This window comes from Hoplias malabaricus, chromosome 4 (assembly GCF_029633855.1).
Source record: "Hoplias malabaricus isolate fHopMal1 chromosome 4, fHopMal1.hap1, whole genome shotgun sequence".
NCBI classification, from domain to species: Eukaryota; Metazoa; Chordata; class Actinopteri; order Characiformes; family Erythrinidae; genus Hoplias; species Hoplias malabaricus.
In genome coordinates, this window is record NC_089803.1 from 13025452 (window position 1) to 13097540 (window position 72089).

A 72089-nucleotide genomic window follows, 5' to 3' on the forward strand; every position below is an offset into this window, starting at 1 on the left:
TGTATTGTATTTTGCAAAAGAGCTTTGTGTACGTATGCCATTCAGTGTAAAGTAATGACTAATCACTTCCTTGGTCAAGCTCAATTCTGATTGAGGCAGCTTTCATATTTCACATTTTTACACACACATATTTGGTTATATATATTAATGCATGCAAACACAGTCTCTTTCTCTGTAAGGCATTGATCAGTCTCTTCTCAGTGGGGCGGGTCCTCTGGCTGAGCTGGATCTGTCTGAAGGCCTGTACAGAGTGAGTCTGCTGCCTCCAATAGAGCCTGGCCAATGGTGTCTCAGCATGACAGCCCATGGACCAATCACATTCAATGTCTTAGGTGAGCAGGCCTGCCCACTTTTCTGTAAACAAAGATCAGAGCATTTATTAGAAGCAGCTACAACAGAGCCTAAGGTCACCCCCTCGGGTTTTGGCCAAGGTGCAGTGGAACTGTGTTCTCTGGAGTTCTCGGGGATGGTGTTTTCTGGAGTAGAATAGAATAGAATAGCTTTTATTGTCGCTGAGAAAACAATGTTCAGAACAGTGTTAAAAAAACGTGTGAAATACAGTTTTAGCATCCTCTCTCAGACAGCAGTTAAAATATAAAAAATCTATACATGTGCAAAATAGCAGATTGTTCAGAGCATTAACACAGAATATAAATATAGGCTTAGTTTAAAAATGCTGTGTGCAATTTCTTGTCCATTAGAATGGGTGGTTGTCTGTTGATTATTCTAATGATTGTCAATCAGGATGGGTTGGTTAAGGTGGGGGGTTGATGGCTTGATGGCTGATGGGTTGATGGCTTTCACAGCCTGGGGATCGAAGCTGTGTTTCAACCTGTTTGTTTTTGCTTTTAATTGTCTGAAACTCTTATTGGAGGGGAGGGGGGAAAACAGAGTGTGTCCAGGGTGAGTGATGTCCATTGAAATGCTGGTAGCCTTTTTCTGGAGTCGGCTGTTGTACATGTCGCTGAGGGTGGGTAGTGAAGATCCTATGATTTTTTCCACCCCTCTCACCACTCGCTGTAGGTCTCTCCTGTCCTGTGCTGTGCAACTGGCAAACCAGACTGTGCAGCAGTATGTCAGGATGCTCTCAATGGTGGCTCCATAAAAGTTCACCAGCAAGTGTTGAGGGAGGTGGGAGTGCTTCAGCTTCCTGAGGAAGTAGAGTCTCTGTTGTGCCTTCCACACTAGGTGTTGGGTGTTGAAGGCCCATGTGAGGTCAGCAGAGATGTGTACTGCCAGGAACTTGAAGTGCTCCACTCTCTCAACCTCCACTCCATTGATGAGGAGGGCCGTGGTCTCTGTGCGGGTGTAACAGCTACATATAATACATTTGCAATAAGCTGGAATGACCCAAACTTATCAGCAATTAAACAGTAAATAAACAGTTAACTCTTGCTTTTTATGGTGGTCTTAAAATAGAGCATTCCCGAATATGAGGGATCAGCATTAACTGGACACAATCTGTAATCTGTCTCCTAGGAGATGGCACTTTGGACTTCTTCTATTACTTTGCAGAGGAGATGAATGAGACTCACCCAGGGCTGAGAAGAGTGGAGGGCAATCCAGTGGCAGGTGTTTTTTTTATTTTTTTTATTGGAAACTGCACTAAACACTGTACATCCACTCACTGGTCATTATATTAGAAACACCAGCCTTGTACTTCAACAAACATTGTTATAATAATAATAATAATAATATTTGGGGGTCATGGTGAGGAGTGTCTGGATAGGGAGTGAGGATGACTGTCTGTGAGGAGTTTTGGTGTGTTACCACAGTTAATTTAAGATAATTTAATATGGCCATATGCAAGTGTAGAATTCAGCATCTGCTTCCAAAATTTGCATTAGGACATTTTTTTCTTCATAAAACATGAAGAAGAGTTTGCTCTTTCTCGGAAAGAGGCAAAATAAGCTCCAGTAAGGATGCACTCTCCATATATAGCTCTTTTTGTACCAATGTAATGTATGCTTCGAAGGTTTCCCGGAGAATTATTATTGCACTCCCAGTCTGGAAATGAGATAAAAGGGCACTGTCTGTGAGAAGTGTGGTGTGTTCTACCTGTGTCTGTGTGGGTTTTCTCCGGCTGACTGTCTGTGAGAAGTGTGGTGTGTTCTCCCTGTGTCTGTGTGGGTTTCCTCCGAGTGACTGTCTGTGAGGAGTGTGGTGTGTTCTCCCTGTGTCTGTGTGGGTTTCCTCCGAGTGACTGTCTGTGAGGAGTGTGGTGTGTTCTCCCTGTGTGTGTGTGGGTTTCCTCCGGGTGACTGTCTGTGAGGAGAGTGGTGTGTTCTCTCTGTGTCTGTGTGGGTTTTCTCCGAGTGACTGTCTGTGAGGAGTGTGGTGTGTTCTCCCTGTGTCTGTGTGGGTTTCCTCCGGGTGACTGTCTGTGAGGAGTGTGGTGTGTTCTCCCTGTGTCTGTGTGGGTTTCCTCCGAGTGACTGTCTGTGAGGAGTGTGGTGTGTTCTCCCTGTGTGTGTGTGGGTTTCCTCCGGGTGACTGTCTGTGAGGAGAGTGGTGTGTTCTCTCTGTGTCTGTGTGGGTTTTCTCCGAGTGACTGTCTGTGAGGAGTGTGGTGTGTTCTCCCTGTGTCTGTGTGGGTTTCCTCCGGGTGACTGTCTGTGAGGAGTGTGGTGTGTTCTCCCTGTGTCTGTGTGGGTTTCCTCCGGGTGACTGTCTGTGAGGAGTGTGGTGTGTTCTCCCTGTGTCTGTGTGGGTTTCCTCCGGGTGACTGTCTGTGAGGAGAGTGGTGTGTTCTCTCTGTGTCTGTGTGGGTTTTCTCCGAGTGACTGTCTGTGAGGAGTGTGGTGTGTTCTCCCTGTGTCTGCGTGTGGGTTTTCTCCGGGTGACTGTCTGTGAGGAGTGTGGTGTGTTCTCCCTGTGTCTGTGTGGGTTTCCTCCGGGTGACTGTCTGTGAGGAGTGTGGTGTGTTCTCCCTGTGTCTGCGTGGGTTTCCTTCGGGTGACTGTCTGTGAGGAGTGTGGTGTGTTCTCTCTGTGTCTGTGTGGGTTTCCTCCGGGTGACTGTCTGTGAGGAGTGTGGTGTGTCCTCCCTGTGTCTGCGTGGGTTTCCTTCGGGTGCTCCGGTTTCCTCCCACAGTCCAAAAACACATTGGTGGGTGGATGGGCGACTCAAAAGTATCCGTAGGTGTGAGTGAATGTGTGTGTGTGAATGGCACCCCCTCCAAAGTGTCTTCCTGCCTTGCGCTAAATGATTCTGGATAGGGTCCGGACCCACCGTAACCCTGAACTGAATTAGTGTGAAAATCTGGCGTTACTTGCCTCTTAGGTATAGTTTAGACTGATATCTCAGTTACAGACATATTCCTGTTGTTGACTACGTTAAAATAATTTATTATAACTACTGCTTTTTAAACTTACGGTACTGTAGTCAGTATGAAATATACACTAATGTTTCTGATAAGTTAGAGGGAGGTGAAGAGATGTTCATAAATCAGTTAAGATGGTGGTTTCAGTAATCCTATTTGGACCTAATCTTTAAGATGTAAAACCCATGACATCAGATTGGACAGAAAATGGAGCCTTTGTGTAGAAATCTCCTATTAAAAAAATGGTATATTAATATATCACATCCAGCCAGGACATTAAATCATGTTTGCAAACATAAAAAATATTTTACCATGCACTTATTACCACAGTTAATAAATCTCTTTAAAATAACAAAATCACTAACAGAAATTTCTTTTTTATTTATTGGCTGGTTTGATTCAGCAGAGTGAAGTGCCGTTACATTGCTGAAGACTACAACAACAAATAAAATGTTTTTTTTTGTTGTTTTGTTTTTTTAAATCTCAACTGCGCATTACATTCTACTCTACATAATCACAAAAACTATTCTAATGCAAAAATAAATCCTCATTTCACCTTCTCCACTCACAACTCTACAATCAATCGCCCAGTTATGTACATTTAACAAATACACCCCAAGACAAGCATCACGCTAGAATAATTTCTCTCTAATTTCTCAGCAGAATAAATCATAAAATTAAATTATGAGGAGGTATTTCCAGGCTGTTCATTGTTGTTTATACTTCACTCAGAGTCCTGTAGCCTAATTACCTGTTAACGTTCCCCAAATCTACTCATTTAGTGGGCAATCCGCTCCGTCTTTAACACACTTGTTCATTAATTGATATAGATGTGCTGATAATATAAAATATAATTCTTTAAACGTCTTAAATTTTAAACGATCATCACACTCGCATCTGTTCTGCTGTAACTCTACGGCGCTGCTGATGTCTGCCGCTAACATGCGGGAACTATTGAGAGGCTCCATGATCCGCCATCGCCGTAAAAATAAAATAAAAATACTGTCCATTGGAGTCAACGGTGTTAAAGTAGCTCTCTCTATGTCATCATTTTACCACACTGCAACGTTATTTAATAATAACATTGATGACAACGTTGTGTGTTTGCTGGGTCGTAGATACGTATGATCTAAGGTAAATGCACAGTGATGTCTGTGTGTACTCAGGATAAAACTGAATAAATGAGCATTTATTTCTGTTTATTTGTAAAATATTTTTATATGAGTGCTTGAGCTCCTGTTCAGAATCCCGTGTACTAACGTATAATTTAAATGCTCAAATTTTATTTTGATGATCAGAGTTACTCTGTTTTTAACAAATTTCATATGTGCATTTTGTGTTACATGAGGTCGGAGAAAAATGACAATAAGGAGTGTGAGAGATGCTCCTGTTCCTTTAATGAATGCAAATTTAATAAAGTTGTATTTAACTTCTGCAAAGTCCATTGTCATTTTCACATTTTGTGAAGAAATGTGAATGATTCATAAAAAAAAAAAAATAATGAATCATTATCAGCAATAATTATAATAATAAGTATTATTAATATTAATAAACAAGAATAGGTGAAGTGACAAAAAATGTCAAATGTCCTAATAGTATGCAGTTTAAGCAAAAAAGGGCTATATGTTTAAATATTAGGAGAGGGGAAATTCTATGAGAGCTATTCAGCAACGTTCATATGAGTGATACTCGGCACATGCGGATTCCCAAAGCCAAATAACACACACTTGCTGCAGTTGAGTCGTGAACAACGTCAGTGCACTGAGTTGTCACTCAAAAACTCATTAGCCAATGGGAAGGCACCCCTCAGAAAACCCGCCCATGCACGAGGTTTGTGCCAAAAATGTTCGCAAAACTCAGGGATCAGAGTTTACAAGTGATTTTTATTAAGGTGTTTAAATAAAAATCCAGTTATTTATACAATTGAATGTGTGAGTGCAATCAGTGAGTTATTACAAGACAACAATTGGCCATTGCAACACTATTTACTATTTTTAATATTGAACAATAATATTTTGTCCATATAGTCATGTAAAATGTAGGTAATATTGTTCTGTAAAAGTGGAAATAAGTGGTAAAACAGAGCCATTTAGGAGCCGAAAGAGCCGGCTCTTTATGAAGCCTTTTTTTCTCAGTTCAAAATTATCGTGATTCTGATTGGACGACGCAGGGACCACTGCTCCGGCCTCACATCCGCCCCTGAGATACGATTGGCTGCAGTTTAAGAAAAGCTGGTTTCTGATTGGACATTCCCCATAAAGACAGTGTCCTCAGTCCAATAGGAGCTTTTCCACTGGAGAACACGCATAGTAAGAGGTAAGAAATTAGTCTTTACTGTTAGTTTAGGTGAGTTATTATGTGTGAGTATAACAAAAACTCGTTTACAGCCTTCCCAAGCAGCAGAGCTTACACATTTACATGGACGGCAGAATAGGCAGCAATATAATAAATAAATCTTTGAGGTAGATATTTACAATATTTCACCAACAGTTGAGAGGTTGTGTTACTGTGTAAATAAGGAGCAGTTTGCATGTCCATCAGACAGTGCTAGAAGCAGATTAATAACAGTTATGAGTAATAAATATCGCTGCTTTAAAGTGACATTGCACTTACTGTGAAGTAGACACTACAGAACAGACAGAGCATAGAGTTGTTCTCTGTATGTGAGTAAGTGTTCACTGACTGCAAATGTACAGAATGAACACATTCAAAGTGTAAGTCTCACAGATGATCACTGCCACAGAAAAAAAGGCAGTCAAGTGCAGGTTTAATAATCTAAAAACGTAGTCATAAACAATCCAGGTCAGTACCAAATAAACATTTCAAAGGTCAAGACATCCAAAAAACACAACCCCAAACTCATAAAACAAAAACCAAAGCAGAATGTCAAAACCAGGAGAAAAGAACACAAAATATAGATGTCGCTCTGAATTGTAGGACAGAACCAAGAACAAGACTTCGCAAAGAACCTACTGCACCATGTGCTTTATATATACACACACACACAATATGACCGCCAACAGGAACCTGAGTAACCTAGTATGCTCGTGCCGAGGGGAACTACCTGCTGGAGACCTGACAGTAAGGTCATAGTTTATGGGGGTGATGTGGTCAGGAAAGATGGGGGAGTCAGTGGGGTTAGGAGACTAGGTTAGGTGTTTGTTTATGTGAACACAGGAACTTCACACTCTCCACACTGCTCCTCCAAATATGTGGAGGTGGGGGTGGTCTGGCTGCTTTGTTCTCCTGAAGTCCACGATGATTTCCTTTGTCTTAGAGGTGTTAAGTGCCAGGACCTAGCCATTCCACCTCATTCCTGCAGGCTCCTTCATCACCATCTGAAATGAGGCCCACTATTGTTGTGACCTCTGAGAATTTTATGTTGTTTAGAGGTGAATGGGATCTACAATGTGCACTGCACAGAGAACAAAGAGTGATTGGAGGTGTGGGTGACAGAGTAAATGCTGTGCATGCTGAAAGATCAACAGTGTTTCAGTAGGAGATTAAACATGGTGTAGTGGAGTATGGATCGAGAAATGAAGAATTCTGAGTGAAGAACTCTCCACTCTAAATTGCAACAGAATCCCACATTCTTTTGTGTATGTGTGTGCGCAGACCCCGTTTTAACACACACACACACATACACACAAACTCACCTAAAGTCTACATCAAAGGACACCTGGTTACGGCCAGATAACAAACCCATTTTTATGATGCTTTTAAGAAAAAGAAGAACAAACAAAGTGGGGAGTTATAATCCAGTTTTATGGCCGTGGCGCCTAAAAGGCGGAACTTATCTCGTGTGAAATCTAAAACAAAGCCCCAGATGGTAGAACTGAATGAACTCGTCCTGAACTCCTGGAAACTCATCCGCAAAGGACAAACAGCATGGACCAACAACGACCCCAAGTGGACATTGGCAAAACTACGCCTCGCCCGAGGTTGCCTAAACAATAACGAAAATTAATCAAATGCTGATTAATATGTGTACGCGATATGTATGAGTGTCACTCTTTTGTCTCCAGATGAACATCTACCAACCAATGAAGTGATGTGTATTACTGTTGTCAATCATGAAAGAAATTTCTGTCCCTACCTAAAGAAAACGAATTAATACCTTCTAACATAATATTGTAAATGGGACGTTAGCACGACGTACACAGAATAAAATTTTATGTAGATGTTTGATATTAATAATCCAGGACACTCATTGTGATATGTCACTAACATGTATAGGAAATTTCGGTATACGCGAATTTTCTATCTTATTCTTTGTGAATCTGATTCCTCTCTCTCGGGAAACCAGTCACGTGAGCCTCGGACCCCGGATCCAATCAAAGGAAGGGCACCTCCCAATAAGGCGTGACCGCGCTACCTTTGAAAAGAGGGTACCAACTCATTTTCTCTCTCTTGCTCTTTTTGCTCTCTTACTTTTTGCTCTTACGTTTCCGCTCTTCATTTTTACTCTTCTCTTGCTTCTGAACGCTTTTACGCGTTCTCTTTGTTTTATTTCTTTAAGCTCCAACCTCTCCAAGCGAGACGTTTTCTCCTCCTCACGCAGACGAACAAAGACTTTTGAAGAACCTCACTAAGCTCCCAGGAGACGTCTTGAGTTAGCTAGTGTGAAAGAAATCTACGAATGCGTCGAGTGATTTGAATACCTTCCTTTCTTTTAATTGTGTTTGTTTTATCGCCCCATCTAAGTTTAATCTCACGAGTGATCAAAGCAGGTGAAACTTATTCGTGGCCAGAATAAGATATCACCCCTTTAGATTAGTTGATAGCGGATATATTAGCGTTATAAGCCGACATCTGAGGGCACTATTTCTGGAGAATCGAGCGACGAGGTAACTACTCTGAAGACGCCTCCCCTTTCGTAGGGGAAAGACCAGCCAGGCCCGCGGTCCTCCATGAAAAGGGAACTCCCGGCCAACGTCGCCACGCCTAAGGCCAAGAGTGTCTGACTCACCCTGGAAGGAATTCCCTTTTCAACGGGCCTACCTTCAACGGCGCTGAGAGGACGAGAGGCGAAACCCGGAGCACGGAGATCAAACCCGTGGGACCCGACGGCTCGGTGAAAAACGGCAACAGAGTAAGCAAGCTAAATTCATCCATTCTCCAGAAGCTGGTGCCTAATTAAGTCCCTTGATAATTTTATACGTTAATTAAACCTCAGTCAGCCACACATTAGTCACAAGCCATATCGCCTAGCTTATCTTCCAACTCGAATCGGCTTCACCTGCGTTGATGCCGTGAGGTTTCAGGATTATGCTATGTTAAGTAAATATCCTTCTTTTTGTTAATAAATACTTTCATTATTTGAAATCACAGTGTGTAGAGTCTTTTCATTAAAGGTCTGAAAATCTGAAGAATTCCGGCGAAGAAGGACCACCGAACCGAATTCCTCTGTTCGTTTTAAAACTGGGTCGCTACCAGCGTTAATAACGAGATCGCGCGCTAGGCGATTGTGAGGTTATAAAAAGAAGCAGCTGAAAATACGGCTTGTGTTAAGAGCGGTCTGCTCTCATCAGCTCTTCCTGTTAGACTGAACTCGGATTCAGAAAAGGAACGACCCCTTTGAAGGGGCGGAGCTGAAACTAAGGAGGGAAATTCAAAACGCCCCCAAAACGCTTCCCAAAAAAGGGAAGACTAATTCCCTCTTGTGGTTTAAGTGCGTAATTGCAGGGAAACTACTTCATAACTAGCGTCTATTGAAGCGTGTCCTCCCGTGCTCCTCCTTGTGGTCAAGTGTGGTGCTACCCTTGACGTTTGATTCCCGTACACCCTCTAGTGGTTGGGAGGTTGTCCGCCGAGGCAACCTTAAGTGTTTAGCAGCCCTCTGGTGCTTAAAAGTTGTCATTACAGATGAAATTCTTTTAAAGTACCTTAGTGTAAAATCTCTGTTCCCCTTTTAATTTTAATTGTATAAATTATCTAAGCGTTTAAAATCTTTATCCCATTTTAGATTTTAGTTTGATAACGCCCTCTAGTGTTAAAACTTCCCGCTACAGTGGAAATTCCCATTTGTGGTATTTTGTGTCTGCTCGTGCCGTGTTTATTAGGATTTCCACCAGCGCCGACTGGTGTTCATTGCTGCTATTGCATTATAACTTGCTTGTCGCCCTCTGGTGCCCCAGTCTGGTATTACAATTTAAGTTCAACTTAAATACTGAAGCTTGCTGTTGCCATTCAGATTTACCTTCAGTACCCTCTAGTGGAGAAACTTACTATAGCAATTGAAATTGTTGACCAGTTCGCATTAACAAGACCTGGTATTACAGCTCTAGTGGCTGTCTCTAAACTCTGCACATCTGAATAATCACGATTGAAGGCTTGGAAGCATAGTATGCTGATACAGCTCAGGCAGACAGTGTGCAGTAATTAGAGATTGACACTTTAACTTGATACCAGATCATAAACGCAGTTAAAAGAGAAAGTCTTTTAATTTCGCTATTCTTAATAATTCTTTAATTCGGAAAATTCTTTTACATTCATAATTCTTTAATTGGAAATTATATTTAGTTTAATAAATTTTACTTTAGATTTTTCTAAATTCTTTAATCCAAATTTTTCGACAATTCTTTAATAAAGATTTTTTTTATTTTTTTTATTATATTTAATAATTTTAATTATTGAAAAAAAAAAATTTTTTTTTTCTCTTCCTTTGCTCACTTGCGTATAGCAACTTTCACTCCACCCTCTCCTACTAACAGACTTCCCTTAGAGATTCACAAGTGTACTCCAACACCATACAGACTAGCAGGTACTCTTAGAGCACTCGGTACAGGTGAAATTAGTTCAGTTTAGTTAGAAAGGGATTAATGGAACTAATCCTAACTAAATAGAAGTAAGTTACACCTCGCAGTTAAACACAGCTAACATGGCAGAAGAACTTATCCCTCGGAAGTATATGTAGAAGGCTTGTGGGATGAGGAATTCTCTGTTCTGACCAGCATCACCAATGATGTGATGCCTGGACTCGCAGAAACTGTGCAGAAAGCCTCACAGGCCCATCGTGACCACATGATGGCTAAGTGGATAGAGAATCACTTAACCGACATCCTCAAGGGCAAGCCCCCGAACTGAGGCATTAGGTCAAATAGCCCTCCTCGCTGTAGTACAGCTCAGGGCCAGTGAACGTGAACTTGACGTATCACGGCGACAGCAGGCAAAGGTAGAGGCAGAATTAAGTCAACTTCAAAGCGAAATAGCTGAAGGGAACACACTGCCCCAGGTCACTCCTGATGTGCCACCTAGTGCCGCTACAGAAAGGCAAGACCAGTAGGAAGATAGTGAGGATCAGGAACCAGACTCAGGGACCGTAACCTTTAGAGCTGCTGCAGCACCTCCTCTGGTATCAACGGGTATTTCACCTTCCCCTGTGTCTCCTGTCAGCCGTCCCTTACAACGCCCTGCTAGACCCAGAGAACTGCAACCCAGTGTCTGGTCCCCTCAACCTTTACCCTCTCATGGTCCCTCATACAAGGAACTAGACAAAATCACGGGTAATATAACCCGCTTTGATCCCAAGCCTAACGGTTCTAATGATATCTTTTCTTACCTAAAAGATATTGATTTCTACCTCCAACGGTTCCCCGGGATCACAATAGATGACAGACTATATGTGATTAAACTGACCTCCAACCGAGACGTCAGTAACTTCATTGAACGTCAGCCAGACTATGTAAAAGCGCGATATGATGTGCTGTGCCAAGCATTGGAGGAAGAATTCTCCAATCACCTCTCACAGACCGGACTGGCCGCTGCTTTGAACATAAAACAGCAACGCCAGGAATCCCCTCAACAATATTATAACCGACTCAGACAGGCGTATTTCGGACCTAGAAATGACTCCGGAATTGAGGAAGAGTTAAATTTCAAATCACTATTTATCCAAAACCTCCATCCCCACACCAGTCATCAGCTGGGAGTCTCAGCTTGCCCTCACACCCTGTCCAGCAGACAGCTGCGCGATTTAGCACTCAGAGGTTTCCTAAAATCCCAACAAATTCCCAACAGACGGTCCGAAACACCCCAAGTCTTTAATGTCGACTCCAACTCCCCACATTTAGAGTTGGAGGGTGCCACCCAGGCCGATCCACCAAGATCCGCCCTGGACCCTTCCCCCACTCCGTGGGCCAGTGAGGGCCCGAAACCTCCTCCGCCCTCACACCAATACAAGCACTACCCTCCTCGCTGGCCAGACAGAAATCGCGACAAAGATTTCTGGAACCTTCGGGACAGGGCTGGGTATGGTCGTGACTATTACCCTGCAGAAAACCGCGGTGCGGGCCGTGGAAAACCAGCACATCCCCATAAGGGATATGAGCGAACAGCTCAGAACCAGCTTTCTGATTCTAATAGAGAAAAGAAAGAGAAATACTGGTATCAAAATAAAGAAAATCACGCCAAATACAAGCTTAAAGGCAAGGAATTCAGCTCTAAGGAGTTAGAGGACATCCGCCGAATGCTTGTGTAGTGGAGTATGGGCCAAATATGAATACCGAAGATAGATTTGGACAGATCGAAATGAAGAAATGAAAAGTTTTGAATTAAAATTTTTCCATTCTGAAGAAGACTTTTCGTCTGCAACATAGCAGCCCCACACACACACACGCACCCAATCTAAAGCATCAAAGGACTTGAAGAAGGACACTTTAAAGTAACACATGGCCCCAACAACCCCCTTCTCTCTTTTAACTAACAGGAACTGTCGAGATAACCAATTTTTATAATGCTTTTAAGAGACAGGGACCTCAAACACAAGGAAGGGTTATAATCCCGCTTGGGACAAAGTGGCACCTCAATGTCTCAATCCTTATCTCGAACCACTAAACAGACAGCCCAGATGGTCAAACTGATTGACCTCGGGTTGACCTCTCGTTAACCAACGCATGGACCAACAGCGACACCAAATGGACACTGGCGAAACTACACCTCGCTCGGAGTCGCCGGAAACCATGACGGAAAATAGTCGAACTCTGAATTATTTGTGTATTAAACAAATGTATTGATGTCACTTTCTGTACCCTCAGATGAATGCCTACCTCCTAATGAAATGTGTATATTGTGGACTGTTTCTATCATGAAGAGAAATCCTACCTCTGAATAGGATTAAACGAACTAATATACTTTTCCAGGGTATCGTCATGAATGGGACATAAAGATGAAACCTTATGTAACTGTTTGATATTAATAACCCAGTATACTCATTATTGTATGTTACTAATACGAATAGGAAATTTCGATACGGGAAATGTATATCTTATTACTTATTGTTTAAAAGATCTTTGATCCAGCCTTCCCACTTTTCTGTCTCATGGAGTCAGTCACGTGAGCCTGAACTCGCGTCCAATCAAAAAGAGGACGCCTTCCATTAGGGCGTGACCGTGCTGACTTTTGAAAAACAGCAGCTCGACTGCTCACATTCAGTTCGAAGTTCAACAGAGTTACGAGAATTCAGTCTCGAGAGCTCGACAGAAGTAACGAACCACGAAAGAAAGCGGAAAAGAGAGGACGCCGACGACAACAACAAAAAGGAGATCCGAGAAAACCTCAGAGACTTCAGAAAAAGCTTACGAGAGACGTCTCGAAATTAGCTAAGAGTATGAAGTTTTACTAATACGTCGAGTAATTTGAATATCTTTCTTTTCTTTTAATCTTGTTTATGTTTATTACCTATCGAAGTGTGATCTCACGAGTGATCAAAGCGGGTGAAACTTATTTGTGGCCAAAGTAAGGTATCAACCGTTTGAGTAATCGATAACAGATATATTAACGTTATAAGCTGATTCCTGAAGACATCAATCCTGGAAAGCTGAACAACGAGACTAGCTAATACTCTGAAAAAGCCGCTCCACTACGGTGGAAAACCAGCCACGCCTGTGAAAGTCCACAGAAGGGAAATCTCGATCGACGCAGCTCAGCTCGGAATCGAAAGTCTTCAAATCGACTGGAAAGATATCCTCCATAAGCGGGCCTGCTTCTCACCACGTGGAACGACGAGAGCACCCCAGGACACGGAGATTAAACAGCAGGACGCAACGGCTCGGTGAAACGGCGAACGAGTAAGCTAGCGTATTTAACACCTTTTCAGGAGCTGATGTCTAAATAAACCTTTTTTATAATTTACCATTTATTAACCATAGTTAGCAACTTTAGTCACAAGCCAGAAGCGCCTAGCTCACCTTTAAGCTCGAATCAGTTCCCCCTGCCGGACACCGTGAGATTACAAGGTTGGGCTATGTTAATTAAATATTTCTCTTTATTAATAAAACTCTCATTCTTGGAAATCACAGTGTTTACAATTTGTTTATTAATTTCCTGAAAATCCTGACGGACTTATTTAGCATGATTATTATTCATTCTCAAACTAATTATTAATGTTTTAATTGCTTAAACCAATTATAAATCTTAATTAATTTCATTAAGTCAAATATCAGAGGTTGGAGGAGTTTGAATAAGGTCAAGGCTATAAAACAAATAAAAAAATATATGTATATGTATTTGTGGTGTACCTTACTACACTACACTTGCAATGATTTGTAAAGAGAAAAAGAAAAAACCTGACGTTCTTTCTATCACCTCTGTGCGGTCTAACCCAGAGCCATCCTCTAACACCCCAGAAATGTTAGAGAGTTATGTAGGAGAAGTGAGAAGCGAAGCTCCGTCTTCTAGCACACTGCAATCTCCTCGTGACCCAAACAAACGCTGAAGACCCAATGATACAGGGGGGTGACTCGCAAACACCCTCCAGTGCTGTTTTGGTTGTTCAGTTAGACGGTAAGGAAGGTTTAACGCCAAACGACCCTTCAGTCATTGAAGGCGACAAACCCGTCCAACAATTCATGGGACACTTAACTGAGAAAGGGGTTGCACGCAAATTCTATTTGTCCACCATTGTGGAGAGAAGGCTAGTACATGAGGCCCTCCTGGACACTGCATCAGATGTCACGCTCATGTCTTCCGCCTTGTTCCACCAGGTTCGAGCCATTGCGCGGCGTGAAAATCGCGAGATACAGCTCCAAAACTGTTCTCTTAAAATTAAGCCGTATTCACATGCAGGCCTTACGATCCAATCTATGGCACTAATACACTTAGCCATTGAACCAATGAGTTTAGTGCATCCAGTTCATGTGTCTCCTCTCGAAACAATTCCCTTCCTCATCGGCAAAGATCTCCTTAATCGCTTCGAACCTCTGATTGACTTCAAAAGGTCAAAAATCTGGGCACAAGTGCGTGAGCCTTTGCTCATCTGCACCCCACACCACCGGGAAGCTCAGTGTTGCCGCCTCGAAATCCGGCCTGAATCAATAGGAGATCCACCAAGTCAGATCCCTCACATTGAGGAAGAGGAAACTGAGCCCATGGCGGCCACACCAGAGACTGCAGTCTCTTCCTGGCCCCCTAATGCCATGTTAGAACAACGGAACACATTCCTGTGCACCTTCACTAAGCCGTCCACAACAGACGCTCCCGGCCTTCCCATCGTGAATGGTCTCATAATGCAGAACTATCATGTGGACAATGTAGTTCTGGCTCTGTGGACTGACAAGTCTGCCATAAGCCAAACCCTCTTTGACACCCTGCGCCTCACTCAACCACATATTCCTTTCTTATCACCTCAATTCTTTGAACTAGGCCTCACCCTCGAAGCCACACCTTTGGTGGAAACACGAGCAAGATCCACCTATCTGTTCGTACGAAACGAAACCACTCAACCCTTGACAATTCCTCATTCATCTCCTTTGGGTTGGTTGGTCAGTACGAAATTCCATGACTTCGAGTTGGGAATCCCGATTATAGGACCAATGCCTGAATCCCTGCTTCTTGATCATCCAGAATCAAAGGTGTTCTATACTCATCCGACACGAGCTGTTGCTCTCATCTCAGCTCTGGACATGGGTAAAGACGCCATCTGCAGAATAGATCTTGCTGACGACGATCAAATGACGGTCATGGTTCTTTCTTTAGATTCATCCCCGGAATCCTCCTGGGAACCATCTCTTCTTCCCGAAGTGGGAGAAAACACTTCAAATTCACGTAATTCGAAAGAACTATCTGACTCCGAATTTCGTATCCAAGTCGAACAAGTTCTAAAGGAGGCCGACGCCCTCCAAAGCAAAGAAGAACGTGAGAAACTTTGTGAAGTGCTTCTTAAATATCAAAAATCTTTTGCCAAAGATTCAACGGACTGTGGTCTCACTGACATTCATTCAGTGCGCATTCCCACTCGTCCAGGAGCACCACCCACGTTTGTCCGCCAATACAAAATTCCGTTGGCATCCTATGAACCGATACAAGAAATCATTGATGATTTGCTGGAAAAGGGCATAATTCGACCCTGCAACAGCACGTACTCGGCACCATTATGGCCCGTCATAAAACCCAATGGTAAATGGCGCCTGACCATCGACTATCGCAAACTAAATCAACAAGTTCCCTTGTCTCGGTGGCCGATGACACAATTGGAGCAAGAACTCCCCTCGGTCCGAAACGCTAAATACTTTTCCACCATCGATGTAGCCTCTGGCTTCTGGACCATCCCGGTGCAAGCAGAAGACCAACACAAGCTCGCTTTCACCTTTGCAAACCGACAGTACACCTTCAATCGGTGTCCCTTTGGATATGCCAACTTGCCCGCGGAGTTCAACATTTTCTTAAACAAAGCATGCCCTGATGCCCGTGAGCGAGGCACCCTCATATATGTGGACGACATACTCATGTGTAACCACTCCCTACAGGCACATATTGACGAGATTGATCATGTTCTTGACCAGCTTACAACAGCAGGTGCGAAAATATCACTCTCCAAATGTCAGTGGTGCAGAACAAAGGTGAATTACGTCGGTCTGCTCGTGAGCACTGATGGTGTTGAACCACAAGTGAGTCGAGTGCAAGGGGTAACAAACCTCGCAGCACCCACCAATCTTAAGGAACTCCGCAGTTTCTTAGGAGTATGCAACTACTCACGCCAGTTCATAGAAAACTGTGCGGACCTAGCTCGTCCACTTTATGACCTCCTAAAAAAGGATACTCCATTCACCTGGGGCGAAACCCAGGAACAAGCCATGCAGGCACTAAAATCGAAACTGTGCACGGCCCCATGCCTTGCCTACCCTGACAGTAGCAAAGAATTCTACCTAGAAGTAGGGTTCTCGGACCACTGTCTCAGCTCCGGTCTGTATCAATTACATGACAGAGAAAAACGTGTCATAGCCTACGCTAGTAAAACTATGCTGGCTGCTGAAAACAAATACAGTGACTGCGAAAAAGCACTACTAGCAACAGTGTGGGAAGTCAAACATTTCTCCAACTACCTAGGTGGTCAGAAAGTGATTGTTGAAACTCATCATCAGCCAGTCACTTTCCTTAACAGCCAACGAATTCGAGAGGGTGTAGTAACTAACGCTCGAGTAGCCTCCTGGCTAATGGCTCTCCAAAGCTTTGACTTAGAGGTACGTTACGCACAAAACTACAAGAGCCCCCTAGGCACAGGCCTTGCTTCCTGCAGGCGATGCGAAGGAGACATTCCTTCCCATGTGCAACAAGCTCCAGAAACCCTCTTACCTACCGTGGCTAACCACCACTATTTCGATCCTAACACATGCAAAGACCTTGTCACTGCATATGTAGATGGTTGTTCCGCCGAGAACACACCCTGATGGCAGGGGTGGGTATTATCGGAATAAACGGGTGGCCTCACGAACCCCTAAGTTTCAAATTGGGCGCTCAGTCCTCCCAATATGCTGAAATAGCAGGAATTCTCATCACAATTCAGTCTGCGGTCCAGAAAAGCGTAAAAACGTTGGTGATCTGCACAGACTCCAACTACGCGCGCCTAAGCTTCACATGCCACTTGAGACTGTGGAAAACCAACAAATACACCACGTCAAACACAAAGAGCTTTTCGCAGCATGTGAACACTTGGTAGACACACATGACCTGCAGATCTACTGGAAAAAAGTGAAGGGTCACTCCCGAGTCCCGGGAGATGACAAAGAATTCAATGATCAAGCAGATAGCTTAGCCAAACAAGGGGCCCGCGAAGGCACATCGTGGACATTCGATCCCTCCCTTTATCCAAACCCACCCGACATCGAAGTCCTAGCTATTACACGGTCTTGAACTGTAACGAAGGCATCGCCTGACAATGCTAAAACTACCATTGTCTCTATTAACCCTGCTTTTTCTGACGCTGACTTAGTTACTCTCCAAGCTCGAGACCCATCCAGTTCTAAAATGCTTAACCATGTCTCTGACCCATCTACATGTCCCATTTCAGCCCAAGATCTTGACACCATACCAGGCCTTAAAGACCTATACGGCGCCAGAGCGTCCCTCCAAGTCGTCAAAGGCTTGCTTGTTCATGCCACTGACTCGCACACTTCACCTACGTTCGTGGTTCCTCAGTGCCACAGGGGGGTGATGCTGATGCACGCCCATGACTCCCCATCTGCGGGACACAAAGGGGTCAAAGCAACACACCATGCGCTCCGGCAGGTGGCATATTGGCCCCACATGGTAAAAGATGTGGCTGACTACATTAAAGGCTGTCTGGTATGTTGCCAATTTCAACCCTCAAATCCTCTTCATAGAGCCCCCTTGCAAAAGATAGGACTATCTTTCCCTTGGTCAAACCTCCAGATAGACTGGGTTGGACCACTCACTCGAACAGTAAGAGGTAACAAGTACTTCCTCACAGTCACGTGTGCATTCACTAAATGGGTAGAATGCCTCCCCGCACCGAATGACACAGCGCTAACCACTGCATACTTACTGATGAACCATGTCTTCTCACGGTTTGGCCTACCCAGCCGTGTCGACTCCGACAGAGGGACACATTTCACAGCTGAGGTCATGCAGCAGCTCTGGCAACTCTTAGAAGTAAAAGCCAGCCTTCACATTAGCTACCATCCTCAAAGCTCAGGTCAGGTAGAGCAAGCCAACCGAACTGTTGTTAGCATACTGAAAAAGTATGTAGCAGCAAACCAACGAGACTGGGATGTCAAGCTACCCCTTGTACTGATGGCCATATGGGCGACCCCACACGATGCGGTCGGGGTCTCACCCTTTGAGTTGATGACAGGGAGACAGATGACTCTGCCTCTACATCTGTTATATCAGCCAGGTGAAGCTAGCATAGCAGTAGCCTACACCACTCATCAGTATATGGAGGATCTGCAGAAACACCTGAAAGCCACTTTCGCCTTTGCCCAGCAGAAACTGGAAAAAAGTGCAGAAGGTCGCAAAGCGTACTATGATCACAAAGCATCCCACGACGAACTCCAAACAGGGGACAAGGTATGGTACTACATCTTTGTCCAAACTGTTGGAAGATCGCGAAAAACAGGGGGGAATCTGGCCCGCAAATTCCTACCCCGATGGTCCGGTCCCTATAAGATCACAGACAAACTGTCCCCCGTTGTTTACAGGATCAAAATAAACAAAGCTCGGGGCAGTACTGAACTCAAGTGGGTCCACCGCAACCAGATCAGACCACACACAACCCCAATGGGACTTGTAGGGGATACTAACGCTTGTGTTAGGTCATAAACAACAGAACCAAAGGCAGGAAGGGTGTTGGTTAACAGACAACTACAACCTTCTACTCACACCTTAGTTCTTCTATCCCTTTTCCCCTTTTCTTCTCACTCTTTAGCAGGCAACAAGCTTCTAACCAGACTGAGGACACTCAGGGTGCAAGACCCTAGTCCCTCATCGTCAATTATTATAGAGTGTTTACCCTAGGAAATTTTTATCAAAAGGGGGGTATAGTGAAAAATTTTATAACTTGTCTAAAACGACTCGCCGTAAATACCCTAAAACTAACCATGAGCATCTCTTCCGGTAGGATGGCCCCGCTGCTCATTCTCCTGATCGTCGGCTCCCTAGGAACCGCCGTGCTCCCTGAAGTGATTGAACCGGGTCCTGACTCAGGAATAATACTGAAAGACCAGCCGCGACTGCTAATCACTAATTGCCGCCTCCATACCCAGAGAGTATTCGTACGGTTGAATCCCGCCGAAGCGTGTAGCAAAAACCTACCGATAACCACTCTGCAGACTGGCCGGAATGGAGTTAGATGGACTGAGGAAGCTATCAGCCATGCTGAAGCCGACGTAACTCACATGCTCCGCCAGCTACAAAAGTTTACCGTGACGCAATCAGAACTAAATGGTTTTAACAAACGACCTAAACGCTTCATAGGCGGATTACTAATGGCAGCTGCAACTGTGGGATCACTACTGAGTCTTGGAACGTCTACAGTCAACGCCGTCAATGTAGCCACTGTCAAATGTCAAGTAGGGGAATTGCAAGCTGAAATTCCAAACATTAAAACCCAATTAGACAAACAGCAGCAGCACCTGCAAACAATTGGGCAAACCCTACGTGGCACCGTCGTAGTGCTCAATGCTCACAGTGTCGCTTTGAACAAAACGCTCCAAACGGTTAACTCTATGCTTTCAGTAGTGCAACTTGACCTTGCCCACATCCAGCTTGTGAATATGCTATTGTCTGATATGCTACAAGAAATCAGCTCCTCTGTGGATAGCCTAGCCATGGGAAGAATTCCTCCCTACCTGGTGCCTCTATCCTTAGTACAGGAGATTTTGTCTACAGCAACTCGAGAAGTAGTTACTGATCTCCAGGCCCACCTAGCCTATACCTTAGGTAGCGCCATTCCAATTTATGTTAATCCTCAAGACCGAGAATTAGCATTCATCATTAACCTTCCCATAATGGCGCCTGAAAACATCTTGACACCATTTGAAAGATGTTGTCAACGTTGGCTTCTGGCAAGATTCTGCCTATGTTCGTGTAAAGACAACATCTCTTGTAGCATACCAAGACGATAACCCTGACCTATATCTGGTACCCAATTTGCTTATGTGCACACTCACTAAAGACATTCACTACTTGTGCCCTAGCAAACCTTTTATTCGTGACAGCGCAAATGGGATCTGTGGCCTTAAGCCTATGATGAGTAATACTCAATGCCCGGTAGTCGTCACACCCCGACGTTTGGTAACTAGTACTCAAGCTGAGATTGTTGGAAACCGTTGGTTGGTTAACACCCCCTTTAGAGAGGCCCTACTAACCTATGATCAACATGACACCTCAGAAAGGGTACTCCTTCCTAGCAAAACTTTCTGGGTAGACGTCCCCGTAAACGCAATCCTACATGTAGGAGACCTGGCCCTGTATCACCTAAACCCTGACCAATATGAGAGCGACATAGAAAACTCTTCAGAGTTCTTCTCCAAACACACCATCGAGCTAGATACTAAAACACTAACTCGCCTAGAATATGAGGGAACCTAAGTCATTGATCTAACCCCCATAGATAACACTCTTAGAGAGCTGTCGTCTCAACCCCTATGGCCAGTTCAGCCTGTCGCCTATGCATGGTCCACCCCAGACACCTTACTAGTTACCCTGCTAGGATTAGGATATCTTTTGACCTTTGGTATAGCTTGGTTCTATTTCAAACGCACTCGAACCCTCCAGAGCAGGTTAGAAACTTGGTCTAATAAAATGGTCAAATTCGTTAGACATAAAAGAGCCCAGAGAGGTGAACCCCCAAGTTTTAGATATGAAGCCGAAGGCCATGTCGAAGAACCAGCTCTCGAGGTTGCGTTTAAACAAGACCTACCCCTAACTAATTAGAATCCCTTCAGCATGCAAACATCAACACTCCATATGCACCCATACACTGATAGGTAGACATCAGCTCTGGAAATTTGTTTGAATATGCTTGCTGATCTCACCTTCCTCCACAGCAAAAGTTCTTTTCAGCTCCATGCTCCCTGCCGGACCATAAAACTGAAAAAAGGGGGGAATGTAGTGGAGTATGGATCGAGAAATGAAGAATTCTGAGTGAAGAACTCTCCACTCTAAATTGCAACAGAATCCCACATTCTTTTGTGTATGTGTGTGCGCAGACCCCGTTTTAACACACACACACACACATACACACAAACTCACCTAAAGTCTACATCAAAGGACGCCTGGTTACGGCCAGATAACAAACCCATTTTTATAATGCTTTTAAGAAAAAGAAGAACAAACAAAGTGGGGAGTTATAATCCAGTTTTATGGCCGTGGCGCCTAAAAGGCGAAACTTATCTCGTGTGAAATCTAAAACAAAGCCCCAGATGGTAGAACTGAATGAACTCGCCCTGAACTCCTGGAAACTCATCCACAAAGGACGAACAGCATGGACCAACAACGACCCCAAGTGGACATTGGCGAAACTACGCCTCGCCCGAGGTTGCCTAAACAATAACGAAAATTAATCAAATGCTGATTAATATGTGTACGCGATATGTATGAGTGTCACTCTTTTGTCTCCAGATGAACATCTACCAACCAATGAAGTGATGTGTATTACTGTTGTCAATCATGAAAGAAATTTCTGTCCCTAACTAAAGAAAACGAATTAATACCTTCTAACATAATATTGTAAATGGGACGTAAGCACGACCTACCCAGAATAAAATTTTATGTAGATGTTTGATATTAATAATCCAGGACACTCATTGTGATATGTCACTAACATGTATAGGAAATTTCGGTATACACGTATTTTCTATCTTATTCTTTGTGAATCTTATTCCTCTCTCTCGGGAAACCAGTCACGTGAGCCTCGGACCCCGGATCCAATCAAAGGAAGGGCACCTCCCTATAAGGCGTGACCGCGCTACCTTTGAAAAGAGGGTGCCGACTCATTTTCTCTCTCTTGCTCTTTTTGCTCTTACGTTTTCGCTCTTCATTTTTACCCTTCTCTTGCTTCTGAACGCTTTTACGCGTTCTCTTTGTTTTATTTCTTTAAACTCCAACCTCTCCAAGCGAGACGTTTTCTCCTCCTCACGCAGACGAACAAAGACTTTTGAAGAACCTCACTGAGCTCCCAGGAGACATCTTGAGTTAGCTAGTGTGAAAGAAATCTACGAATACGTTGAGTGATTTGAATATCTTCCTTTCTTTTAATTGTGTTTGTTTTATCGCCCCATCTAAGTTTAATCTCACGAGTGATCAAAGCAGGTGAAACTTATTTGTGGCCAGAATAAGATATCACCCCTTTAGATTAGTTGATAGTGGATATATTAGCGTTATAAGCCGACTTCTGAGGGAACTACTTCTGGAGAATCGAGCGACGATGTAACTACTCTGAAGACGCCTCCCCTTTCGTAGGGGAAAGACCAGCCAGGCCCGCGGTCCTCCGTGAAAAGGGAACTCCCGGCCAACGTCGCCACACCTAAGGCCAAGAGTGTCTGACTCACCCTGGAAGGAATTCCCTTTTCAATGAGCCTACCTTCAACGGCGCTGAGAGGACGAGAGGCGAAACCCGGAGCACGGAGATTAAACCCGTGGGACCCGACGGCTCGGTGAAAAACGGCAACAGAGTAAGCAAGCTAAATTCATCCATTCTCCAGAAGCTGGTGCCTAATTAAGTCCCTTGATAATTTTATACGTTAATTAAACCTCAGTCAGCCACACATTAGTCACAAGCCATATCGCCTAGCTTATCTTCCAACTCGAATCGGCTTCACCTGCGTTGATGCCGTGAGGTTTCAGGATTATGCTATGTTAAGTAAATATCCTTCTTTTTGTTAATAAATACTTTCATTATTTGAAATCACAGTGTGTAGAGTCTTTTCATTAAAGGTCTGAAAATCCTGAAGATCTCACTTAGCTTGACTATCATTCATTCTCAAATTAATTATTAACATTTTAATTGCCTAAGTCAATCATAAACTTTTAATTACTATCATTAGTCAAAGATCAGTAATCATAAGAGTTTGAATAAGGTCAACGCTATATATATAATATATAAATATATATACTATATATATTTATATATATCACGGTGTATACCCAACATACACTACAATGGAGTGTTTCTACACACAGGTCAGATGCCACTTAATGGAGTTTGAAATGTTTCTGAGGACTCAACTGAACAGATGCAGAAACACTGAGTTAAAAGTTCTCTTTGTGGTTCACTGCTGAGAAGTCATCCTCATGTAGAACTATGGAAAATCTTAAACAGTGGTGGCATCCATTTATGCGAGCATTAGTGTCTGATTTCCTAGCTAACTATAACATTTGCCTCATTTATAACACAGGAAAGGCATACAAATTAACACAGGGAAGGTTTCCACGGCTATTAACCCACGGGGAAGAAATTCAGATTGATTATACAGATATGATCGATCCTATACACAAATATAAGTACTTTCTAGTGTTAGTAGATAGGTATTCAGTATGGGTCGAGGCAATCCCCACTATTAAGGCGGGTGCCAAATCAGTCTGCAAAATGTTGATCAACCACTGGATCCCTCAACATGGGTTTCCTAAAAAGATTCACTCCGATAATGGAACTCATTTTACTAGTAAGACACTGCAGTGGGTAGAACAATCACTAGGATTGAAACATAGCTATGGTTGTGTGTACCATCCGGCTTCACAAGGTCAGGTGGAGAGGATGAATCAAACTTTGAAAACCAAATTAGCAAAAATCAAACTGGCCACGGGCATGAATTGGCTTGATGCCCTTCCAATTGCTTTAATTAGTGTCCGTAGTTCAGTGAACAGAAATACAGGGTTCACTCCTTTTGAATTAGTGAGGGGCATGCCCTTTCCAGGCCCCTCCACCGTACTTGCGTCCCCCCAGAAACTACCTGAAGCAGAGTACCGACAGTTATATGAAGAACTGAAAGCTGTTTGTAAAGATTTTTCTATACAGGTGCAGGAAAGGAGAGAAGGAGAAGGATCCAGAAGTGGCAATCTCACTCTGGGTGCTCCTGAAGGTCATTAAGCCGAAGTGGTTTCGCTGGACAGGGCCTTATCAGGTGACGGAGAGAACCAGTTGCGCAGTCTGGCTGAAGGGTAAAGGTTCACAGTGGTACCACCTCACACAGTGCAGAGCTGCACCAGCACCCAATATTAAATATTCACTGAAGGAAAATAATACTTCAGAAGAGGCAGATCAGGTAGCCTCAACCAACACAGGGGCAGAATAATCCCCTGAGGCAGGAGCACAACAAGGGCAGTCTACCCTTGCTCCCAGCGCAGACCTGCTTGCCATAAGAAGACAGAAAACTTTACACCTTTACACATACACATATAGGGCAATAAAACCATTTAGAAAAGAAGTGGTGTGTAGGACTGAGGTAGCCTCTCGCTTAAAAAGGGGGTGGTGTAAATGCCCGCTATCACCACTGATTCACACAGTATATGTGTAATGTTGACCTGTCATTAGGACAGGTCAAAAGGGGGAATTGTGGGAAAAATTATTCAGTAATCATTATATTTTTCAGCTAGCTTGATACTTTTATTATTTTTAAGAAACAGTATTAACTTTATAATCTGCACAACAGGGCAACAGGAAAAGGGGTGTGTGTGATTAACTGCTTGAACTCAGCAGTAAACAACAGGGTCTTCTAGCAGAGAGGTCACTAGGTCATTGGAAGGCCTTAGCAAAACCCTAGCAGTGACTGACTCTGGCACCAAGGAGCCAATCAGGTGAAACATATACCTAGGGGGAAGGACTGCCATTATTATAATACAGGGAGTCAGAGGTCACTTAGGCGGAGAACAGACCAGCTAAGGGAGAAGAAGCATGCTGTACTGTTCTTCCCAGAATTCTGTATAATAAAATGTTTTGATTGTTCACTCAAACTGTGTTAACCTCTTCTGTTCCAATTATTTGCATCAACAAACACGCAGGACAGTTTTGTCCACAGCTTGTACTGGAGTCCGTCATCAGTGGACACAGGACACTGTCTGCTGGCAGTGTTTGGTTGTGGACTATTCCCAGTCCAGCAGTGATGCTGAGGGATTTAAAACACCTGAGTCATACCTGCTGTATGGGTGTCCAGACAATTGAAGACCAGGGAGAAAGCAAGAAATCTGTTGCAGAGCAAGAGGTTAGCACATGACATTCCCTGATACAGGAGCCACACTTTAGGATAGACACTGTAGTGCTTTTAAATGTGATCCTTGGTGTTCTGGTGTCTCAGAAGAGCAGGGTTTTAAGACGGAGTGGTAGTGAATGAGTGGGTGAATTTCTGGTCTGCAGACAGGTGAGGGTTGGACTTGGGGTACAGAGACAGCAGAGAGCACAGAACTCACTCTGGAATTTCACCCTGGCCCAATGTTCAGGAGCCCCACAAAGCATAGATGATTTAAGTAGTAGATCATTCTTAAAACTGCAGTGACACTGACATTGTGGTGATATGGCAGTGTATGTTGTGCTCTTATGAGTGGATAATACACAGCTCACTTTTTCCACTCACTGTTCACACTGAGATACACATGTTTTATTGGTCCAACTTATAGATATAAAATCAGACACAGTTGCTCATACATTCTCAGCACTGTAGTGGTACTGACATTGTGGTGATAAGTCCGTGTGTATTGTGCTGTTATGAGTGAATCAGACATAGCAGTGCTGCTGGATCATTTTAACACCTGTGTCCACTCACTGTCCACACTGTTACACACACACACACACCTACTCTGTTGGTCCACATTATAGAAATAAAGGCAGAGACTGTAGGTCATACATTTTCAGCATACCTGCTGTGTATGTCCTGACCATTGAAGAACATGTGAAAAGGAGCAGTGAAAGTATGCAGACCCCTCTCTGTAATTATAGGCATAAAAGTACTCCTGTGAACAGTGGAGCTGAAAACATGGACACTGAAAGCAGAAATAGGAGGTGGTCATAAAGTTGTGGTAGATTGGTGTAGATCTGTATTCAGTTGTCTGTGTCCTGGCCCTCTCTGAGTGGCAGCGGGGAGGGGAGGGGAGGGGGAGAGCTGACAGTCTTAGTGTGAGGAGCAGAGGGAGGGGCTGATTCTGCAAAACAGAGAATCTGCAGGCAGAAGAGACGGAGGGGACATATATTTGATCATAAACTTGTTTCTGGATAAGAACCCAAAATGGACATATTTGGTATTGTGAGAATCGTAAGAACCTGAACTTAAATAATTATCAAAAAAGTGGAACTTTCATTACTGTGTGATTGCAGCCTCTGCTTAAAAAGAGGCAGTATGGCTTATCTTCAAAACTTCACGTAACTAACAGCTGAAACTGAAAAATGCTTTAGCCATATGTTATGAAAATGAACAAGCTCTTTTCCCATGGTCTTCAGAATATATATATATATATCATGTTACTGGTACTGCATCTCTAGGTGGCAGTGTAATCAATTAATAACATATGCAACCAGTTGCTGTCTAATTGTACTGTGTCAAAAGTTCCAACTTTTATTTTATAATTATTAACCTAAAGTCTATACAGATTTCAAAAATACCAGTTGTTTATTGTTAAGACAAATTTCCAGGGACAGTTCGAGAAGCTCCATTTCCACATACCTGACTATTGTGGATAAACTGCATTTTTTGACAATAGTTGTAATTGCAAAGTTGTAAGACTCTATGCAGAGTATGCAAAAAAGCAAATTACTTGTCAATATGTTTAATTTTCGCTGAGATATTCCATATTTCCATGTTGAAAATTTGAATTGCGCCCCCTAGTAGCTATTGTTATGAAAATTTTTATGTGCCTAGGAAGTGCTGCCATGGACATACTATGCAAGTCTCATGATGATAGGACCTTGTTAAGGTCATTAAACAGCTGCTGAAATTTGATTTTTATTGTATTACTGCCCCCTAGGCTTGCAGTTGCACAACCAAGTACTCATGTCTTTCAACCCTTATATGGATCAAGCATTTGGGGAAAGCGTTTGTGAGTTATAGCTGTATTTGTCTGATTTTTGGAACGCAAGCTCCACCCCTGTATTTGGGCGGTGTGTGGAAGCTGAGCAGAGATGAAATTCTTTTCAATTAAATTTTTTTTGATAATTATCAAAGTTCAGGTTCTTAGGATTCTGTTGATACCACATATGTCCATATTGGGTGCATTTCCAGGGACTAGTTTGCGCTCAAAAATTTGTGCGATTTTGCATATTAGCATAAGTAGGCGGAGCATAGGGTTGTTGAGGCTTTTTTGTAGCGTCTGAACTGAGGAATCAGGGGGAAAAAAAAGAATTTCCACTCTAAGCCACACGAGGTAGGAGATACATACGTCAATGCGTTTCGCATCGCTATAGCGCCACCTCTTGGTGTATATAATTATGTACATAATGGTGTATATAATTATGTACATGTATATAATTATTAAAAGGAAACCATTAGTTTGCACAGAACAATTTCACTTCATAATGATAGTACAACACCTGATTATGTCACTCACTTAACATCAAGTTATTCTGGTGTGTCATGGTTTCCTTTAAATAATGATCTAAATTTGGAATTAAAGTTACAGAGATGGGACAACACAAATGGCCTTTATTTTGAAATGACACATCAGAATGACTTATGTGACTTGTCCTGATATCTTCATTATTGAGAAATTGGGATGAGAAAGTATGCAGAGTTTGTAGAACTACAAAGTCCTATATGGTCAATGGATAAAATATAGTTCCTAATCCTGTGATCATTCAGTTTGTTTGTGTGTGTGTAAAGCTTTTTTTCTGAGTGTGTGTGTAAAGCTTTATTCTCTGTGTGTGTGTATGTAAACCTTTATATATGAAGGCGTATGGCTAATTCTTTTGACCTTTACATATTTTAATACTATTTGTGCTGTATTACGAGAAATGCTCAATTGTGCAATGCTGCACGTTGCTAGTCAGTGCACCATGATTTAAAAAATATCTGATTTCCAAAACGAGTTCATGCTCTGTGTTTCCTCAGAGGCCCAGGAGTAGTCCGAGTGAAAGGAGGATGAATGTGATGATGGAGGAGAGAGAGTGGATCACTCCTGTATTACCTGTAGAAACAGAGATGATTTGACAGTTAACATAATTAAAAGTCAGCACTTGAAGTGGGTTTGCATTCGTGCAGTGTGGACCTCACTGAAATTTGAATTACGGCCCTCAGTGAGGTTTATAGTAAAAAACTGTTTGCTTGTCCTTGCATTCTTGAGTTTTAACTATCATTGTGCGGCATGGTGGCACAGCAGGTAGTGTCGCAGTCACACAGCTCCAGGGAGCTGGAAGTTGTGAGTTCGAGTCCGGGTGACTGTCTGTGAGGAGTTTGGTGTGTTCTCCCCATGTCCGCATAGGTTTTCTCCAGGTGCTCCAGTTTCGCCACCTGGTCCAAAAACAAGTGTTGTTAGGTGGATTGAAGACTAAAAAGTGTCCACAGGTGTGAGTGTCGCCCTGTGAAGAACTGGCATCCCCTCCAATGTGTTCCCGCCTTACACAGGGTGATTCCTGGTAGGTTTGGACAGTGGTTACAGACAGTGAATGTATTAATGATTGTTTTATTTGTTCTCCATGTTTTTTATTTTATGCCTTTTTGTGGTTCCAAACCATAAAGATATCACATTCATATTCTGGGTTAATTTTTAATTTGCTAGAAGCACCAAACACCAGTCACTGTGACAGATGTGATGTCACACAGTAAAAATATCCAAATTGGCAATCTGTCTATCATCTTCAAAAAACATTAAGATGAATGATGGAAGGACTGAAAAATTGAAAGACAAACCTAGTGGTAATTTTATATTAGTAACAACATCCTTGTATAAATTCTAGGTGGATTTAGGACATAGATTCACATTTGGGTAAAACCAACACAGCACTTGTAGGGGGGCAGCCGTGGGCATAAGATTAAAGAAGTGAGCTTGAGGCTGGTTCAGTTCCCGGGAGCGCCAAGGAAAGATTCATCCATGGCTGAGCATTGCCCTTGAGGAAGGCACCTAGCCCCCAAACTGCAGAGGTGGTCACAGCCTTCTGCTCCGGTTGTGTGTTCACTGCCCCTAGTGTTTGTGAAGAATTGCTCACAAGTGTGTGTTCAATATCACGAATGGGGCAAGTGCAGAGAAATAATTGTCCTAAGTGAATCAATCATTATTTTTCTTAAACAGATGACTCGTTTGACTCTTTTTAGGTACAAGTTAGTCAGACAAGCACAGCGAAATATAAATATAAATATAAATGATATATATATCATGTTAATTCAACCTGCTATGAACTCTTGTGTTATAATAAATGCTTTTCACACGTGTTAACTAAAGGAATTAAGTAGATTATTTACAAACGTCTATTTCTAAACTGTATTTTATACCCTACACTTTGAGGAAATCTGCATGGATATTAAAGTAAGAATACTTTCTGATGAAGTCTCTAGAAGCTAGCAAAAAAAATATAGCAGTTTAGAGCATCACCAAGCTATTCTTAAGTAGCTATCAATCGTGAGCGCATTATAAATCATCACTGCTTGCCATTTCTGTCTTACCTGGTGTAAAAATTGATTGATTGATTCCTTTATTAATCCCACAGCAGAGATATTCACAAATGATACAGAAGCAAAGGGACAACAATAATAAGATAATATGCTAAGCTTAAACATTGAGTTCTAATAACTGAGGTGTTTGTATCATTTACATTAAAGCAAAGCTTAAAACACCCCAACCTCTAAAACTGAGAAGGCACTTACTACAGCAGTTGTATATAAACAATGAACAGTTGGTCGGGAGTGTCTCCACTGCACGCTTATCTTGCCGCAGTGATAAGCAGGCTTGGCCTTCATGGCAATCAGAATATAGTCTGTTTTGATGTGTGCTGAGGTCCTGATAGCCCAGCTTCATGGTCTTCTCTGCTCTGAGAAACAAATTGCTCCACCAACGCTGATCTTTAACCTTCCAAGGGTATACAGTCCCGCCACAGAAATAAGGACAAATAGTGATTATACGGCAGACGGCCAGAACTGTCTCCTCCCCCAGCTCCAGGAGAAGCTGCTCTGAGTCCCGGCTGTGCTCCAGAGCATTGCAAAGCCCCTGCAGGACCTCCTCAGAGTTGGTCGGCTGTCTCCTCATCTGCATCAAGGTCTGACAGTGACAACATGAGTTTGTCAACTCCACACTGTACCCATGTTCCTCATCCGTTTTAACTGGGGCACAGTAGAACACAATAGTGACTGAGGAGGAAAATAATTATCTATAACAATTATTTCTGAAGCCACAACTTGAAAATAATAAACACAATTCCACGAACAATCAGTAGCATCTGGTATCACAGTTCAATCACACGTCTCCAAATTCAGCTTTAAGGATAGTTTTACATTGAATGTGACCCAATCGCATTAATCCCTCACTCAGTGCTACTGCTTCTGTTCTGGGTGAACGCAGTGATGTTTTCGAACCGAATTCTGACGAGTAAAACTCTTCCCACACACTGAACAGTGATACGGTTTCTCTCCTGTGTGAATGCGCTGGTGTCTTTGGAGACTACTCTGTTCAGTAAAACTCTTCCCACACTCTGAACAGTGATACGGTTTCTCTCCTGTGTGAATGCGCTGGTGTGTTTGGAGACTACTCTGTTGAGTAAAACTCTTCCCACACTCTGAACAGTGATACGGTTTCTCTCCTGTGTGAATGCGCTGGTGTTTTTGGAGACTACTCTGTTGATTAAAACTCTTCCCACACTCTGAACAGTGATACGGTTTCTCTCCTGTGTGAATGCGCTGGTGTGTTTGGAGACTACTCTGTACAGTAAAACTCTTCCCACACTGTGAACAGTGATACGGTTTTTCTCCTGTGTGAATGCGCTGGTGTTTTTGGAGACTACTCTGTACAGTAAAACTCTTCCCACACTCTGAACAGTGATACGGTTTCTCTCCTGTGTGAATGCGCTGGTGCTTTTGGAGACTACTCTGTTCAGTAAAACTCTTCCCACACTCTGAACAGTGATACGGTTTCTCTCCTGTGTGAATGCGCTGGTGTCTTTGGAGATTACCCTGTCTAGTAAAACTCTTCCCACACTCTGAACAGTGATACGGTTTCTCTCCTGTGTGAATGCGCTGGTGTTTTTGTAGATTATTCTGTTGAGTAAAACACTTCCCACACTCTGAACAGTGATACGGTTTCTCTCCTGTGTGAATGTGCTGGTGTTTTTGGAGACTACTCTGTACAGTAAAACTCTTCCCACACTCTGAACAGTGATACGGTTTCTCTCCTGTGTGAATGCGCTGGTGTTTTTGTAGATTATTCTGTTGAGTAAAACACATCCCACACTCTGAACAGTGATACGGTTTCTCTCCTGTGTGAATGCGCTGGTGTTTTTGGAGACTACTCTGTACAGTAAAACTCTTCCCACACTCTGAACAGTGATACGGTTTCTCTCCTGTGTGAATGCGCTGGTGTTTTTGTAGATTATTCTGTTGAGTAAAACTCTTCCCACACTCTGAACAGTGATACGGTTTCTCTCCTGTGTGAATGCGCTGGTGTGTTTGGAGACTACTCTGTACATTAAAACTCTTCCCACACTCTGAACAGTGATACGGTTTCTCTCCTGTGTGAATGCGGTGGTGTCTTTGGAGATTACCCTGTCCAGTAAAACTCTTCCCACACTCTGAACAGTGATACGGTTTCTCTCCTGTGTGAATGCGCTGGTGTGTTTGGAGATTACTCTGTACAGTAAAACTCTTCCCACACTGTGAACAGTGATACGGTTTCTCTCCTGTGTGAATGCGCTGGTGTGTTTGGAGACAACTCTGTTGAGTAAAACTCTTCCCACACTGTGAACAGTGATACGGTTTCTCTCCTGTGTGAATGCGCTGATGTGTTTGGAGATTACTCTGTACAGTAAAACTCTTCCCACACTCTGCACAATCATGAGTTTTCCGCTTGTGTTTACTCGTCTGAGTTTTTCTGTCAGATGTGTGGGGAGGAACCAAGCATGTTTCCTGAGAACTGGAGCTTCTGTCCTCCATATCCACACATTTAATCCCTCCTGATCTCAACATTGTGTTGTATTCAGCTTGGAAATTATTCTTGATACACCAGTGGAAGAACTGTGGAACTCAGGAACTCCTGGACAACAGGAGCCAGAGAAAATATCCAAAGAGATGTTCTTCTGTCCTGGAAGACAAAGACACAAAGACAAATTAGTTAAATTCACTCTCCCCTGGCGACCAATATTCTGCTGAATGTGTAGTCAGTTCCACCTTCAGTACTGTACCTGAAACAGCAAAAATAAGCCAGTGTTGCCTAATGGTGCAGGAATAGAGTAACATCCCTATCTGTTTTCATAGTTTTCAACGTACTGAATGCTGGCAGGTTCTATTCCCATGACCAGAAGGAATATTGTGGATGGAGGAGAGATAATAAAATTCACATTATTTAGAGGATGCTGTTTCTCTAAACAGTTCTCTTTGTTTATTTTGCTCTCGTAGCAAGAAGAGGATGGATTTTGCCGTTTGACTCCCCACAACCCAAGGTTTCTTTCTTCTGCTCTGACCAATCTTTTCCTGTCACTTTTGTTTCAGCAGCACCCACTTGGTGCTAATACCCAGAATTCTGTGCAGTTTCTTTGTGCAAACACCAACTGTATACAGTGCTTTATAAATAAAAAAAAAAAACTGAAATATGTAGCACTCTCCTGTTTTTTTCCTGGATCATTCTGCTCTGCAATAAAAAACTGAAGATCCAGAGAAAGAAAGAGACAGAATTAGAGTTTTAATGTTAGAAAAAAATATTAAACAGCATGAGTCTCTCTCTGATATTTAACACAAATAAACCGTATGTAACAGTCTCTCTCTGACGTTTATCTTCTGTAAAACTAGTGGTATAAACTAGTGCTGGGTGATATGAGTACAAATCAACATTGTTTAATTTTACCATGATTTAACACGATTACTTGTTGTATTTTTGACCCTCATAGTTCAGTTACGAGGCTTGTGCTGTAAATATGCTCCAGTATTAAAGCTGGGATATTTTTTCTAATGTTGCTGGGAGTTTGATCTTTTCTTTTTAGCACTATTTATATTTGGTGTGTGATTGTGCTTTGGCTGAAACTTTTTTTTTTTCGCCTCAGCGTTTACATTTGACTACTTTTTGTTCAGTGTCATCTTAATTATAGTCAAACCCAGCACGTACAAACCACAGACACTCTTTTTCTTTGATTTGAGACACTCGAGTCGCTCGGTCGATCTGTGTTTAGGTCACTTCCATGTGACAGATAGGGGCAGAATCATGTGACTACAGCTTGTTAGTGTGGTTTTAAAAAGACAGTACATGAACACAGTGGGGACATAGCAGAATAAAAATAATCTATATTATTGATATAGACTAGATTATCCAGTGAATTTTTCCCCCCATAAGTACGGCATGTGGCTTAACAGTGAAATAAAGAACACATAGCGTAAGTTTGTTTCACATAAGGTTAAGTTTTGTGTCAACTTCCCACCCAGATTGCTACATTTTTTACCTGTTTGTCCATTGACACAGTATGGTTTTGATTAAACTGTAGTACATGAGCACACAGGTTCTTTCCTTGGTGGGGGTGTGTTGCAGTATATGGTGGGGGTTAATGGTGTTATAGACTGTAGTTGGTCTGTGATTTATATGATTTGACGTGTGTTAATCTGCAGAGTAATTGCCAAAATTTTACTACAACAGTGTGGAATAAAGTTTTACAGGCGCTAGGACTGTTTAAATGAATGATTCCCTAAATCTTGACACAGAATTACAGTGAAAAGATGCATACAACACATTTGTACGTAATGTACAGGGAGCATGAAAAACCTGTTACATTGTGTAGGCATAAAGTGCCACGAGAGCCATATGAGATGCATTGATCAGTTTTGAAAAAAGTCATATACACAAACCCAAATATTTTTGACTATCCAAGATGTGATACCAGTCATAAACAAAGTGGTGTTTAATGTAGAAACCTGCCAATTACATTTCAGCCATCACCCATGCATTGAAGACTTGCCTCTATTACAATCATGAACAAAACCTGGGATAGTGTAAAATGATCAAAAGTACAGAGAACTTTCTTCCTGACACCCTTGTTGATATAGATGATGCCACACCAGAGAAAGAGAGCAGGCATTCCTCTGAGAGAAACTATATGGTCTTTTTGTAGCTTTGTGTGACCTTTTGTTATACCCCTCAATCCCATGGTGATGGATATAAATGACTAATACGTTGACTTAATTATTAAATATGGAATTACATAAATTAAATATATATAAGGCCCTTCTAAAATATTTGGTATCAGACTGGATTGGGAACAGATTGGCAACAGTAACAGACTTGACTGGCAACAGTCACAGACTGGACTGAGAACAGACTGAATTGGGCACAGAACGAACTGGCTATAGACTGACAAACTGATGACCAAGCTGTGCCCGTGCTTTTCTGCATGCACGTGAGGAAACCTCAGAACCTCCAGTTTCAAAACTTCTGATCATCCTGAGACAGAATGAAATCACCCAGTTGTGCTCATACATGATCCTGTGTATGTGTAAATAAAACTCCACTCAACACCAATCACCAGGCTCCTGACTCGTCAGTGCCGAATTTCTAACACCTTCAAAATGATGGGGAGAAAAAGAACATTGACAAGAAAGGAATTCAAGAATTGGAAAATACAATCTCATCTACAAAAGAAGTAGTCAGCGAGCAGCTTCTTGTCTGTTGTGAAGGAAAGGTGGTGACGGATCTAAATGACTAATACGTTGACTTAATTATTAAATATGGAATTACATAAATTAAAGGAATATTGATGTTTAAAGTAAAATATTATAATTAATAATGATGAAGTTGTGAAGCTGGTTCTCTCTGACAGTTGGTCTGTGTGCTCTGTGAGGCCTGAGAAAGCTCAACAGTGACACTACCAGAATTCTGCTGAACTAAAATGGGCTTCTTCAAACATCACATACACTTTTAAGTTTACGATTATTTGAGCTAACCGCAATCACATTATATTTTATTTCAATCCCAACAAACAGAATATCCATTACGTCTATTTCTAAACAAATAGCGCTATGACATGGCTGTATAAGGTGCCAATAAAACAAACCGAGAAATCATCTGCGGATCCATCACCGCGGTTCACTGAAATTGGGAAGACAGAGGCATCAACGGGTTCTTCCTGACAGTTGGCCATTCCTGAGGTTCTCGGGCTCTCGAGTATCTTAGGCTACGTTCACACAACAGGTAAAATTATACCAAATATGATTTTGTGACCAAATCCGATTTTTTAAACTGACACGCACAAAGAACGATGCTTCAGGCGCTGAAAAGAAGGAAACGGCCATCTGTTTCATACAAAGCACTTTTGTTTTTTAAATTAATTAATGGGACCGGACTGGTGTTTTACTGCAGCGCTGTGTAGCAAAACCTCCATTGTCTTTATTCCCAACGAGCTCTATGTTAAAAATAGAGTATTAATTAAAGAATATCAAATTGAATATTAAAATGTGAACTGATTTTTCTTTTACTCTAAGCGCCATTTCCTATGTCTTTCAAGAACACTCACGAGTCTCAAAAGAGTAGACGACGAGCACAGATATGAGTTTAATATTTTCAGGAGCCACATTTATACAGCTTCATACCGACACGAACAATATAAAACTGATATAGAATTACTAAAAAAGGTCTTGTTTGTTTTATTTAAAAAAAAACACCTTTATACAAATTTCCACGTGTTTTATTTTCTCATAAATGAGAGATAGGAACTTGGTTTCAGGATTTTCACAGGTTTTTCGTTTCCCAGTATTTTTTACTAAACAGAAATCCTTTGACCTGGCCATTTTCACCTCCTAAACACCTCAATTTTTTTTTTAAAAAAGAAACGCTTTGGACCGTAGTTCAGCAGCTGGAGTGACATAAAAATCACATGAATTCTGACCTGACCTTTCAGACAGAGTCGAATTTCCACAGACGGACATGGATCATATGAAAGTGGCCCAGTATTTTAAAAGTATTTCAATTTAACCTTATATTTTCGGATACATAAATATTTTGGTATCGCCTAAATGTAGTTAACACCGTTAATGTTACGTACGTTATTCTATAAACTGCTATACGTTACATACATAATATTGAACCTTTTTTTTCTCAAATGACAAACTTTATAGCTAACCTGTTTAACTCTAGCTAGCTCTTTTTTCCCCTCTGACATAGAAAACATTTAAATAACATAAGAATCACTCATACGAGTTATTTTAATTTGAGTAATTATGTGGTTTGATGGCGTATTTTACAAGATGATGTGAGAATTTTTGTGGGTTTTTGTGTCACACAGAACCGCATACCTCAGTATAAGAAATAAAACTGCTTAAACACATTAAGGTACTAGCTAAGTAGGTTAAAATACATTCTCAATCTCAGTGCTGGTTTTTGGTGTAATGTAATGTTTTAAATATATAATTCCAAATACTCTAATCCTTTATTAGGGAGTAGCAGTGATGTTGGGCTAGTGATTAATGGGTTGAAGGAGGTCATATTGAAAACGATAGAAGCCTATTTACTGCGAGAAAAAAAAAACAAAAGCATGAAGTAGTTTATGTTTGGAGCTGTGTTAGTTAATTTTTTCAAAATTAACAGTGAACATGAACTAATTCATTTTCTTTATGTAATTACGTAAAGATGGACTGCAGTAAGAAAACTAGTGGGGCAGTGAATAATGCAGGTGGGCAGGGAGAAAAGCAGATAGGAGGTTAATTTAATTTATTTAGATGAGATCTTTAGCATCGTTTGTACTAAAACCTGATAATCTATTACATTTGAAGTTCTGTAGTTAATGAATCTGCATGCATAAGCAGTTTACAGCTTTTCAATAAATATTTTTAAAGAAAATATATTGAAGAGAACAGAACATGTACATAATCTTTATATGTTTAATTATAGAGCTGGAATTCTACAAGGAGTACAACTGAGGTGACTACACTTGAGCGTTCTTTCACTACACTGCATATCCTGAAGATCTTTGTTGTCCAGGCTGCCAGAGATGAGGATACGGCTGATATTTCCATCATTGTTGAGGGCAGTGAGGTATTGACAAAGTGTGACAACACAGCAGAGGCTTGCAAACTGTTGATTGAACTGATGTGTGCCATGAATAAGTGTCAAATGTGTACTTCCACACATTTGAGGAATCTCAAACTGTTTTAAAGAACCATTCTGCCTTTTTTTTTTTTTTCCTTTTTCAAACATACTGGTGAATTTTAAGTGATTTGTTATATGGCCTTAGCATAGTATATTTTTAAAGAAAAGTCTGAATTTAAATGGCAGTTCTTAGGGTGTAAAACCAATTGTTTTTTTTTTGAAAAACAGCATTTGAATGATAATTGGATTTAGGAAATCATGACACTGCCAATTTCAAATTTCAATGCCATTTCAATGTATTTTCTATTTATTGATTTTATGTACTGTTTGTATACATTGAAATTGCTGTATGTTTCCATTGTTTCAAGGTTGTATGAAAAGCACACTTACTAATATAACATTATCAGATATGTTGTCATTGTGGTGGTACCCTCAATTGTACATATTTGTACATTTAATTAGGGAACATGATTATAATTGTAGATTTTAAAATGTGTTGACTTCATACACCCTGTTTTTTGTTATATATTTCTATAATGAAATACTACAAACATGTATGTCCCCCACCGCAGAAGAGAATGCAATGTACCTTTAAGGAACAAAACTGGACTTTTAAACACTTGTACCTTTTACTGACTAATAATGTACCTTTTTTCTTTTTTTCTGAGTGTGTAAGTTATTTAATAAAGCAGTAATTTCACTATGAACCTGATTGTACCCTTTTCTGAAGGGAGGGTAGTGTGTGTGTTGGGGGCGGTGTATACAAATAAACTATTACAACAGACAATGAGCCAGATCTCGACCCAGTCTGGCACAAACTCGGCCGTGTTCCGGTTATCTCGATTTAGTTATGGCTTGCTGGACTAGGGCCGAGTCATTTGAGCCGTGCCTCAGCCACAACACTCGGCTGAGTCTGTGCCGAGAGTTTCCCAGACTCGGGCCAGAACTATCGGCCCACTCTGCGGCCGTACATCACGGCCGAGACAATGCCGACTCCACGTGCCGGCACCAGGCCGTGTGTTTTTGTTCCGGCCTGCGTGATTCGGCCCGGGTGTGGGCCGATACAATTTTGCTAGCTGGGTTGTGACAGCGTTGAAATGTAATTCCTCAGAAGGTTGTGACAACCTCCCAGAAAGTTGTCAGACAACGTTGTCACAACATCAAGGACATATTTTAAAAGTCAATGGACGTCCAAAATCCATCTTAATAAGTTAGTTAAGTGGTGACCAATCAATAACGTCAGTGGACGTCCAAAATGCGTTTTATACAGTAATTTATTTCGGGACCAATTAATAACGTCAATGGACGTCCAAAATACATCTAATAGTTGTCTTTTCAATGTTTGTGTTTGGACGTCTTTCATTTTCAACCTTAAGAGGACGTTGATTAGACGACAGTTGAATCAACGGCTAAATGTTTACTTGGTATCTTCAGTAAAACACCCCAGCTAGCAAGGTAGATCTGGGCCGATTCTGGTTCAGGCTCGGCACTGATGGCTGGCTGCCGTCTCGGCGTGAATGGAGCATGCCGCGTCTGGCCCAATTCTGGCTGCACGTTGGCACTGTCGGCTAGCTGCCGTCTCGGCGTGAATGCAGCACCCTGCATGTGGCCCAGTTCCGGCTACACGTTGGCACTGTCGGCTGGCGAGGCGATTTGCCATTGCAGTTAGAACACTACACTGATCAGATTAAATATGAATTTTTGTATTAATTTATTATTAATCGTATGTTGACCCACATCTTAAAAAAAAAAAAAAAAAAATACTGGTAACTGTCTGGTAAACAACATAAAAAATGTTAAATAAATAGAATCATTATTTTAACTTGTTAAATTCCATACAGTTATAGGTAAGCTTTAATATTGTAATATTTCAGAAAATTTATGTAATGACGAACGACGGTTAATATGATAAATAGGGTTATTTGAAGACATGCAGTGTCATGCAGAAGGGAGGAAATTGTTATTTAAGTTTTTGAAGACGACTGGACTGGAATGGCAGCTTTAAAATGAATGAACTCTGAATGAGAAAACAGAAGCGAACTGCTGTAAAAACACAGAAGAAGAAGAAGATGATGAAGATTCGTGCGGCGTGAGCAGCTCTAACCGGCATCAAGCAACAGTTTCATTCCTTAGGTTTTTCAATTTAACCTCATATTTTTGGATACATGAATATTTTGATATGTTAGTATTGTAGTTAACATCGTTAATGTTATGTACGTTATCATCTGCTAGCAGCTATATGTTACATACGTAATATTTAATCGTTATTTAATCTTAAATGAAACACATTAGATAGCTAGGCTAACCTGTTTAACTTTAGCTTGCTCCTCTTTTTCCTGACATAGAAAACTTATGATATAACAAAAGAAATTATATGACAATCGCTCTTACATTAGTAATTTTATGGTTTGATGGTGTATTTTACACGACAATAGGATCATATTTGTGGGTTTTTAATTTGGTTATTTAGCTGCATCTTAGTTTGTTCATAATCACACCGAACCGCTTCCCTCAGTATAAGAAATAAAATAAGAAATACATTTGCTTAAACACATTAAGAATACAAAAAGTAATAAATAGGTTAAAATACATTCTCAAACTCAGTTTAGCATATAAGTAACTAGTAAGACATAATAGTAAGAAAAGATGGAAATTGCACATGTTTTAGTGTGTGTGGCAGAAGAAAGTTTGAGTTTATGGTGGGCTGGTCTGTATTATATAACTCCTGGTGTGAAAAGAAGTCTCTAATTTAGTTCATCCCAGCCAGGTATTTAATGGTGATTACCCACCACACCTTTATCAGGTGACCCTTTTCCAGAAGAAAACAGAATTCATTACTGATGACTGCTAATGTTTATTTCAACATGGATAACAAATTACACGAGTTGCTGACCTTGTTGTCCATGATAACATTTGATTGATTGTACCCATCTGCCCATCTGACAGCCACCTATTCCTCTGAGATAGTGGAATATCCCTGCACCTCTATTATTACAAGTATCACTCAGGTATGTTGACAGTTTTATACAGTTATTTCTTTCTTTCCCTTTAAGATGAATATTATTGCTCTAATGTTTAAGTACTTTGGCAGTAATAATACCGAATGTAAGATTTGCACATTAGTGTTGTCAAGATATTGAAATTTTCAACTTTGATACCATACTTATTTGAAATATTTTTCTTCAATAGCGATTTCAATAATAAAGGCAAATAAAATCAATATAAACAAACATGTAAATCATACAAAATGTGCATATTATAATAAAATAAATAAGCATATAATAATAAGTAACTTATATTGAGGATTAATCATTTCATCCAATTAACATTTCATTTCCTTGCACTGAGGTACACCACCAAGCAAAATAACATCTACTTTCATGAAGTTTTTTTTTTTTAACCTACCATCTATATATGTAAAATGTCTGAGACCTGACAGCTTTTAAGCAATTAATGTACAAATAATTGAATAAATATGAGCCTGTCATCGACTTAAAGCCATGTTTCGATGAGGTTAATTTTAAATATGTAGGTGGAATAATGTCATTTTTCATAGGATGGACAGAGATGGGAGTGGCTTCTTGTTTTACACATCCCTGTGGCACTGTATAAATTCAAGTGACAGTTTAGTACCTGTATTTCTGAGTGTAAGGGACTGAACTCTCAGTAAAGTTGCCAAAAATGCAGCTCCTTTAAGAGGTCCATTAAAGAAGCTTCAGTGTTTAAAAGTTGCATCATATCACACTTGAGGTTTACCAGCCTTCTACAACATGCCCAGTTTATGAAGCATGCTTCACTTATTTTCACATCAACACACAAGTGCCTACTTGATCACCTCCATGCCTGAGGAGAATCTCCTTTTCCACAAGATTACCAACATGGAGCATGGAATTAATAACTCACAATTTATATGAACATTTTCATTGGAAGTAAATGGCCCGAGTCTTTATTGGCCCATGAGTGGTCAATCTGTAAAAAATTACTGACATGATGGGTTTGGACAGGACTAAAATCAGTGCGATACACTGATAATTGCATTTCCCTCCTCCCTGTGTAAAACTAATAAGGAACTTTAGTTGGAACTGTTTTGAAGGATCATTTGCATTTTGACATAACAAACCAATATATATACTGATATATACCTAGACATATGATATTTATCTATTTTTGACAACACTACTGTACATCAGAGTAGTATTTTATCAGAGATGTTAAAACTTTTTTTTTGTATATGTGTGCATCTTAAAGTGTATAACAGACCCGTGGAGCAGGAACAGTACCCAGTGTATTGGGTGTCTGCGAATCTACGAAGAAAAGCTGCTACAAGCAATGAGAATTTTTTTAGATGGCCACGTGTTAGGTGATAGTTTTATGGAGAGAGTGATTTACGGTGATGAAATTGCAGAGTGCATGGTTGGAGAGAATGATGGTGTTGAAACTGAGCATTGCAAGCATTGCTTTATAATCTTGCCATATTTGAAGTTCTGTAGTTAATGAATTTGCATGCATAAGCAGTTTACAGTTTTACATTAAAAAAAGATTTTTGAAGAAAATATGTTGAAGTGAACAGAACATGTACATAATCTCTATCTGTTTAATCGTAAAGCTGGAATTCAACAAGGAGTACAACTCCTTGACTACACTTGAGCGTTCTTTCACTACACTGCACATCCTGAAGATCCCTGTTGTCCAGGCATCCAGAGATGAGGATAAGGCTGATATTTCCATAATTGTTGAGGGCAGTGAGGTATTGACAAAATGTGACAACACAGCAGAGGCTTGCAAACTGTTGATGTGAAATATGCCATGAATCTGAGCCTAAATATCAAATGTGTGCTTCCATTACATTACAACAGCTGTTTTGTGTTACCTTGTGCTTTTTAGACCCAGGCCTCTGGAGAAGGGACCAGCCACAGCTCTGCAGAGTCAGGGATGAACTGTTGGGTGATTTCTAAAGCACAAATGCTGTCAATGTCCAAACCGTGGCCTGATAGTGTGGAAGAGGAGATGCAGCTCTATAAACAGGAAAAGCAATTTGTTTGTATTTAAATTTAAAGCTCACAGTAGGGGTCATCAACAAGGAATGTGTGAGAAGGAAAATCTGTCCCCACGGTTTAGCAATCCATGCTCTTGGTTTATAATCTGTACCTACTGATTAGTAATACGTTTTCTGGATTTGTTTGTAAACTACACATGTATTTGTAAACTCTAACCTCTAATTTAAAATCCACAACCGCAGATTTTGTAAACTGTGGCGTATTGTGGTGGTGGTGTGTTGTACTGGTGAGAGTGGATCAGACACTGCAGTCCTGCTGGATGGAGAATAGTCCAGCTAAAAAACAACCACCAGTGGTCCTGTGGGCACTGAAGGACTGACTTTACATCTACAAGTTGGACCAAAAATATATATTAAAATATAATAAATATATAATATATCTAATAGAGTGGACAGTGAGTAGACTGATCCGCTCACACAGTACAATACACACAAACACCTCCACAACATCAGCGTCACTGCAGTGCTGACAATCATCCACCTCCCAAATAATACCTGCTCTGTGGGAGACCTGATCACTGAAGAACAGCATAAAAACATACTTAACATAATTGAATAAATGAGGCTTTTTTTTAATATTGGTTTTGTAAGTACAGGCATTGGCTGACGCAAATGATCTCAAAATGGTATTAATTGACCAGTTGAACCAGTCGAATGCTAATTATACATATCTGTGGGTACAGTTTACACAGTGGCAGATTCTGGTCTTTCAAGGAGGGGAAGCTCAATTTCAGCCTACATCATAAAATGTGTCGGTTTATTTATACGTAAATTCTACCCTCCGTTCCTTTTCAAGAAAATGATCTGTGACCCTGTCGTACCAACAAGGCGTCTTTTCCAGGGACTTGACTAGTGTCCTCTCAGTGGCCAGCAGAGCTAGGCTGCTTAAACGGCCTTGGCCCATGTGAAGTGTGTCCGCCTGTGCTCCCACGGATCTCTACACCAAAGATCGCCGATTCGCTCATTTCGCTGTCAATCAAAAAGGGATTCAGCCTCAGACAGATCATCCAATCATCATGCAGAAGCTGAGCATCCGGGCCCGCCGAGGCCAGCCCACTGCCCCATAGACGCTGAGCGTCCACACTGTTTAAAACACTGTTAAACTGCGGGAATGATTGAGAGGAAAGCCGCGTCTTTACCAGTGATAAGAAGCAGATTCTGAACAAAAGTTGAGCGCGTTGTAGTGCATATTTATTCACTGACATGTACACACAACAGTATATATTTGATCACTTATTTATTGACATTTTAGGGGAAGCTGAGCTTCCCTTGCAGTCTTAGAGCAATCGCCTCTGAGTTTACAAAATCGGAGATCATGGATTTTAAATGCAAAATTACAGTTAAAATGAGTACGGATTACAAATCCATGGGGAGGTACAGTTTATAAACTGAGAGAAGGAACTCTCCAAACATTATCTTGCTAAAAAAAAAAAAAAACAAGTGTGGCAAGTAAGAATCTTAATGGTAGGTGACACAGGCACCTGAACAGCAGCCCTCTCTCCAGAGAATGTGAACTCGTTGTCGTAAACAATATGAAAATGTAAATATCAGTGACTGTTCAGGGCATAAAAGTCTAAATAGTGTAATTAATTAATTCATTCATTATCTGTAACCCTTATCCAGTTCAGGGTCACGGTGGGTCCAGAGCCTACCTGGAATCATTGGGCGCAAGGCAGGAATACACCCTGGAGGGGGCGCCAGTCCTTCACAGGGCAACACAGAAACACACACCCGGAGGAAACCCACGCAGACACGGGGAGAACACACCAAATCCTCACAGTCAGTCACCCGGAGCGGGAATCGAACCCACAACCTCCAGGTCCCTGGAGCTGTGTGACTGCGACACTACCTGCTGCACCACCGTGCCGCCCTAAATAGCGTAATTTATTCCGATATTACTTTAAAACATTAACTGTTCAAAGAATGATATAGACAGTGATTTTTTTTCTCTTAAAGAAATCATTCTGTTGAAATCCATTTTGATATTACAATCAGGCTGTTTGATTATTATGCTTGTGTTTTACTATGTCAGTATTCTTCCAGCACAATGTTTTCTTGCTGTCAAGAGCTTGAATAGTGTATGTTGTTTAATGTGAAGAGTGCATACTGTAGTTAAAAGAAGTGCTACTTCAGAGGTGTGCAAACATTTTTCAAATGAAACAACTCAAAAAGGGCCACACTGGATCATATAAATAATTTATGAATAATATATTTGGAAAGAGAGACTAAAAGAATTTTAATAACAGTATATTCAAAATATGAAAAACACAAATGTAGAAAACAGTTAATATACACTACTGAATTTCATTTTAGAGTATTAACATCTGCAGGATTTCAGAAGAGTTTAAAATCCAACACTTTTCTGCAGATTGTTTAGGCTGAGCATTTTCTTTAAATCATTTGTGCACAACACCGCATCTTTAAAACATGTCAATTATATAACTGGTGCAATAATTCTATATATTTGTGCACTGCTGTACAAATGGAAAAACTGTCAAGTGCTGGCGGGCCACTAAGGATTTATCCTTAAGTGATGCTACGGGCCAATTAAAATGCCATGTAGTAACACTTCGTTTTGTTTTTATTCAACTGTTCCAAACCTACAGATAAAATGTTTATCTTTTTATTTTAAGCGATTTGTTATTTTCCTTATGGCCTAGTGTTGTACATAAATTACATATTTTTAAAGAAAAGTCTGAATGTAAATGGCAGTTCTTAGGGTGTAAAACCAATTATGATTCTTGGAAAAACAGTATTTAAATGTAAATTGGATTTAGGAAATGACACTGCCAATTACAAATGCATTTTCTATTTATTTATTGGTTTTATTTACAGTTTGTATACATTGCAATTGCTGTATGTTTAAATTGTTTCAATGTTGTATGAAAAGAACATTACTGATCTCATTAATACTGTTACTGATCTCATTACATTGATTTGGGCTTTAAAAAGCATGTATGTAAGTTGTAATTTATTAAAGTTGTAATTTATTCATTTATCCATGAACCTGATTCTATCCTTTTCTGAGGGGTGTGTGTGTGTGTGTACATATATAAACAAATATATAAACAAACTGTTACAACCGGTAATGGGCCAGATCTGGGCCGAGTCTGGCGCTTAAAGCGCATTTATGGCTCAAACTCGGCCGTGGTCCGGTTATCGCATTTTAGTCATGGCTTGCCGGACTAGGGCCGAGTCATTTGAACCGCTCCTCAGCCACAACACTCGACCGAGTCTGTGCCGAGAGTTTCCCAGACTCGGGTCAGAACTATCGGTCCACTCTACGGCCGAACATCACGACCGAGACAATGCATCGGCCCGAATGTGTGTAAAAGTCTCTCTCTGACCTTTATCTTCAGTAAAACACGATATAAACGGCGTGTAAAAGTCTCTCTCTGATCTTTATCTTCAGTAAAACACGGTATAAACGGCGTGTAAAAGTCTCTCTCTGATCTTTATCTTCAGTAAAACACGGTATAAACGGCGTGTAAAAGTCTCTCTCTGATCTTTATCTTCAGTAAAACACAGTATAAACGGCGTGTAAAAGTCTCTCTCTGATCTTTATCTTCAGTAAAACACGGTATAAACGGTGTGTAAAAGTCTCTCTCTGATCTTTATCTTCAGTAAAACACGGTATAAACGGTGTGTAAAGGTCGTACACAGTAAAAACATTTACCTTCAGTAAAAACAGGTCCTGATTTCTCTCCAACACAGCTCTCGTGCAGAACGGACGCGTCTGGGAACAATGTGAAGACAGCAATACTAGTAAAGCTGATCCCCATAGCAACAGGAAGTTTCATTTTTCACAATAAAAGACTCTGGTGTATAATACCTTAAAATGTGTAAACATGCATATTATTATAGAAGTTAATTCATAACATGCTCTAAAGCTTTTCATAATTTTATATCAAACAAACATCACTGTTCTCTCACACTGTGTGTGACACATACTGAGGCGTATTTCATTCACATTGATGAATTATGTGCATTATTTTAATAGCATACTGCTAAACAATACAGTGTCAATACAAACCTATAGTGAAATTAACTTTCCAGATCCTCCTCTTTCTCTAAACATGTATAATATGTTTAAAGATACATTAATTTACTCACAAATCTGAATTTAAAAAGGGCTTTTTTCAGCAGTAAATTCAGTGGTGGTTGAAGTGAGGTGTGTGTGTGTGTATATATATATATATATATATATATATGTGTGTGTGTGTGTGTGTGCGTGTGCGCTTTTAGACGTATTTATATATGTATAATATTTATACAAAATCTCATAAAAACATTGTTCGGAACGTTAAACACTGGAATTTTCCGTTATTTCGTAAGTTAAGGCTTTATGTTGTTTCAGCAATAACGTCATACACCAGTAGGTGGCAGTAAAGCATCATGATAGCGTGTTAACACGAAATGATATGCTACGTGTTAACACAGGGAATCCAACACGTTTAGAGACCAACGGCGTTCCATACGTGCAGCTCGCGCACAAAACTGAGAGAGCACGCGAAGAACTCAGAGTTCACGCGCAAAGGTCATGGAGCACAAACGTCAGAGCTGGATATTTTGTTTGCAAGTTATAAGTTTTATGTTTGAGATTTTTTTTGTGCGATTCTTTTTGGCACAAATCTGATTCCATTCAATTCCACCATTAGCTAAGATGCTGGCTAGCATTATGCTGACTGTGGGGAGAGAGGACCTTCCCACTCACTCAGAGAAAGTGCCACAATTTTAAAAAGATATAAGGATAAAGCAAATTAACAAAAAGCTCTGCTGGTAATTAATTATTCCACAGATGAACACACTTGGAGGAGAACTCTAAATTTCAGTTCTGTTTTCAGCTATTAGACGCACATGTTGTCTATCACAATACTGGATGAAGGAGGTAGAGGCAGCACCGTCCTACTCACCCAGAGATAGTGGCACTTTACGTTTTTAAAACCAGACAAAAATGTAAACAATGTATAACCCCAAGAGAGTTAGCATTGTTAGAAGTGTGTGCATAGTACTGCTCGCCGCACTGTTCTCTTTCTCTCTCAGAGCCCTCTGCTGGCTGGCGATCAGATGGCAGCGTCTCATATTGCCTGATTTGTCCCAAACCAGATCTTCTGTCTTTGGGATACAGCAACTGGACATGTAATGCAGTGTAATAGGCTTCCCCCTAGCCCACTCACTGATGTCCAATGGGGGGTCTCCATGCACTAATCTGCCCTTTTCCACCCTCGAGCCTCTATCCCTGATCCTTGTTCTGTGTCTGAGGTGCTGACGCTCTCTGGAGCCCTCATGGAGCTGCATGACCGGGCGTATATGTTCTGTTACAGGATTCTCACGGAGCTCTGTGAGGGGGCTCTCCGTCCTCCATGTGGTCTGCTCATGGAAGACTTTAAGGGTTCCCTGTCCCTCAGTGAGCTTCACAGAGGCCAAGCCAGAGTGGCTGTGGTCTTTTACAGTCAGAGAGACACTCCAGTTTCCCAGAGAGCATTCAAGTGGACAGTCGGATGCCACACGCATCAAGGAACATGAGGGAGGAGAAGCGTCTGGCTCCTGGGGAGAGTTTCAGAGAGGAAAAATGATGTAGAACTATATTCTTAAAAGACTTTGGATGCTTTTATGGCTGGATGATGTGGCCGAAATTTATATCACGATATTTGTTACATTTCTGCTGATACAATATAAATCCAATATTGATATGAACAGTATAAAAGCCAGGGCAAAACCGCCAAGAACAAACATGGAGAAAAAGAAAAAGAAGAAACATGGCATCACCTCTTGGGTTTACATAAATATAAATCATTTAAAATTATTTATTGAACTGATGGCAGCAGCCTGTGACAGAGTCAGTGACAGATGCTGTAAATAATGTGTATTGAAATATTAAACATGGGTTTAAAATCATATTGCAGTATGAAATGATTTCATAACAATGATTTTATTTTTAAACCCATGTTTAACATGTACAGGATTTCTCACTGACTGCTATTCATTAGAGGGCGTTGCTGTCAGTTCACGTGAGTTTAAAATATTAATATTGACACAGCCAAGAGGTTTATGTTTTTATGTTTTTATGTTTACTTCCTCACCTCTGGCAGAACTGTCAGATGGACCACAGCATAGTTTGAGTCCAGTGAGTCCTGTGCCTGGACACTGAGGGTCAGTGTGACCGTTTGACCCGCTGGAGTGGACTGAGGGGTCTTCAGTTCCACCTCCCTCCTCGCTGAACCCCTCTGTTCTATGGAAAACCTCCTGTAATACAAGGATGCTTTGTAAATCTCTTGTATATAATTTGTCTAAATGCTGTAAAAAACTGTCACTACAGTTCTCAAAAAGAGGTCAGAAAAAGTTTGTCTTTGAGCAGTCGACTATTTGAAAAACAAATGACTCAAATACTGGCCTTAACCTTGTCCACTGTGTTCAGTTAACCATTAGCACTGTTCAACTTCACCTGTAGCGGCTGGTGTCAGAGAGGTAGCCGCAGTCATCTTCAGCGGTGAATGTGAACGGGCGCTCTGGGCCATGGTTAAACACCTCAAACAGAACAAGGGAGGGATGACCTGAGAGGAGCTGAGGAGCCGAGAGCACCTGGAGGAGAGAGGATTTATCATTGTTACAGTCTTTACAAGAAAATAAACATTAACAAATCCTTCAGGTCACTGTCTATGAGGAGTGTGGTGTGGGTTTCCTCCCACAGCTCAGAAATTTTAACACAAGTTGACAACGCCATGCCACTTTGTCATATGTTACGACTTAAAATCATACCAGAATCTGCACGTGAGCGGGCTGGACCACCTCCGCCGAAACCCTCTCAAACCTGTTCCTCTTCCCGTCTTCACCAGAAAGACGCAAGCTGAAAGGCGTTCTGGGAACTGAGTCTATGTGGCCAACCAGTTCCCCACCAAACCGCCCGGAAGATGAAGAATAGCGCAAAACCTTGTTTAAGCTCTCCCCATTGTTCACTAGCAAGGTCACATGGCTGAATGTTGCTTCATCTCTGCTGGACAGGCCTGTTACAGCTAGCACCAAAAAGGCTGATTCACCTATTGCCGAGAAGGTGGATAAGAGAAAACATAAATTACATTTAACACCATATACACTGATTAGCCATAATATTATGGGCAGTGTCTTGGTTTACTTTCACTGTCCATTCTCTCAGCTCCACTGACCACACAGGTTACACTGCAGTTCTACAATTAATGACTGTAATCATTCTGTTGCTCTGCATATTGTTAGCTGCCTTTCACCATGTTCTTCAATGGTCAGGACCCTCACAGAGCAGGTCTGATTTGAGTGGTGGATCGTTCTCAGTGCTGCAGTGACACTGATGTGGTGTTCTAGTGTGTGTTGTACTGGTAGGAGTGGATCAATCACAGCAGTGCTGCTGGAGTTTTTAAACACAGTGTCCACTCACTGTCCACTATGTTAGAAACTACTACCTTGTTGGTCCACCTTGTAGATATAAAATGGAGATGGACCAACCTTGCAGGTGGGCTAGTTTGATGCAGTGTTCGAGTGAATACCAGTTTTCCAACATGTAGATTGCGTCTGAACAGTGGACAAAATTGTATTTACTCCTCGTAAACTAGACAATACATGAGTTTACAGTTTATATGACGTATATCGCAAGGTGTTGCCTCTTCACCTAGAAACAGTAAAGACTGAAATGAAAGACACTTATATGAATCATATCATTATGTATGTTTTCTGTAGATAAATGTCAAATATTTGACAAATATAATACCCAAACAGCATGAAGCCTTATTTAACCACCTGTAATATACAAACTTCCCATGAGCACTGAGGTGCTTAAAAACAATGGCAGACTCAGACTGTTTGAAGGGCAGGGGTGGAAAAAATAAAATGGGCACCTAGTGCGGGGCCCCACTATCATACCAAAAGCTATGATATAATGATATATAAAGGCAGTTCTTAAGACACATTTTGGAGTTGTCTTGCTCTTGAGGGCACATCATCATGATTTATTACAAGAAACAAAAAAAGAGGGCATTCAGTTATTTATTTGCAATATGAAGGGCAGCCAATAGGGCACTGTGCCTTGTTTTTGCCACTCTAGAGAGCACTTTAGCAATGTTTTCTCAACCATGGCCACGTTACATGTAGCCTGATAATATACATATACGTATACACCCAAGTCGGAATAGAGTAGTCTGATTGGGGTCATTCCGATTACATTTTCTATCCAATAATATGAGGTGGGTAATCCTTTATATAATCCGTTAGATAGAAGAGCCATCCCAGTAAACAAGGAACGTCCCTGGGCGTTCAAAAGAGGTCTAAAAATAGTCAATCTGTCAAGGCCATTTTTTAAACGTCAATGGACGTCCAAAATAAATGATTATAGAATAGGGTACAATTACGTTCCCTAATTAAAAGTCCAGAATACATACCATATGTACTACCATAGTGACAGTGTACAATGAAAAAATGGATGCTGAACCAGATCTATGTTTAAAACTCACTGTAGTACCCTTCCACTGCAAAGTTAGACTCAGTCCAGTCCTTTCACTAAAATAGTAAATGGATGGTGCATATGTACACTTACAGCATACAATGTTTTTTTTTTTGTGTGTGTGTGTAGGTCATTCAGTGTTCTTTCACCCAAATTGTGAAATTTATTAATGCAAATTCTTCACCTCAGCTCTTCATTTTCTTCTTCATTATATTTTATTTAGTATTTTTTAATATATTCATTCATTATCTGTAAGCACTTATCCAGTTCAGGGTCGCGGTGGGTCCAGAGCCTACCTGGAATCATTGGGCGCAAGGTGGGAATACACCCTGGAGGGGGCGCCAGTCCTTCACAGGGCAACACAGACACACACACACACTCACATTCACACCTACAGACACTTTTGAGTCGCCAATTCTACTAACGTGTGTTTTTGGACTGTGGGAGTAAATTGGAGAACCCGGAGGTAACCCACGCAGACACGGGGAGAACACACCAACTCCTCACAGACAGTCACCTGGAGCGGGAATCGAACCCACACCCTCCAGGTCCCTGGACCTGTGTGACTGCGACACTACCTGCTGCGCCACCGTGCCGCCCTTAGTGATTATTTGCGATTACATATTTTATGTAATTTATTTGTAATGTTTTTGCTTGTTTATTTTAAACCTCGTTGATCCCAGAGCCGAGAGACAAATAGGTTTATTTTCACAGTAAAAATTTTTAGACCTCAATATCTACATTGATATCGTTGGACTTTGCAGGTATTTCCGCGTTTTAGTAAGTCACAGGGAGTATTCATGTTTATGTAAAATCCCCACTGTGTCTCTCTACTGATGAGCTGCAAAGTGGAGTACGCATGCGTAGTACAAAATACCTTGGACACTGAGTTGTCACTTAAAAATTCATTAGCCAATGGGAAGGCACCCCTGAGAAAACCCGCCCACGCTAGATCTTTGTGCCAAAACTGCTTGCAAAACTCAGGGATCAGGTGCACGAATCTCAGAGAGCTCGGGTACAGAACTCGTGCAGCACAAAACTTAGAGAGCACAGGGAAAACTCGAAGCACTCGCGCACTGTGAAGATCATGGAGCACAAACGTCAGAACTGGATATTTTGTTTACAAGTTATAAGTTTTATGTTTGAGATTATTTTTTTTGTGTGATTCTTTTTGGCACAAATCTGATTCCATAGAATTGGATGTGTCCTCCTCGAAGCATGTTATGTTGTGGAATAATGCTGTAGGGTCTAGGCAAATTTCTGGGACAAGTTCTTCCTTCCCCTCCCTTCATCATTTAGCATGAAGCTAGCCAACATGGGCATTAGCTCAACACATGTGGAAGTTCATGTTTTCTTTCAAGCATATTGTTGCTCGGGGGATTAGCCCAAATATGTCATTTTCTCTGACTTATTACAATTAAAATGTTAATTTCAGAAAATGGATTCTACTGGAAAACAAAAATGACTGGAGCTTTCTGTAGAAATGATGGTTAATATCTGACGCTGTGAGCTAGAACATCCATCCATCCATCCATTATCTGTAACCGCTTATCCAATTTTAGGGTCGCGGGGGGTCCAGAGCCTACCTGGAATCATTGGGCGCAAGGCGGGAATACACCCTGGAGGGGACGCCAGTCCTTCACAGGGCAACACAGACACACACACACATTCACTCACACACTCACACCTACGGACAGTTTCGAGTCGCCAATCCACCTGCAACGTGTGTTTTTGGACTGTGGGAGGAAACTGGAGCTAGAACATATCTAAACATAAATTTGTAAGTGAATGCTTTAACGCTCTGAATTCCTGTGAATTAAAATGTTTTTTTAAATGTGTTCTATCTCACTATCCCACTGTACTTTCTCAATCCCACAATTCCTTTGTTGCTATTAACTGAGGTCATCTCTGCATCATTTTTTTTTTATAAATTCAAGAAATTTGAATGAAACAATGCAAATCAAACTAACTCAGTTTTCATATTTAATGAATGTGAAAAACTTGACATCAGTTCAAAGATTAAAAACACTGCAAATCGAGTTCTGCCCTCTTCCTATATTTATTGTATATACACAATAAATTGATTGTTTGATTGATTGTTGTCAAAGCTAGGAAATGACTGAAGAATGTTCTTGAAGATAAGGGGTTTAACAGAAGATCAGAGGAAAAGGAAACACAGATCAGGCACTAAGAGATCAGCTAGAGCAGAAGATCAGGTACAGCAGTAACAGACAGGACAAAAGCTCAGGTAGAGCAGAATACCTGATAGAGCAGAGCAAAATCAGAGCAGAAATATCAAAGCATAGCTACAAAGACTAGACAGAGCAGGTCAGGTGAAGATCAGACAGAGCTGCAGAAGAGGTAGAGCACAAAAAGTTTAGATAGAGCTGGAGAAAAGATGGGGAGAAATATTGAGGAAAGAGGTCACTGGAGTAGTAAAACCGAGTTTCTCCTAGCTGTTGCTGGGAATGTAGTGGGCACGGGCAACGTGTGGAGATTCCCCTACCTCTGCTACAAGAACGGAGGAGGTAAGTACATGTATTATATGTACTGGCTCTATTTAAAATCCTGGTGATCATTTTAACAGGTTCTATTTATTTACTGTAAAACTAGTCCAAGTACTTCACTGGGCTTTAAAAGGAACGTTCAGTCGTTTGCGCTAGGGTTGGCCTTAACCGAGTTCTTTGAAGTATTGCAAAAAGATGCAGTCTGTTTAAGTAAACCAAATTGTGATATTATGATATACGATCATAAATATGTTGGTAATGTCACCGATGTATTCCTTAGGGGTGTTCCTTGTGCCCTACCTGGTGTTTGTTGTTACATGTGGAATCCCCCTGTTTCTGCTGGGGACATCCATGGGACAATACACACAGCAAGGGGGCATCACATGTTGGCAACGTGTCTGTCCATTGGCGGAAGGTCAGTGATCCTGCACGACTGGTCATTTAAAAAAATACATAAAAAAAAAGATTTACCCTTATAGTTAATATGTATTTATATAGTACTGCAGTACTGCAGAGAACCTTAGTATAAACCCTTACTAATCTGGGTTTGGACGCCTCTGTAAACACGAGAGCTGAGAGGCAGCTGGTATTGCAACTGTTAAACACTTTGTCATGATATTGTATTAGATAAGTGTTTTTGTGTAACATATAATTGTAATTCATATTTCAAACCTTCTCCTGCTCTTTTGTCATTTTATGGTAAACTTACTAAAAATGAAGTATAAATACACCACATTCACATATAAACCCTGTATAGTTTTATTACACTCCTCCTAAAATCCAACAGAGGAAACTGCAGAAGAAATAATAATAAAAAATCTCTCTAAAGGCAAAAGCCTGGGTCATTCTTTCTGCATCACTTCAGATCACATTCATCGCCGCACATAACGGTTACAGTTAGAAGTTTAAAATTGAGTGGACAATGGCTTTAACTTCCATCATGGGTTAAGCCATTTTCTTCCATCATCCTAACAGTTACCATTTGAGATACAAGGATTTATTTTGACTGCAGCAAAATATATTATATCAAAGAGAACATATATATCATAGAATACAAATACATTTTTCCATGTTCTAGTGTGTCCCATAAACTTAGAACACTGACAAACTGAAGTCATTTACTTATTATATTTTTGTGAAGAAATGTGAATGATTCATAAAAAAAATAATGAATCATTATCAACAATAATTATAATAATAAGTATTATTAATATTAATAAACAAGAATAGGTGAAGTGACAAAAAATGTCAAATGTCCTAAAAGTATGCAGTTTAAGCAAAAAAGGGCTATATGTTTAAATATTAGGAGAGGGGAAATTCTATGAGAGCTATTCAGCAACGTTCATATGAGTGATACTCGGCACATGCGGATTCCCAAAGCCAAATAACACACACTTGCTGCAGTTGAGTCGTGAACAACGTCAGTGCACTGAGTTGTCACTCAAAAACTCATTAGCCAATGGGAAGGCACCCCTCAGAAAACCCGCCCATGCACGAGGTTTGTGCCAAAAATGTTCGCAAAACTCAGGGATCAGAGCTGACCTGTGGCTACGTTGAGCCCTATGTGATATTGATGTGTCGGTCGCGAACGAACCGGTTCAAAGAGCCGGCTCTTGTAAGTGAACGATGAAAGCCGGTTCCCGTCTAAGACTGAGACATTTTTTTCTAAGGTTTGTCATTCAATCAATCAGAGAACAACAAGCAAGCTCCAACCCTCCAACCTGAGACACTTGGTTTTCAAAAACAATAGTTAAAGAAAATGTTAAATCAGTTAAATGTTTGTTGACAGTTGTGGTTGTTTTAATCACCACCGTTGAATGCTGCTGTTTTGCACTTTGCAGAGTATTTGTTTATTTTATTACCCAGAAATGGATGATTATTTAATTTAATAAGCTATTTTGTAATACCTACCTTTTGGGTTCCATTGGCTATATTTCAGAGTTTACAAGTGATTTTTATTAAGGTGTTTAAATAAAAATCCAGTTATTTATACATTTGAATGTGTGAGTGCAATCAGTGAGTTATTACAAGACAACAATTGGCTATTGCAACACTATTTACTATTTTTAATATTGAACAATAATAATTTTGTCCATATAGTCCTGTAAAATGTAGGTAATATTGTTCTGTAAAAGTGGAAATAAGTGGTAAAACAGAGCCATTTAGGAGCCGAAAGAGCCGGCTCTTTATGAAGCAGTTCAAAATTATCGTGATTCTGATTGGACGACGCAGGGACCACTGCTCCGGCCTCACATCCGCCCCCTGAGATACGATTGGCTGCAGTTTAAGAAAAGCTGGTCTCTGATTGGACATTCCCCATAAAGACAGTGTCCTCAGTCCAATAGGAGCTTTTCCACTGGAGAACACGCATAGTAAGAGGTAAGAAATTAGTCTTTACTGTTAGTTTAGGTGAGTTATTATGTGTGAGTATAACAAAAACTCGTTTACAGCCTTCCCAAGCAGCAGAGCTTACACATTTACATGGACGGCAGAATAGGCAGCAATATAATACATAAATCTTTGAGGTAGATATTTACAATATTTCACCAACAGTTGAGAGGTTGTGTTACTGTGTAAATAAGGAGCAGTTTGCATGTCCATCAGACAGTGCTAGAAGCAGATTAATAACAGTTATGAATAATAAATATCGCTGCTTTAAAGTGACATTGCACTTACTGTGAAGTAGACACTACAGAACAGACAGAGCATAGAGTTGTTCTCTGTATGTGAGTGAGTGTTCACTGACTGCAAATGTACAGAATGAACACATTCAAAGTGTAAGTCTCACAGATGATCACTGCCACAGAAAAAAGGCAGTCAAGTGGTTTAATAATCTAAAAACGTAGTCATAAACAATCCAGGTCAGTACCAAATAAACATTTCAAAGGTCAAGACATCCAAAAAACACAACCCCAAACTCATAAAACAAAAACCAAAGCAGAATGTCAAAACCAGGAGAAAAGAACACAAAATATAGATGTCGCTCTGAATTGTAGGACAGAACCAAGAACAAGACTTCGCAAAGAACCTACTGCACCATGTGCTTTATATATACACACACACACACAATATGACCGCCAACAGGAACCTGAGTAACACTAGCCTAGTATGCTCATGCGGAGGGGAACTACCTGCTGGAGACCTAACAGCAAGGTCATAGTTTATGGGGGTGATGTGGTCAGGAAAGATGGGGGAGTCAGTGGGGTTAGGAGACTAGGTTAGGTGTTTGTTTATGTGAACACAGGAACTTCACACTCTCCACACTGCTCCTCCAAATATGTGGAGGTGGGGGTGGTCTGGCTGCTTTGTTCTCCTGAAGTCCACGATGATCTCCTTTGTTAAGGTGTTAAGTGCCAGGACCTAGCCATTCCACCTCATTCCTGCAGGCTCCTTCATCACCATCTGAAATGAGGCCCACTATTGTTGTGTCCTCTGAGAAGTTTATGTTGTTTAGAGGTGAATGGGATCTACAATGTGCACTGCACAGAGAACAAAGAGTGATTGGAGGTGTGGGTGACAGAGTAAATGCTGTGCATGCTGAAAGATCAACAGTGTTTCAGTAGGAGATTAAACATGGTGTAGTGGAGTATGGATCGAGAAATGAAGAATTCTGAGTGAAGAACTCTCCACTCTAAATTGCAACAGAATCCCACATTCTTTTGTGTATGTGTGTGCGCAGACCCCGTTTTAACACACACACACACATACACACAAACTCACCTAAAGTCTACATCAAAGGACACCTGGTTACGGCCAGATAACAAACCCATTTTTATGATGCTTTTAAGAAAAAGAAGAACAAACAAAGTGGGGAGTTATAATCCAGTTTTATGGCCGTGGCGCCTAAAAGGCGGAACTTATCTCGTGTGAAATCTAAAACAAAGCCCCAGATGGTAGAACTGAATGAACTCGTCCTGAACTCCTGGAAACTCATCCGCAAAGGACAAACAGCATGGACCAACAACGACCCCAAGTGGACATTGGCAAAACTACGCCTCGCCCGAGGTTGCCTAAACAATAACGAAAATTAATCAAATGCTGATTAATATGTGTACGCGATATGTATGAGCGTCACTCTTTTGTCTCCAGATGAACATCTACCAACCAATAAAGTGATGTGTATTACTGTTGTCAATCATGAAAGAAATTTCTGTCCCTACCTAAAGAAAACGAATTAATACCTTCTAACATAATATTGTAAATGGGACGTAAGCACGACGTACCCAGAATAAAATTTTATGTAGATGTTTGATATTAATAATCCAGGACACTCATTGTGATATGTCACTAACATGTATAGGAAATTTCGGTATACGCGATTTTTCTATCTTATTCTTTGTGAATCTGATTCCTCTCTCTCGGGAAACCAGTCACGTGAGCCTCGGACCCCGGATCCAATCAAAGGAAGGGCACCTCCCAATAAGGCGTGACCGCGCTAGCTTTGAAAAGAGGGTACCGACTCATTTTCTCTCTCTTGCTCTTTTTGCTCTCTTACTTTTTGCTCTTACGTTTCCGCTCTTCATTTTTACTCTTCTCTTGCTTCTGAACGCTTTTACGCGTTCTCTTTGTTTTATTTCTTTAAGCTCCAACCTCTCCAAGCGAGACGTTTTCTCCTCCTCACGCAGACGAACAAAGACTTTTGAAGAACCTCACTAAGCTCCCAGGAGACGTCTTGAGTTAGCTAGTGTGAAAGAAATCTACGAATGCGTCGAGTGATTTGAATACCTTCCTTTCTTTTAATTGTGTTTGTTTTATCGCCCCATCTAAGTTTAATCTCACGAGTGATCAAAGCAGGTGAAACTTATTCGTGGCCAGAATAAGATATCACCCCTTTAAAAGGGAACTCCCGGCCAACGTCGCCACGCCTAAGGCCAAGAGTGTCTGACTCACCCTGGAAGGAATTCCCTTTTCAACGAGCCTACCTTCAACGGTGCTGAAAGGACGAGAGGCGAAACCCGGAGCACGGAGATCAAACCCGTGGGACCCGACGGCTCGGTGAAAAACGGCAACAGAGTAAGCAAGCTAAATTCATCCATTCTCCAGAAGCTGGTGCCTAATTAAGTCCCTTGATAATTTTATACGTTAATTAAACCTCAGTCAGCCACACATTAGTCACAAGCCATATCGCCTAGCTTATCTTCCAACTCGAATCGGCTTCACCTGCGTTGATGCCGTGAGGTTTCAGGATTATGCTATGTTAAGTAAATATCCTTCTTTTTGTTAATAAATACTTTCATTATTTGAAATCACAGTGTGTAGAGTCTGTTCATTAAAGGTCTGAAAATCCGACGAATCTGAAAATCTGAAGAATTCCGGCGAAGAAGGACCACCGAACCGAATTCCTCTGTTCGTTTTAAAACTGGGTCGCTACCAGCGTTAATAACGAGATCGCGCGCTAGGCGATTGTGAGGTTATAAAAAGAAGCAGCTGAAAATACGGCTTGTGTTCAGAGCGGTCTGCTCTCATCAGCTCTTCCTGTTAGACTGAACTCGGATTCAGAAAAGGAACGACCCCTTTGAAGGGGCGGAGCTGAAACTAAGGAGGGAAATTCAAAACGCCCCCAAAACGCTTCCCAAAAAAGGGAAGACTAATTCCCTCTTGTGGTTTAAGTGCGTAATTGCAGGGAAACTACTTCATAACTAGCGTCTATTGAAGCGTGTCCTCCCGTGCTCCTCCTTGTGGTCAAGTGTGGTGCTACCCTTGACGTTTGATTCCCGTACACCCTCTAGTGGTTGGGAGGTTGTCCGCCGAGGCAACCTTAAGTGTTTAGCAGCCCTCTGGTGCTTAAAAGTTGTCATTACAGATGAAATTCTTTTAAAGTACCTTAGTGTAAAATCTCTGTTCCCCTTTTAATTTTAATTGTATAAATTATCTAAGCGTTTAAAATCTTTATCCCATTTTAGATTTTAGTTTGATAACGCCCTCTAGTGTTAAAACTTCCCGCTACAGTGGAAATTCCCATTTGTGGTATTTTGTGTCTGCTCGTGCCGTGTTTATTAGGATTTCCACCAGCGCCGACTGGTGTTCATTGCTGCTATTGCATTATAACTTGCTTGTCGCCCTCTGGTGCCCCAGTCTGGTATTACAATTTAAGTTCAACTTAAATACTGAAGCTTGCTGTTGCCATTCAGATTTACCTTCAGTACCCTCTAGTGGAGAAACTTACTATAGCAATTGAAATTGTTGACCAGTTCGCATTAACAAGACCTGGTATTACAGCTCTAGTGGCTGTCTCTAAACTCTGCACATCTGAATAATCACGATTGAAGGCTTGGAAGCATAGTATGCTGATACAGCTCAGGCAGACAGTGTGCAGTAATTAGAGATTGACACTTTAACTTGATACCAGATCATAAAGGCAGTTAAAAGAGAAAGTCTTTTAATTTCGCTATTCTTAATAATTCTTTAATTCGGAAAATTCTTTTACATTCATAATTTTAATTAACTTTAATTGGAAATTATATTTAGTTTAATAAATTTTACTTTAGATTTTTCTAAATTCTTTAATCCAAATTTTTCGACAATTCTTTAATAAAGATTTTTTTTTTTTTTTTTTATATTTAATAATTTTAATTATTGAAAAAAAAAATTTTTTTTTCTCTTCCTTTGCTCACTTGCGTATAGCAACTTTCACTCCATCCTCTCCTACTAACAGACTTCCCTTAGAGATTCACAAGTGTACTCCAACACCATACAGACTAGCAGTTACTCTTAGAGCACTCGGTACAGGTGAAATTAGTTCAGTTTAGTTAGAAAGGGATTAACGGAACTAATCCTAACTAAATAGAAGTAAGTTACACCTCGCAGTTAAACACAGCTAACATGGCAGAAGAACTTATCCCTCGGAAGTATATGTAGAAGGCTTGTGGGATGAGGAATTCTCTGTTCTGACCAGCATCACCAATGATGTGATGCCTGGACTCGCAGAAACTGTGCAGAAAGCCTCACAGGCCCATCGTGACCACATGATGGCTAAGTGGATAGAGAACCACTTAACCGACATCCTCAAGGGCAAGCCCCCGAACTGAGGCATTAGGTCAAATAGCCCTCCTCGCTGTAGTACAGCTCAGGGCCAGTGAACGTGAACTTGACGTATCACGGCGACAGCAGGCAAAGGTAGAGGCAGAATTAAGTCAACTTCAAAGCGAAATAGCTGAAGGGAACACACTGCCCCAGGTCACTCCTGATGTGCCACCTAGTGCCGCTACAGAAAGGCAAGACCAGCAGGAAGATAGTGAGGATCAGGAACCAGACTCAGGGACCGTAACCTTTAGAGCTGCTGCAGCACCTCCTCTGGTATCAACGGGTATTTCACCTTCCCCTGTGTCTCCTGTCAGCCGTCCCTTACAACGCCCTGCTAGACCCAGAGAACTGCAACCCAGTGTCTGGTTCCCTCAACCTTTACCCTCTCATGGTCCCTCATACAAGGAACTAGACAAAATCACGGGTAATATAACCCGCTTTGATCCCAAGCCTAACGATTCTAATGATATCTTTTCTTACCTAAAAGATATTGATTTCTACCTCCAACGGTTCCCCGGGATCACAATAGATGACAGACTATATGTGATTAAACTGACCTCCAACCGAGACGTCAGTAACTTCATTGAACGTCAGCCAGACTATGTAAAAGCGCGATATGATGTGCTGTGCCAAGCATTGGAGGAAGAATTCTCCAATCACCTCTCACAGACCGGACTGGCCGCTGCTTTGAACATAAAACAGCAACGCCAGGAATCCCCTCAACAATATTATAACCGACTCAGACAGGCGTATTTCGGACCTAGAAATGTCTCCGGAATTGAGGAAGAGTTAAATTTCAAATCACTATTTATCCAAAACCTCCATCCCCACACCAGTCATCAGCTGGGAGTCTCAGCTTGCCCTCACACCCTGTCCAGCAGACAGCTGCGCGATTTAGCACCCAGAGGTTTCCTAAAATCCCAACAAATTCCCAACAGACGGTCCGAAACACCCCAAGTCTTTAATGTCGACTCCAACTCCCCACATTTAGAGTTGGAGGGTGCCACCCAGGCCGATCCACCAAGATCCGCCCTGGACCCTTCCCCCACTCCGTGGGCCAGTGAGGGCCCGAAACCTCCTCCGCCCTCACACCAATACAAGCGCTACCCTCCTTGCAGGCCAGACAGAAATCGCGACAAAGATTTCTGGAAACTTCGGGACAGGGCTGGGTATGGTCGTGACTATTACCCTGCAGAAAACTGCGGTGCGGGCCATGGAAAACCAGCACATCCCCATAAGGGATATGAGCGAACAGCTCAGAACCAGCTTTCTGATTCTAATAGAGAAAAGAGAAATACTGGTATCAAAATAAAGAAAATCATGCCAAATACAAGCTTAAAGGCAAGGAATTCAGCTCTAAGGAGTTAGAGGACATCCGCCGAATGCTTGCAATGATTTGTAAAGAGAAAAAGAAAAAACCTGACGTTCTTTCTATCACCTCTGTGCGTTCTAACCCAGAGCCATCCTCTAACACCCCAGAAATGTTAGAGAGTTATGTAGGAGAAGTGACAAGCGAAGCTCCGTCTTCTAGCGCACCGTGCAATCTCCTCGTGACCCAAACAAACGCTGAAGACCCAATGATACAGGGGGGTGACTCGCAAACACCCTCCAGTGCTGTTTTGGTTGTTCAGTTAGACGGTAAGGAAGGTTTAACGCCAAACGACCCTTCAGTCATTGAAGGCGACACACCCGTCCAACAATTCATGGGACACTTAACTGAGAAAGGGGTTGCACGCAAATTCTATTTGTCCACCATTGTGGAGAGAAGGCTAGTACATGAGGCCCTGCTGGACACTGCATCAGATGTCACGCTCATGTCTTCCGCCTTGTTCCACCAGGTTCGAGCCATTGTGCGGCGTGAAAATCGTGAGATACAGCTCCAAAACTGTTCTCTTAAAATTCAGCCGTATTCACATGTAGGCCTTACGATCCAATCTATGGCACTAATACACTTAGCCATTGGACCAATGACTTTAGTGCATGCAGTTCATGTGTCTCCTCTCGAAACAATTCCCTTCCTCATCGGCAAAGATCTCCTTAATCGCTTCGAACCTCTGATTGACTTCAAAAGGTCAAAAAATCTGGGCACAAGTGCGTGAGCCTTTGCCCATCTGCACCCCACACCACCGGGAAGCTCAGTGTTGCCGCCTCGAAATCCGGCCTGAATCAATAGGAGATCCACCAAGTCGGATCCCTCACTTTGAGGAAGAGGAAACTGAGCCCATGGCGGCCACACCAGAGACTGCAGTCTCTTCCTGGCCCCCTAATGCCATGTTGGAACAACGGAACACATTCCTGTGCACCTTCACTAAGCCATCAACAACAGACGCTCCCGGCCTTCCCATCGTGAATGGTCTCATAATGCAGAACTATCATGTGGACAATGTAGTTCTGGCTCTGTGGACTGACAAGTCCGCCATAAGCCAAACCCTCTTTGACACCCTGCGCCTCACTCAACCACATATTCCTTTGGTGAGCAGTCCTTGTCGCTTTCCTCTTGACCCGACATAAAAACTAATGTCACCCACTGATGGAATTTGCGCTTTAACAATCCAGTGGAATAAAAGGGTACTCACCCATTATTTCTTGGTCGTCCCTAACTTGCCGCATGACGCTTACATTGGAAGTGACTTCTTGGTGCGCCTCGATGTCCACGTAGACACCCTCAATAGTGTGCTGTGGTCCTTGACTGATGTTTCAACGGAAACCTGGTCCTCAGATCCCAGCAACCTAGGCTCAGGACAAACTATTCCCGAGGTATGTCAGGTCACTAACCAAGGTTCACTTGTGGTACCTGCGAACACCACAAATGTACCCATCCGCTTGGTCATGCGACCTGGCCAACACTTAAGCCACGCGCATGCACTTCAATTCTTTGAACTAGGCCTCACCCTCGAAGCCACACCTTTGGTGGAAACACGAGCAAGATCCACCTATCTGTTCGTACGAAACAAAACCACTCAACTCTTGACAATTCCTCATTCATCTCCTTTGGGTTGGTTGGTCAGTACGAAATTCCATGACTTCGAGTTGTGAATCCCGATTATAGAACCAATGCCTGAATCCCTGCTTCTTGATCATCCAGAATCAAAGGTGTTCTATACTCATCCGACATGAGCTGTTGCTCTCTTCTCAGCTCTGGACATGGGTAAAGACGCCATCTGCAGAATAGATCTCGCTGACGACGATCAAATGACGGTCATGGTTCTTTCTTTAGATTCATTCCCGGAATCCTCCTGGGAACCATCTCTTCTTCCTGAAGTGGGAGAAGACACTTCAAATTCACGTAATTCGAAAGAACTATCTGACTCCGAATTTCGTATCCAAGTCGAACAAGTTCTAAAGGAGGCCGACGCCCTCCAAAGCAAATAAGAATGTGAGAAACTTTGTGAAGTGCTTTTTAAATATCAAAAATCTTTTGCCAAAGATTCAACGGACTGTGGTCTCATTGACATTCATTCAGTGTGCATTCCCACTCGTCCAGGAGCACCACCCACGTTTGTCCACCAATAAAAAATTCCATTGGCATCCTATGAACCGGTACAAGAAATCATTGATGATTTGCTGGAAAAGGGCATAATTCGACCCTGCAACAGCACGTACTTGGCTCGTACTCGGTGTCCCTTTGGATATGCCAACTCGCCCACGGAGTTCAACATTTTCTTAAACAAAGCATGCCCTGATGCCCGCGAGCGAGGCACCCTCATATATACTCATGTGTAACCACTCCCTGCAGGCACATATTGACGAGATTGATCATGTTCTTGACCAGCTTACAACAGCAGGTGCGAAAATATCACTCTCCAAATGTCAGTGGTGCAGAACAAAGGTGAATTACGTCGGTCTGCTCGTGAGCACTGATGGTGTTGAACCACAAGTGAGTCGAGTGCAAGGGGTAACAAACTTCGCAGCACCCACCAATCTTAAGGAACTCCGCAGTTTCTTAGGAGTATGCAACTACTCACGCCAGTATGCAACTACTCACGCCAGTTCATAGAAAACTGTGCGGACCTAGCTTGTCCACTTTATGACCTCCTAAAAAAGGATACTCCATTCACCTGGGGCGAAACCCAGGAACAAGCCATGCAGGCACTAAAATCGAAACTGTGCACGGCCCCATGCCTTGCCTACCCTGACAGTAGCAAAGAATTCTACCTAGACGTAGGGTTCTCAGACCACTGTCTCAGCTCCGGTCTGTATTAATTACATGACAGAGACAAACGTGTCATAGCCTACGCTAGTAAAACTATGCTGGCTGCTGAAAACAAATACAGTGACTGTGAAAAAGCACTACTAGCAACAGTGTGGGCAGTCAAACATTTCTCCAACTACCTAGTTGGTCAGAAGGTGATTGTTGAAACTCATCATCAGCCAGTCACTTTCCTGAACAGCCAACGAATACAAGAGGGTGTAGTAACTAACGCTCAAGTAGCCTCCTGGCTAATGGCTCTCCAAAGCTTTGACTTAGAGGTACGTTACGCACAAAACTACAAGAGCCCCCTAGGCACAGGCCTTGCTTCCTGCAGGCGATGCGAAGGAGACATTCCTTCCCAAGTGCCACAAGCTCCAGAAACCCTCTTACCTACTGTGGCTAACCACCACTATTTCGATCCTAACACATGCAAAGACCTTGTCACTGCATGTGTAGATGGTTGTTCGTTCCGCCGAGAACACACCCTGATGGCAGGGGTGGGTATTATCGGAATAAATGAGTGGCCTCACGAACCCCTAAGTTTCAAATTGGGTGCTCAGTTCTCCCAATATGCTGAAATAGCAGGAATTCTCATCACAATTCAGTCTGCGGTCCAGAAAAGCGTAAAAATGTTGGTGATCTGCACAGACTCCAACTACGCGCGCCTAAGCTTCACATGCCACTTGAGACTGTGGAAAACCAACAAATACACCACGTCAAACACAAAGAGCTTTTCGCAGCATGTGAACACTTGGTAGACACACATGACCTGCAGATCTACTGGAAGAAAGTGAAGGGTCACTCCCGAGTCCTGGGAGATGACAAAGAATTCAATGATCAAGCAGATAGCTTAGCCAAACAAGGGGCCCGCGAAGGCACATCGTGGACATTCGATCCCTCCCTTTATCCAAACCCACCCGACATCGAAGTCCTAGCTATTACACGGTCTTGAACTGTAACGAAGGCATCGCCTGACAATGCTAAAACTACCATTGTCTCTATTAACCCTGCTTTTTCTGACGCTGACTTAGTTACTCTCCAAGCTCGAGACCCATCCATTTCTAAAATGCTTAACCATGTCTCTGACCCATCTACATGTCCCATTTCAGCCCAAGATCTTGACACCATACCAGGCCTTAAAGACCTATACGGCGCCAGAGCGTCCCTCCAAGTCGTCAAAGGCTTGCTTGTTCATGCCACTGACTCGCACACTTCAGCTACGTTCGTGGTTCCTCAGTGCCACAAGGGGGTGATGCTGATGCACGCCCATGACTCCCCATCTGCGGGACACAAAGGGGTCAAAGCAACACAACTTGCGCTCCGGCAGGTGGCATATTGGCCCCACATGGTAAAAGATGTGGCTGACTACAAAAGAAAGGACTATCTTTCCCTTGGTCAAACCTCCAGATAGACTGGGTTGGACCACTCACTCGAACAGTAAGAGGTAACAAGTACTTCCTCACAGTCACGTGTGCATTCACTAAATGGGTAGAATGCCTCCCCGCACCGAATGACACAGCGCTAACCACTGCATACTTACTGATGAACCATGTCTTCTCACGGTTTGGCCTACCCAACTGTGTCGACTCCGACAGAGGGACACATTTCACAGCTGAGGTCATGAAGAAGCTCTGGCAACTCTTAGAAGTAAAAGCCAGCCTTCACATTAGCTACCATCCTCAAAGCTCAGGTCAGGTAGAGCAAGCCAACCGAACTGTTGTTAGCATACTGAAAAAGTATGTAGCAGCAAACCAACGAGACTGGGATGTCAAGCTACCCTTTGTACTGATGGCCATACGGGCGACCCCACACGATGCGGTCGGGGTCTCACCCTTTGAGTTGATGACAGGGAGACAGATGACTCTGCCTCTACATCTGTTATATCAGCCAGGTGAAGCTAGCATAGCAGTAGCCTACACCACTCATCAGTATATGGAGGATCTGCAGAAACACCTGAAAGCCACATTCGCCTTTGCCCAGCAGAAACTGGAAAAAAGTGCAGAAGGTCGCAAAGCGTACTATGATCACAAAGCATCCCACGACGAACTCCAAACAGGGGACAAGGTGTGGTACTACATCTTTGTCTAACCTGTTGGAAGTTCGCGAAAAACAGGGGGGAATCTGGCCCGCAAATTCCTACCCCGATGGTCCGGTCCCTATAAGATCACAGACAAACTGTCCCCCGTTGTTAACAGGATCAAAATAAACAAAGCTCGGGGCAGTACTGAACTCGAGTGGGTCCACCGCAACCAAATCAGACCACACACAACCCCAATGGGACTTGCAGGGAATACTAACGCTTGTGTTAGGTCATAAACAACAGAACCAAAGGCAGGAAGGGTGTTGGTTAACAGACAACTACAACCTTCTACTCACACCTTAGTTCTTCTATCCCTTTTCCCCTTTTCTTCTCACTCTTTAGCAGGCAACAAGCTTCTAACCAGACTGAGGACACTCAGGGTGCAAGACCCTAGTCCCTCATCGTCAATTATTATAGAGTGTTTACCCTAGGAAATTTTTATCAAAAGGGGGGTATAGTGAAAAATTTTATAACTTGTCTAAAACGACTCGCCGTAAATACCCTAAAACTAACCATGAGCATCTCTTCCGGTAGGATGGCCCCGCTGCTCATTCTCCTGATCGTCGGCTCCCTAGGAACCGCCGTGCTTCCTGAAGTGATTGAACCGGGTCCTGACTCAGGAATAATACTGAAAGACCAGCCGGGACTGCTAATCACTAATTGCCGCCTCCATACCCAGAGAGTATTCGTACGGTTGAATCCCGCCAAAGCGTGTAGCAAAAACCTACCGATAACCACTCTGCAGACTGGCCGGAATGGAGTTAGATGGACTGAGGAAGCTATCAGCCATGCTGAAGCCGACGTAACTCACATGCTCCGCCAGCTACAAAAGTTTACCGTGACGCAATCAGAACTAAATGGTTTTAACAAACGACCTAAACGCTTCATAGGCGGATTACTAATGGCAGCTGCAACTGTGGGATCACTACTGAGTCTCGGAACGTCCGCCGTCAACGCCGTCAATGTAGCCACTGTCAAACGTCAAGTAGGGGAATTGCAAGCTGAAATTCCAAACATTAAAACCCAATTAAACAAACAGCAGCAGCACCTGCAAACAATTGGGCAAACCCTACGTGGCACCGTCATAGTGCTCAATGCTCACAGTGTCGCTTTGAACAAAACGCTCCAGACGGTTAACTCTATGCTTTCAGTAGTGCAACTTGATCTTGCCCACATCCAGCTTGTGAATATGCTATTGTCTGATATGCTACAAGAAATCAGCTCCTCTGTGGATAGCCTAGCCATGGGAAGAATTCCTCCCTACCTGGTGCCTCTATCCTTAGTACAGGAGATTTTGTCTACAGCAACTCGAGAAGTAGTTACTGATCTCCAGGCCCACCTAGCCTATACCTTAGGTAGCGCCATCCCAATTTATGTTAATCCTCAAGACCGAGAATTGGCATTCATCATTAACCTTCCCATAATGGCGCCTGAAAACATCTACCATTTGAAAGATGTTGTCAATGTTGGCTTCTTGCAAGATTCTGCATATGTTCGTGTAAAGACAACATCTCTTGTAGCATACCAAGACGATAACCCTGACCTATATCTGGTACCCAATTTGCTTATGTGCACACTCACTAAAGACATTCACTACTTGTGCCCTAGCAAACCTTTTATTCGTGACAGCGCAAATGGGATCTGTGGCCTTAAGCCTATGATGAGTAATACTCAATGCCCGGTAGTCGTCACACCCCGACGTTTGGTAACTAGTACTCAAGCTGAGATTGTTGGAAACCGTTGGTTGGTTGGTTAACACCCCCTTTAGAGAGGCCCTACTAACCTATGATCAACATGACACCTCAGAAAGGGTACTCCTTCCTAGCAAAACTTTCTGGGTAGACGTCCCCGTAAACGCAATCCTACATGTAGGAGACCTGGCCCTGTATCACCTAAACCCTGACCAATATGAGAGCGACATAGAAAACTCTTCAGAGTTCTTCTCCAAACACACCATCGAGCTAGATACTAAAACACTAACTCGCCTAAAATATGAGGGAACCCAAGTCATTGATCTAACCCCCATAGATAACACTCTTAGAGAGCTGTTGTCTCAACCCCTATGGCCAGTTCAGCCTGTCGCCTATGCATGGTCCACTCCAGACACCTTACTAGTTACCCTGGTAGGATTAGGATATCTTTTGACCTTTGGTATAGCTTGGTTCTATTTCAAACACACTCGAGCCCTCCAGAGCAGGTTAGAAACTTGGTCTAATAAAATGGTCAAATTCGTTAGACATAAAAGAGCCCAGAGAGGTGAACCCCCAAGTTTTAGATATGAAGCCGAAGGCCATGTCGAAGAACCAGCTCTCGAGGTTGCGTTTGAACAAGACCTACCCCTAACTAATTAGAATCCCTTCAGCATGCAAACATCAACACTCCATATGCACCCATACACTAATAGGAAGACATCAGCTCTGGAAATGTGTTTGAATATGCTTGCTGATCTCACCTTCCTCCACAGCAAAAGTTCTTTTCAGCTCCATGCTCCCTGCCGGACCATAAAACTGAAAAAAGGGGGGAATGTAGTGGAGTATGGATCGAGAAATGAAGAATTCTGAGTGAAGAACTAACTTTTTTGTGTATGTGTGTGCGCAGACCCCGTTTTAACACACACACACACACATACACACAAACTCACCTAAAGGCTACATCAAAGGACGCCTGGTTACGGCCAGATAACAAACCCATTTTTATGATGCTTTTAAGAAAAAGAAGAACAAACAAAGTGGGGAGTTATAATCCAGTTTTATGGCCGTGGCGCCTAAAAGGCGAAGCTTATCTCGTGTGAAATCTAAAACAAAGCCCCAGATGGTAGAACTGAATGAACTCGCCCTGAACTCCTGGAAACTCATCCGCAAAGGACGAACAGCATGGACCAACAACGACCCCAAGTGGACATTGGCGAAACTACGCCTCGCCCGAGGTCGCCTAAACAATAACGAAAATTAATCAAATGCTGATTAATATGTGTACGCGATATGTATGAGTGTCACTCTTTTGTCTCCAGATGAACATCTACCAACCAATGAAGAGATGTGTATTACCGTTGTCAATCATGAAAGAAATTTCTGTCCCTAACTAAAGAAAACAAATTAATACCTTCTAACATAATATTGTAAATGGGACGTAAGCACGACCTACCCAGAATAAAATTTTATGTAGATGTTTGATATTAATAATCCAGGACACTCATTGTGATATGTCACTAACATGTATAGGAAATTTTGGTATACACGATTTTTCTATCTTATTCTTTGTGAATCTGATTCCTCTCTCTCCGGAAATCAGTCACGTGAGCCTCGGACCCCGGATCCAATCAAAGGAAGGGCACCTCCCTATAAGGCATGACCGCGCTACCTTTGAAAAGAGGGTGCCGACTCATTTTCTCTCTCTTGCTCTTACGTTTCCGCTCTTCATTTTTACTCTTCTCTTGCTCTCTTGCTTCTGAACGCTTTTACGCGTTCTCTTTGTTTTATTTCTTTAAACTCCAACCTTTCCAAGCGAGACGTTTTCTCCTCCTCACGCAGATGAACAAAGACTTTTGAAGAACCTCACTAAGCTCCCAGGAGACGTCTTGAGTTAGCTAGTGTGAAAGAAATCTACGAATACGTTGAGTGATTTGAATACCTTCCTTTCTTTTAATTGTGTTTGTTTTATCGCCCCATCTAAGTTTAATCTCACGAGTGATCAAAGCAGGTGAAACTTATTCGTGGCCAGAATAAGATATCACCCCTTTAGATTAGTTGATAGCGGATATATTAGCGTTATAAGCCGACTTCTGAGGGCACTACTTCTGGAGAATCGAGCGACGATGTAACTACTCTGAAGACGCCTCCCCTTTCGTAGGGGAAAGACCAGCCAGGCCCACGGTCCTCCGTGAAAAGGGAACTCCCGGCCAACGTCGCCACACCTAAGGCCAAGAGTGTCTGATTCACCCTGGAAGGAATTCCCTTTTCAACGAGCCTACCTTCAACGGCGCTGAGAGGACGAGAGGTGAAACCCGGAGCACGGAGATCAAACCCGTGGGACCCGATGGCTCGGTGAAAAACGGCAACAGAGTAAGCAAGCTAAATTCATCCATTCTCCAGAAGCTGGTGCCTAATTAAGTCCCTTGATAATTTTATACGTTAATTAAACCTCAGTCAGCCACACATTAGTCACAAGCCATATCGCCTAGCTTATCTTCCAACTCGAATCGGCTTCACCTGCGCTGATGCCGTGAGGTTTCAGGATTATGCTATGTTAAGTAAATATCCTCCTTTTGTTAATAAATACTTTCATTATTTGAAATCACAGTGTGTAGAGTCTGTTCATTAAAGGTCTGAAAATCCTGAAGATCTCACTTAGCTTGATATCATTCATTCTCAAATTAATTATTAACATTTTAATTGCCTAAGTCAATCATAAACTTTTAATTACTATCATTAGTCAAAGATCAGTAATCATAAGAGTTTGAATAAGGTCAACGCTATATATATAAATATATATACTATATATATTTATATATATCACGGTGTATACCCAACATACACTACAATGGAGTGTTTCTACACACAGCTCAGATGCCACTTAATGGAGTTTGAAATGTTTCTGAGGACTCAACTGAACAGATGCAGAAACACTGAGTTAAAAGTTCTCTTTGTGGTTCACTGCTGAGAAGTCATCCTCATGTAGAACTATGGAAAATCTTAAACAGTGGTGGCATCCATTTATGCGAGCATTAGTGTCTGATTTCCTAGCTAACTATAACATTTGCCTCATTTATAACACAGGAAAGGCATAAAAATTAACACAGGGAAGGTTTCCACGGCTATTAACCCACGGGGAATAAATTCAGATTGATTATACAGATATGATCGATCTTATACACAAATATAAGTACCTTCTAGTGTTAGTAGATAGGTATTCAGGATGGGTCGAGGCAATCCCCACTATTAAGGCGGGTGCCAAATCAGTCTGCAAAATGTTGATCAACCACTGGATCCCTCAACATGGGTTTCCTAAAAAGATTCACTCCAATAATGGAACTCATTTTACTAGTAAGACACTGCAGTGGGTAGAACAATCACTAGGATTGAAACATCCGGCCTCACAAGGTCAGGTGGAGAGGATGAATCAAACTTTGAAAACCAAATTAGCAAAAATCAAACTGGCCACGGGCATGAATTGGCTTGATGCCCTTCCAATTGCTTTAATTAGTGTCCGTAGTTCAGAGAACAGAAATACAGGGTTCACTCCTTTTGAATTAGTGAGGGGCATGCCCTTTCCAGGCCCCTCCACCGCACTTGCGTCCCCCCAGAAACTACCTTAGAGTACCGATAGTTATATGAACAACTGAAAGCTGTTTGTAAAGATTTTTCTATACAGGTGCAGGAAAGGAGAGAAGGAGAAGGATCCAGAAGTGGCAATCTCACTCTGGGTGCTCCTGAAGGTCATTAAGCCGAAGTGGTGTCGCTAGACAGGGCCTTATCAGGTGACGGAGAGAACCAGTTGCGCAGTCTGGCTGAAGGGTAAAGGTTCA

General features: G+C 41.9%; 2 protein-coding genes across 2 annotated transcripts; both read right to left on the bottom strand.

Moving 5' to 3' along the window:
- Nucleotides 1-29647: 29647 nt before the first annotated feature.
- On the bottom strand, nt 29648-32172 carry LOC136695304 (zinc finger protein 850-like). Its single transcript, XM_066669313.1, has one exon. The coding sequence runs from the start codon at nt 32143-32145 to the stop codon at nt 30502-30504; it is 1644 nt and encodes a 547-aa protein (XP_066525410.1). The 5' UTR covers nt 32146-32172; the 3' UTR covers nt 29648-30501.
- LOC136694917 (uncharacterized) lies at nt 32125-49827 on the bottom strand. Its single transcript, XM_066668747.1, has 6 exons — nt 49730-49827; nt 49056-49389; nt 48742-48878; nt 48380-48542; nt 45973-46032; nt 32125-32260 (listed from the first exon to the last, which is right to left on the bottom strand). The coding sequence occupies exons 1-6, from the start codon at nt 49825-49827 to the stop codon at nt 32168-32170; spliced, it is 885 nt and encodes a 294-aa protein (XP_066524844.1). The 3' UTR covers nt 32125-32167.
- Nucleotides 49828-72089: the final 22262 nt, after the last annotated feature.

What these genes read in the sequence shown, in the direction of transcription:
- LOC136694917 (XM_066668747.1), bottom strand. Translation starts at nt 49,827, where the DNA reads ATGTTGGAAAACTGGTATTCACTCGAACACTGCATCAAACTAGCCCAC. An exon ending in CTACAAGGTGGACCAACAAG is followed by an intron (nt 49,390 to 49,729) that starts GTAGTAGTTTCT and finishes ATGGCTAATCAG; the next exon opens with TGTATATGGTGTTAAATGTA. An exon ending in TCTGACACCAGCCGCTACAG is followed by an intron (nt 48,543 to 48,741) that starts GTGAAGTTGAAC and finishes CTTGTATTACAG; the next exon opens with GAGGTTTTCCATAGAACAGA.
- LOC136695304 (XM_066669313.1), bottom strand. Translation starts at nt 32,145, where the DNA reads ATGTTGAGATCAGGAGGGATTAAATGTGTGGATATGGAGGACAGAAGC.